The 71,595-nt window shown below is 37.0% G+C and overlaps 1 protein-coding gene across 8 annotated transcripts; it reads right to left on the bottom strand.

The window, feature by feature from the left end:
* Positions 1-38,747: 38,747 nt before the first annotated feature.
* Positions 38,748-67,408, bottom strand: CPSF6 (cleavage and polyadenylation specific factor 6). Of its 8 annotated transcripts, XR_008714140.1 has the most exons (12): positions 67,156-67,408; positions 59,058-59,288; positions 57,575-57,678; positions 53,743-53,888; positions 52,656-52,829; positions 52,416-52,526; positions 51,450-51,954; positions 49,021-49,136; positions 48,076-48,229; positions 46,060-46,252; positions 45,904-45,979; positions 38,748-39,365 (listed from the first exon to the last, which is right to left on the bottom strand). XR_008714140.1 is itself a non-coding variant. In XM_055580156.1 (11 exons), the coding sequence occupies exons 1-10, from the start codon at positions 67,213-67,215 to the stop codon at positions 46,063-46,065; spliced, it is 1,791 nt and encodes a 596-aa protein (XP_055436131.1). In that variant the 5' UTR covers positions 67,216-67,405; the 3' UTR covers positions 38,748-39,365; positions 46,060-46,062. The 8 variants fall into 8 exon arrangements, 7 of the variants coding, with proteins under 7 accessions (XP_055436131.1, XP_055436141.1, XP_055436137.1 ...); XM_055580156.1 differs by lacking the exon at positions 45,904-45,979 and having other exon boundaries at positions 67,156-67,405; XM_055580166.1 differs by lacking the exon at positions 45,904-45,979 and having other exon boundaries at positions 59,058-59,267; positions 67,156-67,404.
* Between the last annotated feature and the right edge of the window lie 4,187 nt (positions 67,409-71,595).

Genomic DNA, 71,595 nt, shown 5'->3' with positions numbered 1-71,595 from the left:
GTCTGGTTCCAAAATCTTTTTGTAACATTAACTTTAAATGATATTCTTTGATATCTAGTTCATTTCCAAATAAAATAGTGAAATATTAATTGCCAAACACATGTTTAAGTTTATCGGATTTTCGCCTCTTATTACAGAGAAACTAAAGATATTTGGGTCTGTTAATAACATGTTGTTTTTACCCCTTTTTAAAAAATTGTACTATAAAAAGGCATATGTCTTTAAAAATCACAAAGTGATATATTCCTGGGAATTCCCTGGTGGTCCTGTGGATAGGACTTGGTGCTTTCACTGTTGTGGTTGGTCTGGGTTCAATTCCTGGTTGGGGAACTAAGATCCTGTGGTGTCCAACAGCACAGCCAATAAATAAAGATATAAAAAGAGCAAATAAGATAAAAGATAAGGGTTCTAATAAACAGGATTTTAATACAGGAAAAAGGAGAAGGGAAATTATTGAGATGAAGGGAACAGTGTCCCTAAGGACTCCCTGGGGGAAAGCCAAGTTAAAGAAGTCCTGGAAGACTTCCCTAGTGGTGCAGGGGATAACAATCCTCCTGCCAACAGAGGGCATGCAGGTTCGATTTCCAACTGGAAAGATTCCACATGCTGGAGCAACTCAGCCCGGGCACCACAACTACTGAGCCTGCCAGAGGCAACTACCAAAGCCCAGGTACCTAGAGCCTGTGCTCTGCAACAAGAGAAGCCAACACAGGGACAAGCCCAGGCACCACAATAAAGAGTAGCTCTCCACTCACTGCAACTAGAGAAAATCCACGTGCAGCAACAAAGACCCAGCACACCAAAAAATAAAAATTAGTTAATTATGAATCAGAGAAGAAAAAAGAAAACGAATTAAAAGAAATGAGGACAATCTCAGAGACCTCCAGGACAATATTAAATGCCACAACATTCGAGTCATAGGAGTCCCAGAAGAAGAAGACAAAAAGAAAGACCATGAGAAAATACTTGAGGAGATAATAGTTGAAAACTTCCCTAAAATGGGGAAGGAAATAATCACCCAAGTCCAAGAAACCCAGAGAGTCCCAAACAGGATAAACCCAAGGCAAAACACCCCAAGACACATATTAATCAAATTAACAAAGATCAAACACAAAGAACAAATATTAAAAGCAGCAAGGGAAAAACAACAAATAACACACAAGGGGATTCCCCTAAGGATAACAGCTGATCTTTCAATAGAAACTCTTCAGGCCAGGAGGGAATGGCAAGACATACTTAAAGTGATGAAAGAAAATAACCTATAGCCCAGATTACTGTACCCAGCAAGGATCTCATTCAAATATGAAGGAGAAATCAAAAGCTTTACAGACAAGCAAAAGCTGAGAGAATTCAGCACCACCAAACCAGCTCTCCAACAAATGCTAAAGGATATTCTCTAGACAGAAGACACAAAAACAGTGTATAAACTCGAACCCAAAACAATAAAGTAAATGGCAATGGGATCATACTTATCAATAATTACCTTAAATGTAAATGGGTTGAATGCCCCAACCAAAAAACAAAGACTGGCTGAATGGATACAAAAACAAGACCCCTACATACGTTGTTTACAAGAGACCCACCTCAAAACAGGGGACACATACAGACTAAAAGTGAAGGGCTGGAAAAAGATATTCCATGCAAATAGAGATCAATAGAAAGCAGGAGTAGCAATACTCATATCAGATAAAATAGACTTTAAAACAAAGGCTGTAAAAAAAGACAAAGAAGAACACTACATAATGATCAAAGGATCAATCCAAGAAGAAGATATAACAATTATAAATATATATGCACCCAACATAGGAGCACAGCAATATGTAAGACAAATGCTAACAAATATGAAAAGGGAAATTAACAATAACACAATAATTGTGGGAGACTTTAATACCCCACTCAAATCTATGGATAGATCAACTAAACAGAAAATTAACAAAGAAACACAAACTTTAAATGACACAATAGACCAGTTAGACCTAATTGATATCTATAGGACATTTCACCCCCAAACAATGAATTTCACCTTTTTCTCAAACACACATGGAACCTTCTCCAGGATAGAACACATCCTGGGCCATAAATCTAGCCTTGGTAAATTCAAGAAAATAGAAATCATTCCAAGCATCTTTTCTGACCACAATGCAGTAAGATTAGATCTCAATTACAGGAGAAAAAATATTAAAAATTCCAACATATGGAGGCTGAACAACACGCTGCTGAATAACCAACAAATCGCAGAAGAAATCAAAAAATAAATCAAAATATGCATATAAATGAATGAAAATGAAAACACAACAACCCAAAACCTGTGGGACACTGTAAAAGCAGTGCTAAGGGGAAAGTTCATAGCAATACAGGCACACCTCAAGAAACAAGAAAAAAGTCAAATAAATAACCTAACTCTACACCTAAAGCAACTAGAAAAGGAAGAAATTAAGAACCACAGGGTTAGTAGAAGGAAAGAAATCTTAAAAATTAGGGCAGAAATAAATGCAAAAGAAACAAAAGAGACCATAGCAAAAATCAACAAAGCCAAAAGCTGGTTCTTTGAAAGGATAAATAAAATGGACAAACCATTAGCCAGACTCATAAAGAAACAAAGGGAGAAAAATCAAATCAATAAAATTAGAAATGAAAATGGAGAGATCACAACAGACAACACAGAAATACAAAGGATCATAAGAGACTACTATCAGCAATTATATGCCAATAAAATGGACAACATGGAAGAAATGGACAAATTCTTAGAAAAGTACAACTTTCCAAAACTGAACCAGGAAGAAATAGAAAATCTTAACAGACCCATCACAAGCACGGGAATTGAAACTGTAATCAGAAATCTTCCAGCAAACAAAAGCCCAGGTCCAGATGGCTTCACAGCTGAATTCTACCAAAAATTTAGAGAAGAGTTGACACCTATCCTACTCAAACTCTTACAGAAAATTGCAGAGGAAGATAAACTTCCAAACTCATTCTATGAGGCCACCATCATCCTAATACCAAAACCTGACAAAGATGCCACAATAAAAGAAAACTACAGGCCAATATCACTGATGAACATAGATGCAAAAATCCTTAACAAAATTCTAGCAATCAGAATCCAACAACATATTAAAAAGATCATACACCATGACCAAGTGGGCTTTATCCCAGGGATGCAAGGATTCTTCAATATCCACAAATCAATCAATGTAATACACCACATTAATAAATTGAAAAATAAAAACCATATGATTATCTCAATAGATACAGAAAAAGTCTTTGACAAAATTCAACATCCATTTATGATAAAAACCCTCCAGAAAGCAGGAATAGAAGGAACATACCTCAACATAATAAAAGCTATATATGACAAACCCATAGCAAACATTATCCTCAATGGTGAAAAATTGAAAGCATTTCCTCTAAAGTAAGGAACAAGACAAGGGTGCCCACTTTCACCACTACTATTCAACATAGTTTTGGAAGTTTTGGCCACAGCAATCAGAGCAGAAAAAGAAATAAATGGAATCCAAATTGGAAAAGAAGAAATAAAACTCTCACTATTTGCAGATGACATGATCCTCTACATAGAAAACCCTAAAGACTCCACCAGAAAATTACTAGAACTAATCAATGAATATAGTAAAGTTTCAGGATATAAAATCAACACACAGAAATCCCTTGCATTCCTATACACTAATAATGAGAAAATAGAAAGAGAAATTAAGGAAACAATTCCATTCACCATTGCAACAGAAAGAATAAAATACTTAGGAATATATCTACCTAAAGAAACTAAAGACCTATATATAGAAAACTATAAAACACTGGTGAAAGAAATCAAAGAGGACACTAATAGATGGAGAAATATACCATGTTCATGGATCAGAAGAATCAATATAGTGAAAATGAGTATACTACCCAAAGCAATCTATAGATTCAATGCAATCCCTATCAAGCTACCAACAGTATTTTTCACAGAGCTAGAACAAATAATTTCACAATTTGTATGGAAATACAAAAAACCTCAAATAGCCAAAGCAATCTTGAGAAAGAAGAATGGAACTGGAGGAATCAACCTGCCTGACTTCAGGCCACAGTCATCAAGACAGTATGGTACTGGCACAAAGACAGAAATATAGATCAATGGAACAAAATATAAAGCCCAGAGATAAACCCACACACCTATGGACACCTTATCTTTGACAAAGGAGGCAAGAATATACAATGGAGAAAAAACAATCTCTTTAACAAGTGGTGCTGGGAAAACTGGTCAACCACTTGTAAAAGAATGAAACTAGAACACTCTCTAACACCATACACAAAAATAAACTCAAAATGGATTAAAGATCTAAACCTAAGACCAGAAACTATAAAACTCTTAGAGGAGAACATAAGCAAAACACTCTCCGACATACATCACAGCAGGATCCTCTATGACCCACCTCCCAGAATATTGGAAATAAAAGCAAAAATAAACAAATGGGACCTAATTAAACTTAAAAGCTTCTGCACAACAAAGGAAACTATAAGTAAGGTGAAAAGACAGCCTTCAGAATGGGAGAAGATAATAGCAAATGAAGCAACTGACAAACAACTAATCTCAAAAATATACAAGCAACTCCTGCAGCTCAACTCCAGAAAAATAAATGACCCAATCAAAAAATGGGCCAAAGAACTAAATAGACATTTCTCCAAAGAAGACATACAGATGGCTAACAAACACATGAAAAGATGTTCAACATCACTCATTATCAGAGAAATGCAAATCAAAACCACAATGAGGTACCATTTCACGCCAGTCAGAATGGCTGCGATCCAAAAGTCTACAAGCAATAAATGCTGGAGAGGATGCGGAGAAAAGGGAACCCTCTTACACTGTTGGTGGGAATGCAAACTAGTACAGCCACTATGGAGAACAGTGTGGAGATTCCTTAAAAAACTGGAAATAGAACTGCCTTATGATCCAGCAATCCCACTGCTGGGCATACACACTGAGGAAACCAGAAGGGAAAGAGACAGGTGTACCCCAATGTTCATCACAGCACTGTTGATAATAGCCAGGACATGGAAGCAACCTAGATGTCCTTCAGCAGATGAATGGATAAGAAAGCTGTGGTACATATACACAATGGAGTATTACTCAGCCATTAAAAAGAATACATTTGAATCAGTTCTAATGAGGTAGATGAAACTGGAGCCTATTATACAGAGTGAAGTAAGCCAGAAAAAAAAAACACCAATACAGTATACTAACGCATGTATATGGAATTTAGAAAGATGGTAATGACAACCCCGTATGCGAGACAGCAAAAGAGACACAGATGTATAGAACAGTCTTTTGGACTCTGTGGGACAGGGAGGAGGGGATGATTTGGGAGAATGGCATTAAAACATGTATAATATCATTTAAGAAATGAATCACCAGTCCAGGTTCAATGCAGGATACAGGAAGCTTGGGGCTGGTGCACTGGGATGACCCAGAGGGATGATATGGGGAGGGAGGTGGAGGGGGAGGGGTTCAGGATGAGGAACATGTGTACACCCGTGGTGGATGCATGTTGATGTATGGCAAACCAATACAATATTGTAAAGAAAAAAAATAATAATAATAAATGATAAATAAATTAAAAAAAAATCCTACTACAAATGTGTGTTATAGGCAAGCTTAAAAAAAAAAGTCCTGGAATGTTTGAAACTATTGAAAGGAGTCTGACAACTCTGAGATCTGGGGCGATGAATTAATACACAAATAAGTAAATGGAAAACTATGCAAACAAAAAGTAAGATAATTGTCAATTCCAAGAAAACTAAAACACAACAAAAGAAGAAATACAACCAAATTATACGATCATATTATACTCATCTGTGAGAGTTTGTACATGTTTGTAAAGGGGAATGAGACATGGGGAGTCCAGAGAGCTAAATCTTCATCTTTCTTGGTGGAAATAAATAGAAAATATCCATGACTGAAAATAAAAATGAATAGAATAATCATACTCTTGACATATATGGCCATAATACTAAAATAGAACTAAAGAAGCTAAAAATAGCTAAGAAGTTGAAAGAGATTGCCTCTAGTGTTGGAAATTGGATAAGAAAATTTAAGGCTATCTTTCAGCATTTAATTTATAACACCTCATTTGGCTTTAAAAAATGTGCATATGTATTTTATGATTAAAAAATATTTAAAACGTCTTATGTAAGAAAAAGAACTAAAAGATACACACCAAAATATTTACACTGACACTCTTCAGAATTTTATTCAATTTGTATATTTTGGCATTTTCCAAGTTTTCTTCTTTCAGCATATATTACTTTTATAATTAGCAAAATAATAAATAATTACACATACAGAGAGGAGTGTGCAGAATCACTAAAAAAAGAATGATTTTTTTTTTTTTAAGTCCTCAACATTCCTCTGTGTATATGAACTCAGCCATATTGGTAGAAATATTCTGCCAATTAACTTTAAATTTATCCTTTTTTCATGCAGCTCATCTGTACCCAGATCAGTGGTCTCTTAAGCTTCAATGGAAAGGAGTTAAATATTAATTTTCAATGAACTTCATGAGATGCATTAAAAAATAAGCTATAGAAAAATAAACATGAGAGAATATGTAAGAACAATGCTGCTTTATTTAGGATCATTGTTATTGTATCATTAACTTTCTTAAAAGACTGAAAAATACTCTTACAAGAATAGAATTTATATTTCTTGGAATAAAAGATAAGTTGCCAAGCTCCTGGAACACTGTCCCATCCAGGCCTTCATCTGGGAGATTATATTATTGAAGGAGGATAAAGCAGAAAGAAACATTTCCTGAGGCCTGGGGTACTTGAGGAGGCAAATTTGGCCAGATCTGAGATGATAGTGGTTACAGGCTTGAGAAGTGGCAGGGCCCTGCATCCCACTCCATGGGGATCCCAGAGCAATGGCAAGAGGTCTCTTGGATGGCATGCAGCTGGTGGGAAAGTGAACATGAATTGCCCTCCCGTGGGAATCAATAAAGCTTTTTTAAAAAATATTTATTTATTTGGTTGTGCTGGGTCTTAGTTGCAGCAATGTGAACTCTTAGTTGCGGCATGTAGGATCTAGTTCCCTGACCAGGGATTGAACCCAGGCCCCCTGCGTTGGGAGCACAGAGTCTTAGCCACTGGACTACCAGACAAGTCCCTCAATGAAGCTTTGAGAAGGAGCTTCTGCCTTCGAGTGAACCATGTCAGCTTGGGTAATAACCATCATATGAACATCTCAGTGATGGACTGAAACTCTAAGGCCTTCCTCAAGTTTTCTGGACTTTGTCCTTTCTTGAGATGCTTGCAAGCTCCTGGGCAGGGGATAAGCTAAAGAAGTTTTACAATACCATCACTGACTCGCCTTTTGGGGAAATGGGGTTTAGAGACAAATTTTGTTAGATTTAGAAAAATAAAGCAAATTGATGGTTCTTGCACCCATTTATAGTATAGCAAATTTAGACCCTCTGCACTATTTGACCTAGACTTACCTTCTCTGAATGTGACTGGAGAGTGGGAAGTGAGGTGGTTCTTGAGAGCCCTAGAGATGAAACTACTTTCCTGAAAATGGCTCTTCGATTTAATGATTTCGGTCACCACTGACTCTGGAGGTAAGCCAAGGTGATTCAGTTTTCAGTGACTCAGACCTCTCTGTCTTGATAATCTTGTTTCACTATAATCTATCCCATCACCTTTTTGCTGTTGTTGTTCCTGCAATCTGGTTTTTCTCTATTTTGTTGTCATTCAGTCACTCAGTTTTGTCTGACTCTTTGCAACCCCATGGACTGCCTGCAGCATGCCAGGCTTCCCTGTCCTTCATTATCTCCTGGAGCTTGCTCAAACTCATGTCCATTGAGTTCATGATGCCATTCAACCATCTCATCCTCTGTTGGCCCCTTCTCCTCCTCAATCTTTCCCAGCATCAGGGTCTTTTTCAATGAATCGGCTCTTCGCATCAGATGGCCAAAGTATTGGAGCATCAGCTTCATCATCAGTCCTTCCAATGAATATTCAGCACTGATTTCCTTTAGGACTGACTGGTTTGATCTCCTTGCAGTCCAAGGGACTCTCAAGAGTCTTCTTCAACACCACTGTTCAAAGCATTAGGAATCTAGGCACTGAGCCTTCTTTATGGTCCAGCTCTCACATCCATACATAACTACTGGAAAAACCATGGCTTTGACTACACAAAACTTTGTTGGCAAAATGATGTCTCTGCTCTTTCTAAATTAAAATCTATTGGTGTCAATATATGAAGGACATGAAAAACTATATGAAAATAGCATAACCTCAGAAAGTATTAATAATTGACACTGGTAAAAAAAAAATGACTGTATTAATGAAAAGAAGCACTGGAATGAGTTTTATCAAAGACCATAAATAGTCACTTGCTATGAAGCAGTGCCATTCCATGGTCAGGGCAGCTGCACTGCTCTGATTACCCAGCTGATACTGTCCTTGTGTAGTTTGGCTCAGGGATGCAGAGGACCTAGTCTCATCTCTGCTGTGGCAGCATGGCTCTAGGAGAATTTGGAATGGTGGGTAAGTTGGGAGGGCTGGGAGTGAGGTGGAGGACACAGCTGGGCTTTCCCAGGGAGCCCAGATGCTGAAAGCTTAAGATGGAATAATTTCTTTTTCAACTAATGGAGATATATAACAGCCCTGTGAAACAGGACCAGCATCCAGCTGCTCCCAGCAAGTCCAGCATCCTAGCCACAGGTCAGAGTGGCTCTCTGTGGGGACATTCCCTGACTCAGAGCAATGCTTCATCCCAATCCAAAGCTGACATTTTGTTTGCCAGGTTCTTGGGTCATTGAAAAATGGTAAACGATTTGGGTTTGCCTAATCCAGACCAGTATATCTTTTTCGAGGATTAGTGATCACTTCTGTTATTTTAGCTCTCAATATCTCTGTAATTTAAGTTCCCACTCTTTGCAAAATAGATCAAACAAGCAAGATGCTTTCCTGCATCTCATGACACCACCCAAACTCCAGAAATCATCTAACTTTTGTACTTTATTTACTATGTAGTCTTGGTGTTTTTGTGTTTTGAGTCAGATACTCAGTTCATGGGCTTTCCAAGTGGCTCAGTAATAAAGAAGCTGCCTGCCAAGCAGGAGACATGGGTTTGATCCCTGGGTCAGGAAGATCTCCTGGAGAAGGAAATGACAGCCTACTCCAGTATTCTGGCTTGGGAAATCCCATGGACAGAGAAGCCTGGCAGGCTATAGTCCTTAGGGTCGCAAAGGAGTCGGACACAACATAGCAACTAAAAAACAATCTGTTCATACTGAGAAAAAATACTACTACTTAATATACACAAGAGAAATTATTTCTACTGTGGTGTCAATACTGTGCTATAAAAGTTATTGTGGTCTAGCACAGAGCCACAACTTACTGACCCATGAATTGATCTTTAAGTCTAAAACAGTACCAGCCTAGTAAATCTGCCAGGTACTTTACTGCTAATCACAGAGGAGATTTTACCATTCCTCACCCTTGCCATGCACTCAGTGTCTTCTGTCTTTGTTCTTGCTGTATCCGCAATGTGCTATGCAGACAATGGAAGAAATAATAGGTTGTCTGGTGTCAAAGAGAATGCTGGAGGGTGAGCAGAACCAGACCTACAAGCTTAATCCCCCGAAACAGTAAAGTTCAGCAATTAATCTCAAAGACAATGGAAACTATTCATGAGTATTAAACTGGAGAGTAACTGGATCAAAATCTTAAAACAAAGCAAATTAACACTCTCAATTGCATTCAGGGACTGCTGCTAGAAAACTATACGAGTAATTCAGATGGCAGATGAAGTGGGGAGTGGATAATAGAACTGGGAAAATTCAAGAGATATTTAGGAGGTTTGAATAACCAAGATTGGAGACTATTTTGAGACACAGGGATAAAAGGAAAAGTATATAATACTAGCCTTTTTTTTTTTTATCAAATGCTTGCAATGTGTTAGCCTCTTAATAAACATTACTTATGATTCTTTCAAGGGGTCTTAAAGATAGGTATTATGTCCATTTTACAAATGAAAAACTATGCCTCCCAGAGAAGAAAAGTCTTGCCTGGAGACATATATAGTGAGCGGAGGAGCTGGGAGTTAGATTCAGGTCAGTTCCATGGTCTTTTCAGTTTACCTCGTTACCTTGAAGTTCAAGTGAAAGGGAAGAAATTCTCTCACAACACAATTCTCACCCCTTAATACACTATAACTTCTTTGTTTACCTCTTGCTGATTTTAGTTCCCAGTATAATTGTACAAACCCATTTTATGTGTTTTAAGTGTGATTTTCATCTAAGAGGTTAATCTAACTCCAGGCAATGCCATTAAACAATCGGAGACTATTTAAAAATCAGTATTCTTTTTTTTGTTAATCAGAGATCTTACTTATTTATTTTTGGCTGTGTGGGTCTTACTTGCCGCAGGTGGGCTTTCTCTCGTTGCGAAGAGTGGGGGCTACTCACTAGTTGCAGTGCTTGGGCCTCTCATTCCCGTGACTTGCTTGTTGCACAGCACTGCTCTAGGCACTCTGGCTTCAACAGCTGCGGCTCCCAGGCTCTAGAACACGATCTCAGTAGTGTGGCACCGGGGTTATTTGCTTGGTGGCACATGGGATCTTCCTGGGCCAGGGATCAAACCCATGTCCCCTGCATTGGCAGGTCGATTTTTAACCACCACCAAAGAAGCCCCTAAAAATCAATTTTCTTAATATGAGTACAACTGATAATTGTGGAAAGATTTTTTATTTCTTTGTGCATACTTTCTTTGTACTATTATTTCTGTTACATTTAAACTTTCAGATTCGATGAATTTATAACTTTGGAGTTCAATTCCCTTTTTCACATTATTAACAAATATTTCCCTTCCCACATTGGTCAGGTTACAAAAATCCCTTCTCAATTTACACAATAATTGGGCATTCATCATTGAGAAATTGTAATGAAATAAGTAACTAATTTTTCAAACATGTGGTAAAACATAATCTTGTTGACAAAGAGATGGGAATGTTCCTATTTTAGTTTCCTCTTTCTAGAAGAGTATTCTGATTTCATTTCTCTATTAAGTATGACTTTGGAGTTTAAGGTTTGGTTTGATCTTTTTATTTGTGCCAAATCAACTGCATATCATTAAAATTCTTTCACTGAACTAGAAAGCAGTGATTTCAATCTGTAAATTAGCTCTGGTAACATCATGAAATGCTGAGGAGAAGAGAAGAAATAGTTAGAAATATGGGACTAAGGTAATGTACTTGGATTGTATTTTTTTTCCCTTTCTTGACAAACAAACATTTTATTGCTCCTCTTAAGAAGCAAATAAGATAATATGCTCAACAACAATTTATCTGTACACACTGAATTGAAGATGATTCTGTTCTCTCTTTGGCATCACTCTAAATTAAGACACAGCCACAAATTCTTTCACGCCAACACCTCACCTCAAGTCGATATCATACCTCTTTAAGGTGGCTGGTTGCTAGCATGTGAGTGGTCTATTTCCAAATCTGTTAAATAGGAAGTGAACTCACAAACATAGCATCATTTTCCACATGGTCTCACATGAGCTGAACCAGAGATTATGAGGGCTAGTATCAGTGCTTTACACATTTATTTTGGAAAATAATTTCCTTGACTGCTGATTCAAAAGGATTTTCAATTAAAGAGTAACTTATTAATATTAAATTAGAAATACTGTTAATAATATGGAATGATAAACTCTGCATACAGAAACTATATGTGTTATCTTAGTAATTTTTATGTAAATCTCAAAACTATTCTAAAATTAAAAGTTTCAGTTCAGTTCAGTCACTCAGTCATGTCCGACTGTTTGCAATCCCATGAATTGCAGCATGCCAGGCCTCCCTGTCCATCACCAATTCCCGGAGTTCACTCAAACTCACATCCATCAAGTCAGTGATGCCATCTAGCCATCTTCTGTCATCCCCTTCTCCTCCTGCCCCCAATCCCTCCCAGCATTAGAGTCTTTTCCAATGAGTCAACTCTTCACATGAGGTGGCTAAAGTACTAGAGTTTCAGCTTCAGCATCATTCCTTCCAAAGAAATCCCAGAACTGATCTCCTTTAGAATGGACTGGTTGGATCTCCTTGAAGTCCAAGGGACTCTCAAGAGTCTTCTCCAACACCACAGTTCAAAGGCATCAATTCTTCGGCACTCAGCCTTCTTCACAGTCCAACTCTCACATCCATACATGACTACTGGAAAAACCATAGATTTTTTTTTTTTTTAAGTATAAGAGAGAACATAGTATGTCCTGGAAATTCCCTTTGAAGTGGGGAGTGGAAGTGAATAATTTGGCTGAGTAGGCAAAAGACTTTATGCTATTCAAAGGAGAGTCAATACGTAAATTGTATAGGCTGGATGAGGATTCCTAGAAGATCTGTGGATGGGCTTCAGGGGTGTTGCAAAACCTCCTGAGTTGTATAAGATTATACTCTCTGTATGTGTATATGTATGTTTTTCTCTGAAGAAAGTTAAAAACTTTAATTATTATTCAATTATTCTTTTTTTATCTTTTTTTAAATTTTATTTTATTTTTAAACTTTACATAATTGTATTAGTTTTGCCAAATATCAAAATGAATCAGCCACAGGTATACATGTGTTCAGGGAAAAGCACAAAAATGTGTTAATAATCACTGCTGAAGGTAATGTTGAAACTGAAATATTCTGAGCAAGAGATATGAAACAATTCTATTTTTGTGTGCAAAAAAGATCCCTTCTTGGTAGTCCAGACTACAGTGATAATGTGTATGTGTTTGGAGAAGGAAGGCAGGAGTTAAAGCCAAGATGGTAATAAAGACCATGATCTTCAGACTCTTTTGAATTGTGGTCTACTTTGCAAGGGAAAGAAATGACCCCATAAGATATTTTGCCCTACTGTTGCCGCTTTCCTGAGAAAAAAATTACTGAGTCTTTGGGATGAAATGTCATTTTTGTAAACCAAAGTTTGATGGGATTATATATATATATCTACTTTATCATTGTAGATAAATGTACTGTACAAAAAAGATCTCAATGACCCATATAACCACAATGGTGTGATCACTCACCCAGAGCCAGACATGCTGGAGTGTGAAGTCAAGTGGGTCTTAGGAAGCATTACTACAAATAAAGCTAGTGGCGGTGATGGAATTCCATCTGAGCTATCTAAAATCCTAAAAGATGATGCTTTAAAGTTCTGCACTCGATATGGAAGCAAATTTGGAAAACACAGCAGTGGCCACAGGACTGGAAAAGGTCAATTTTCATCCCAATTTCAAAGAAGGGCAGTGCCAAAAAATGTTCAAACTACAGTACAATTGTACTCATTTCACATGCTAGCAAGGTAATGCTCAAAATCATTTAAGCTAGGCTTCAACAAGATATGAGTTGAGCAATTTCAGATGTACAAACCTGATTTAGAAAAAGCAGAGGAACCAGAGATCAAATTGCTAATATCCGTATGATCATAGAAAAAGCAAGGAAATTCCAGAACATCTACTTTTGCTTCATTGAGCACACTAAAGCCTTTGACTGTGTGGATCACAACAAACTGTGGAAAATTCTTAAAGAGATGGGTATACTAGACCACCTTACCTATCTCCTGAAAAACCTGTATACAGGTCAAGAAGCAACAGTTAGAACTGGACATGGAACAATGGACTGGTTCAAAATTGGGAAAGGACTATGTTAAGGCTGTATATTGTCATCCTGCTTATTTAACTTATATGCGGAATACATCATGTGAAATGCTGGGCTGGATGAAGCTCAAGCTGGAATCAAGATCGCCAGAAGAAATATCAATAACCTCAGATATGCAGATGACACCACCCTAATGGCAGAAAGCAAAGAGGAACTAAAGAGCCTCTTGATGAAGTTGAAAAAGGAGAGTGAAAAACTTGCTTAAAAGTCAACATTCAAAAAACTAAGATCATAGCATCCAGTCCCATCATTTCATGGCAAATAGATGGGGGCGGAAATGGAAACACTGACAGATTTTATTTTCTTGGGCTCCAAAATCACTGCAGATGGTGACTGCGGCCATGAAATTAAAAGAGGCTTGTTCCTTGGAAGAAAAGTTATGGCAAACCTAGACAGTGTTTTAAAAAGCAGAGACATCACTTTGCCAACAAAGTCTGTCTAATCAAAGCTAAGGTTTTTCCAGTGGTCATGTATGGATGTGAGAGTTGGACCATAAAGAAGGTTGAGCAATGAAGAATAGATTCATTTGAAGTGTTATGCTGGAGAAGACTCTTGAGAGTCCTTTGGTCTGCAAGGAGATGAAACCAGTCCATCCTAAAGGAAATCAGTCCTGAATATTCACTGGAAGGACTGATGCTGAAGCTGATGCTCCAATATTTCGGCCATGTGATGCAAAGAGCTGACTTATTGAAAAAGACCCTGATGTTGGAAAACACTGAGGGCAGGCGGAAAAGGGGATGACAGAGGATGAGATGGTTGGATGACATGAGTTTGAGCAAACTCCGGGAGATAGTGAAGGACAGAGAAGTCTGGCATGCTGTAGTCCAGGGGGTCACAAAGGGTCAGACATGACTGAGAGACTGAACAACAACATGGGTCACTGTGCACCAGCATCCTGGCAACAGAGAAGAAAAACTCCCCCCCCGAACAGGGATTCCCACATGCTGCAGCAGCAACTGTGTCCAGGCTGGTGAAAGGTACAGCCCACTGAGCTCTTCTGGAGAAGGACTGAGGCTTAGCACTAGTGACAGCAGCTGCGATGGACAGGTCATTTTCTTGAGCTGTCTGCGATGTCCAGTTTCAGGATGAAGTTAGAGTAACGACAGATACTGTGGACTGAGTAAGTGTCCTTGGATTCTTTGACCTTCAAAGGAAGAATTGTTTAATAAAGAACATAGAACACAATTTTCTGTTAATGTGGCCACACTGGATCTTAATTAGGAAAACATCTCTAAATGGTGAAGCCCAACACTAAGGCAGGCCACCTTTCAGGATACAGAAGTAGCTATAATTCTATTGAGTTATCTATCTGTAACTCAGGTACTGGATAAATATCCTTTCTTTTCAACCTCATCTTACCATGAAGAGGTTATCTATGGCTGAATTAGCACCATCAGAGCCCACATTTCCTATAAGTGATATAAACTTGGCTCCAGGTGCTTTATACATATTTGCCTAAGTAATCTATCTGAAAAAAAAAAAAGAAGGAAAGATTACAAAGCTGTACTAATCTCTATGATCCTGGCCAAGATCATTCTCATGAAGTTATACTTTATAAAGTATGTGCTCATACTCATAATTTATACTCTATGAAGCTCAATCTTTTCCTCTATAAAATGAGAGTATTAAGGTTCATCCTGTAGCTTTGTTGAAATCACACCATGAAGATTACAGCAAAATTTAAACAACCAAGAAATGACAGCTCCTTTTCTACCCTCTTAGTTCTTTCTCCTCTCTAAACAAGAAAAACAAATTATTATTTTAATACATCACATGCCATAGCATTTACATAGAACACCCATAGCATTTACATAGAACACTCTTGATGGTCTCAACAAACCACAAACCCAGAGATAAGAACAAGATGAGAAGATTTTATCATAGTTGATGAATCTTATACTACAATAAGAGTGAGAGAAAACTGAGAAAATTTGTTACCTTCATGGCATCTATTTATTAGTTGATTTTAGAAATGTTTGAGGAAAAATAAACAATAAGAAGTACCACCTGGAAAGACCGCTATTAAAAACTTAGCACAGTAATCAAGATAGCATAATACTGAAGGAAAAAATAAGACACATAGGTCAATGGAACAGAATAGAAAGCCCAGAAACAGACTCATACAACTATGCCCAGTTAATTTTTGACAAAAGAGCAAAAGCAACTAAATGGAGGATGGACAGCCTTTTCAATAAATGGAGCTGGAGAAATTGAAATTCATCAGCAAAAAAAAAAAAAAAAAAGAAAGAAAGAAACTTGACCTAAAAAAATCACACTTTATGCAAAATTGCACTGAAAACAAATTTTTAATTTAAACTATAAAACTTATAGAAAATAACAGGAGAAAATCTTTCAGACCTAGAATTAGGTAAAGAATTCTTAGGCTTGACACCAAAAGCATAATTCACAAGAGGAAAAAATAGATAAATTGGGCCTTCATCAAAATAAACTTTTGCTCTGCAAAAAGACCCTATTCAAAGGATAAAAAGACAAATTAGAGACCAGGGGAAGATTTTGCAAATCACTTATTAAAATTCTTTTGTCTAGGACACATAAAGATGCTTCAAATCTCAACATTTAAAAAATAATAATCTAATTAGAAAACTGGGCATGGACACAGAAAAGACATTCACAGACATTCCTCCAAAAAGGATAGGCAGACAGGTGGCAAATAAACAACTGAGAAGACTTCTAACATTATTATCCATTAGATGGATGCTAATTAAAGCTACAGTATCCTGTCAAAATTAACAATGGACTTATTATAAAACCTAGCAATCCACTTTTGGATATTTATCCTAAAGAAATGTCTTCTTTCCACATAAGAACTTGTATATGAATATTCATAACAACTTTATTCTTAAATAGCCAATTACTGTAAACTATCCAAATTTCCTTGAGGTTCCTTAAGATGTTGTATGTATCAATAGTTGGCATCTTTTTTAAAATCGCTGAGTAGTATTCCATGGTGTGGACACACCAGTTTGTTTAACCATTCACCCACTCAACGAAATCTTACTAGTTTATGGTTTTTGGCTATTAGGAATAAAGTTGCTATGAATATTCATATACTTCTAAATATCACTTGGGTCAAAGAAGAAATCTCAAGAGAAATGAAAGAATTGTTTAAACTAAATGAAAATAAAAATACAGCATATGAAAATGTATGGAATACACTGAAAATAGTGCTTACAGAGAAATTTATAGCATTAAATACATATATTAGTAGAGAAGAAGTAAAATTCAAAAAAAAAACCACACACTAAAAAAAATACCCTAATATTCTACCTTAGGAAACTAGAAAAAGAAGAACAATTCAAGCCAAATGCACAAGAAAAGAAATAATACAAATTAGAGCAGAAATCAATGAAATTGAAAATAGGAAAATAATAGAGACAATCAACAAAACCAAAATCTGGCTCTTTGAAAAGATCAATAAAATTGACAAACTTTTACTAGGCTAAGAATACAAGAGAAGACACAAATTACTAAATTCTGATACATGTGCTGATCAGTCCAAGATGAACTTTGAAAAATTATGCTAAGTGAAACAAGCCAGTCACCAAGGACCACCTATAATATGATGCCACCCATATAAAATGCCCAGCCAGGGGAAGTACATAGAGACAGAAAGTAGATCAGTGATTGCCAAGTGCTGGGGTTAGGGGTCAGTAGGTGATAGCTAAAGGATACATTTCTTTTTGAGGTGATGAAAATGTTCTGAAATCAACTTTGATGACAGGTATATATATCTGTGAATATACTAAAAACCACTTAAGTGTACACTTTAAATGAGTGAATTGATGGTATGTGAATCATATCTCAAGAAAGTCACCTAAGAGAAACAACAGAGTGCAAAAAATTGTATCAGATCAGTTCAGTCGCTCAGTCGTGTCCGACTCTTTGCGACCCCATGAATCGCAGCACGCCAGGCCTCCCTGTCCATCACCAACTCCCAGAGTCCACTCAGACTCACGTCCATCGAGTCAGTGATGCCATCCAGCCATCTCCTCCTCTGTCGTCCCCTGCTCCTCCTGCCCCCAATCCCTCCCAGCATCAGAGTCTTTTCCAATGAGTCAACAGGCTAAATTTTGTAAGAAAAGAATTGCAGGGGGGTGGGGGGGTGGGGGGGACAAAATGTTTCAGAACAAAAAGCTTATCTATGCATAATATTTCAGGGAGGACCCAGGAAACAGAATATATTTATTGCCTCCAAGGAAGAGAACTGGTGACTGAAGGATGTGTTTGGAGGAAACTTTACATTGCATTATCTTTTTACATTTTCATGTGCCATATTATTAGGCAGACTTACCATGAAACTAATGAAGCTTAAACTCTGGGCCCCTCACTTGCACAGGCTCTTCATAAGGCCCCAAGAGGGCCCTAAAACATACTTACCTGTTTGTAAAATTTATGTTCATGTTTGTAAAATTTCCAAAAATGAGATGTGTCCAACAACTCACCTTGCTATTTCTTTCCACTCCAAATTTCCCTTCTTTTATTTCTCCTTTTGTGATGTGTGAGGAAAGAAGAAAGAATCTGGCTGCAAACATTTTTGGGAGGCCATGCTCTGCAACAAGAGAAGCCGCCTCAGTGAGAAGCCCGAGCACTGCAACTGGAGAGTAGCCTATGCTCGCTACAACCAGAGAAAGCCCAAGCGTAGCAAGACCCGGTTCAGCCAATAAACAAATAAATGAAATTTTAAAAAAGAAATGTTTTACCAGTTTTATTGAGGTATAAATGACATACAAAAACTGCATTTTAAAGTATACAATTTGATATGTTTCTGTATATGCATACACCCATGAGGCCATCACCACAGTCAAAAAAAAGGATCATATTCTTCACCCTCAAAAGATTCCTCTTGTTCCTTCATCAAATATGTGCTTTGCAAAGATTTTGTTCCAGTATTTTCACTATCTTAGCAGCATCTTTTTAAAAGCAAAACTTTTATAAATTACATTGAAGTTCAATGTATTTATTTGTCCTTTTCTTGATTGTGCTTTTGCTGTTGTATCTAACAAACAAGTCGCAAGATTTTTGCTTATTTTTCTTGGAGGAGTTCTATTGTTTTAGATTTTTCATTTAGGTCTACAATCCATCTTGAGTTATTTTCCGTATGTAGTGTGCAGTGTGTATTCAAGTTCATTTTTTTGCATACTGACATCTAGTTATTCCAGCACCACTTGTTAAAAGGCCCATCCGTTCTCCACTACATTGCCTTTGTGCCTTTTAAAACATTTTTCTGTATTTACAGAAAAGTTGGAAAGGTAGTACTGACAATTCTGTCACTGAGTTTTCCCAATGTCAATTTCTTAGTTTTGGCAAATGAACTAGAATCACGTAAGATGTCGACATTGGTAGATTACTATTAACTAAGTTCTAGGCTTTATTTGATCCCACTAGTTTTCCCACTAACGTTCTTTTTCTGTTCCAGGATCCAACAGGGGATACCACATTATATTTGTTTTCATCTCTTTTTAGGTTTTTTGGTTTGTACATAAATAAAATAAAAATGCTCTTAGACCAAAGTCTTCAACAGGAACAAGAAAGAACATTAAATATTATTCTGAAGTGCTAATAGTTGTGGCTATGAAGATTTTAAAGCAAAAGGGACTTCCCTGGTGGTGCAGTGGTTAAGACTCCATGCTCCAGTGCAGGGGGCCCAGCTTTGACCCCTAGTCAAGGAACTGGATCCTGCATGTTGCAGCTAACAGCCTCCATGCCACAACTGAAGATCCTGGATGCAGCAGCTAAGACACATCACAGCCAAATAAATTTTACAAGGAAGTTCAACTGTATTAAAAAAAAAAAAGATTTTAAAGCAAAAGAATTTTCTTTCAGAGTTCATAATGAACAGTGGCATTATTAAATAGCAAATATTTCATGGGAATCATCAAAATAGCTGCTGTTTTAATCCAGGAGTATTCAGAAAAATACTAAAATGAGAAAAGCTAATTAATATTTATCCAAAACACTTTATTAAAAATTAAAATGGAAAAATATGTATAAAATTAACTGGTAAATAAACAAATCAGAATAGTCCATTACTGGAGATTTTATTTCAGATGTAACAGCCCTGATCAGTTGTTGATTGTTGTGTAATATGGTTAATATAGAAAACCTTGAGTGATTTTTAACTTTCTTATCAACTGAAAACTAGCTATGGCTTTATTCAACAAAGTGGAGCAACTTCTGGATGACTAGAACCTGCTGTTGAATGGTATTTGTAGTCAGCTGTATGATAAGAAAGCTATAATGAAAGATGTGAATAAAGCATTCTTTTAAAACATGAACAAGTACAGAATATGTGCTCTGTCTAGTTTCTTTAAATTCACTGGAGAAAATGTCACATCTTTGATATTAGGATTTGTTGAGTTGGATTCAACATCTTGCAACTATTATTTGTGTTCTTTTCAGGTATAATTCTCCACTTTTACAAAAGAATTCTGTTACTAGAATTGCCTACATGATTTCCCCCAAAGATTCTAATTCCATATGCTAACTCACAAATTATCCTAAATAAAAATATAAGGAGTATATGTGCGCACATCCTCAGTCCCTCAGTTGTGTCCAACTCTGAGACCCCCTGGACTGTAGCCCACCAGCCTCCTCTGTCCATGGATTTTTCAGCGAAGAATACTGGATTATGTTGCCATTTCCTAGTCTAGGGGATCTTCCCAACCCACATTCCTGGAGGCAAATAACTTCCCCAGTGTAAGTGTGACTGCAATATGTGAGTTTAGAGTTATGGTGAGAGTTTGTGTCCTTGCCAAGTGCTTGTATTGTTAGAAACAGAGGCTCTTTTTAAGTAGATAGACACCAAATTCTGGTAAAAGTTCATTATGCCCTCCAAGTCCCCTATGAGGACACTGGCTTACTATGTGAGAACAAAATGAAAGTCCATCATTAGGACTGTGGAGGCCTTAATGAAGTCACTATTCCAGAACTTTATATACATACTCACTACTCCCTGACCAGCTCATTGGGAGGTGGCTATCTTGTAAAACTGTGGGCTCCTTGGGAGCTTCAACTTTATACAAGGCAACACGTGGAAGATGGCCTTTCAAAAGTGGCTTGGCCATTCCTGAATACAACATGACACTCAGATTGTGAAAGACCCCAGACATCCACTGATTAGCAATGTTCCCTTCCAGTTACTTTCCCATAAAATGTTTTCTCCAATCATCCCCTCCCGAATTCAGTTCAATCATCCTTTTATCCTCACCACTCCATTAATATCATTCCACTCAAAGTCACCATGAATTCCAGATGTCACATCCAAAGGTCAACTCAGTCTTCATTTTATCAAAACTGTCAGTAGCGTGTGACACACCTCACTCCGTTTTGTGAAACTAGGCTTCCGAGACACCCTCCTTTTCTTTCCCTCTCTCCCTCCTTCTTTCCTCACCTTTCCTTGCCTCTCTATCCCACACTCCCTCCTTGTCTCCCCACACTTCCATTTCTCTCTCCTTTTTCTCCTCTCTTCCTTGATTCTCTTACAGCTGCTACCTATCTTTTTGGTTGCATCATTCTATCTTCCCTATTTCTAGGTATGCTGCTGCTGCTGCTAAGTCGCTTCAGTCGAGTCCGACTCTGTGCGACCCCATAGACGGGAGCCCACCAGGCTCCCCCATCCCTGGGATTCTCCAGGCAAGAACACTGGAGTGGGTTGCCATTTCCTTCTCCAATGCAGGAAAGCAAAAAGTGAAAATGAAGTCGCTCAGTCGTGTCCAACTCTTAGCGACCCCATGGACTGCAGCCTACCAAGCTCCTCCATCCATGGGATTTTCCAGGCAAGAGTACTGGAGTGGGGTGCCACTGCCTTCTCCGATTTCTAGGTATAGGATCCCCCTTTTTCAGACTGTTGACCTTTCTTCTTTATCCATCATTGTTCTCCTGGTGATCTCACCTGGTCCCACTGCTTTAAATATTATTTAGACACTGATACCTCACACAGTTGTACCTCTAGTCATGAAATTGTCCTGAATTCCAGATATGTACATCCAAATGAGTACCTAGCTCCACTTGGTAGCCTAATCGTTGTCTCAAACTCAACATGCCCGGATGCTCCCTGGTGGTCTAGAGGTTAGGATTCGGCGCTCTCAAACTCAACATGCCCAACATGAAACTTTTTATTTCTGCTCCCACCAAAAAAAAAAAAATTCCCACCCAACCCTCCAGTCTTTATCTCAGTAGAAAACAATTCTATTTTTTTATTTCTTAGGTCAAAGACTATAGAGATATCTTTGATTTCTTTTTCTCTCATTCAGCTTTTGTCCATCAACAAATGAAGTCAGCTCTACCTTTACTGCCTTACTGCTTCTCCATAACTATTGCCTCAATCAAACCACTTCAATTTCTCACTACACTAATGCAAAATCATTCCAGTTGGTCTGCCTGCTCCACAACTGTTCCCTAACCATTTCTTCTCCAGATAGTGACCAGTGATAAAAGGGGCATTACGACACTCCTCTACTCATATCCTCCCATGCTTCCTGTCACTCTGTGAGTAAAAACTAAAATCTTTACCATTCCCTATAAAGCCCTACCCAACCATGCCCCCAAACATCTTTCTAAATCCATTTCCAACCATTCTCCTCTTCCTTCATTCTCCTATCCTTTGCTGCTTCACTTACCCTTCAGGGTGTTTGCTCTTGCTATTCCCTCCACGAGAATGGTCTCCTCCTTGATATATACAGAGCTGACACCCTGTCTTTGCATCTATGTTCAAACTGCACTTTATAAAGGCCTTCCCTGATGAACCTGTATAAAAATACCCTGCTTTACTTCACTTAATAACTTTAACACCAGTTGGTAAATTTGACATTAAAAACAAGCTCCAAGAAGCATGTTATCTGTCACACCCAGGGCTGCATGTCTAGCTCCTAGATCTGTGGTCAACACACTTGTTAAATGAATGAATCTCTCCTACCTGGAGAGGGATGCTAACTATACAAATTCTGATTTGAACACCATATTTGACCTCACATAAACCCCTCTTCCCAAGATATCCTAAATACTGCAGCAACACCTCTTTTGGGACTAACTCTAAAAAGTGCACATAAAAGACACTCAAAAAGTTAAGTTCCTGAGCTATGTCTTCTTCAGCCAATTTAGCTCCATAATATTCAAACAGAACTCATAGACAGGAGCCCTCCAAAGTGAGGAAAATAAATCCACTGCTTCAGAGAAAAATTACCTTTTCTTCACTAATCTTAAGATGAAGTTTGTTTTTTGTGTGTTTGTCTTTTTTTAATGTGGCCCTAGAAGAGTGCCTGGCATCTAGTAAGCACTCAGTAATTGGTAATTGAAGCCTTTCATTTGGAAGACATTATTCGCTGCCATCCATATACCAGCTTCCCTAACCAATCTTGGCCTGCCACCTAGTGGCAGGTGCTTCCAACACTACGCTGCTGCTGCTGCTGCTGCTGCTAAGTCGCTTCAGTCGTGTCCAACTCTGTGCGACCCCATAGACGGCAGCTCACCAGGCTCCGCCGTCCCTAGGATTCTCCAGGCAAAACACTGGAGTGGGTTGCCATTTCCTTCTCCAATGCATGAAAGTGAAAGTTAAGTCGCTCACTCGTGTCCGACTCTTTGCGACCCCATGGACTGCAGCCTACCAGGCTCCTCCGCCCATGGGATTTTCCAGGCAAGAGTACTGGAGTGGGGTGCCAATGCCTTCTCCAACAGTACGCTAGAGCCCCCTTTGTCTCAAGATGACTCTAGCTCTGGTTATCTCCATCTTAGTTAATTTCTTCAAGAAGTAGACTGATTCCAATGTGGGAGTCATTAGCATGAATAGTTGTTTTTCAAACAGTTTTTGAAAAAAGGAGGCTTCACATCACATAAGGAGGACAGAAATGGCTTGGCACAGGTATATTACTAAGTACAAAATTTCATGCAGAGTGGCTCTAATGCTGCTGCTGCTAAGTTGCTTCAGTCATGTCTGACTCTGTGCGACCCCATAGATGGCAGCCCACCAGGCTCCTCCATCCCTGGGATTCTCCAGGCAAGAGTGGCTCTAGGAGGCAGAAAACTCCAGAATAGTCTGCTCAGTGAGGGAGGGTGACTTCTCAGTCTACATCCATGTACATTGATTGTATTGCCCACTGCATTCCCTCCAAGACAATGGATACACAGACTATACTTTTGTGTAGCCTCACATCTAACTGAAATTTCAGAACGTCTTACTTGTTACTGACCATTGTTGGTAACTGCCTATTCCAGTACCCTGGGACACTGGTCACCAGGCAGTTGGCTTCCCTTAGCCTGTACTGTATTTTAAGGCTATTCTGAGAGAAAGTATTGTCATTAGCTCACTTCTGATAAACATAAACCTTACGGTGCTGCAGAAGACTCTTGAGAGTCCCTTGGACCGCAAGATCAAACCAATCAATCCTAAAGAAAACCAACCCTGAATATTCACTGGAAGGACTGATGTTAAAGCTCCAAACTTTGGCTACCTGATGTGAAGATCCAACCCATCGGAGAAGATTCTGATGATTGGGGAAATTGAGGGCAATAGGAGAAAGGTGCAGCAGAGGATGAGGTGGTTGGATGGCATTACCGACTCAACGGACATGAGTTTGAGCAAATTGCGGGAGACAGTGAAGGACAGGGAAGCCTGGCGTGCTGCAGTCCATGGGGTCACAGGGTCAGACACTGACTCAGCAACTGAACAAAAACAATGCTTTACATTATTTGAAAATTTGAAATAAAACACAAAAGCAATATTAGTTTAAAATACATTTTTCTAGACTATACATGCTTCTTTCTTGTTAAGAATCTGATTAGACCAGGAGACTGGTTATAACATTATCTGTCCACCATCATTATGCCCTCAACAGATTGTGCTAACTCATACTTCAAGTAAGTGAAAGTGAAGTCGCTCAGTTGTGTCCAACTCTTTGCAACCCCGTGGACTGCAGCCCACCAGGCTCCTCTGTCCATGGGATTCTCCAGGCAAGAATACCAGAGTGGGTTGCCATTTCCTTCTCCAGGGGATCTTCCCGACCCAGGAATCGAACCCAGGTCTCCTGCATTACAGGCAGACGCAGGCAGATGCTTTAACCTCTGAGCCACCAAATTTATTTAGTTACTTCAAGTAAACTGGTACTCAAATGAATCTTCAAACACAAATAGGAAATCAGTTGTTGTAAAGTAGCATTTGCAACATTTTTGGAGATCTACCTTAAGTATTAAATACTTGTTAGTAGCATTATCTAGGTATGATAGCATGATCTAGAATTCAGCTGGACTTACACAACAGGCAATTTCTATAATTGCAATCTTATTTTGTATTAAATATATCTAACGTATATTTACAGTTCAAACCATACAATTAACAATGCAATATGCCACCTCATGAGCCTCCTGTGGCATGCTCCCCTAACTGTATTCCTCTGCCTCCAGTACTATACTAAATGTTGTTCATGACTTCCTTGAACTTTTCTACCGTTTTCCTTGTATTGGAATCTCTAATAGTTTCAAAAGTTTGCGTGTTTTGGAACATTATATAAATAGAAATATACTGTGTGAATGTTCTGTGACTTGTTTTTTCTAGTCAACATAATTTTAAGATTCATTTATGTTGCTGTGTGCAGCTAGAGTTATCTTTTCAGCTCGAGTAGTTATTTTCACTGTACAGATGTCCTACTATTAATCTATTGTCCGTGGACATCTGTGCTGTTTCTAGTTTTTTGCTATTAGAAATAATGTTGCTTCAACAACATTGAAACATGTAAAATATCATGTATGAAACGAGTTGCCAGTCCAGGTTCGATGCACGAAAAAAAAAAAAAAAAAAAAAGAAATAATGTTGCTATATACATTCTTGTAAAACCTCCACACACAAAGAATCAAGTTTCCCTGGTGTATACAAATGCATATTTACTTTAGAAAGTAATGCTAAACTGTTTTCCAAAGTCATTAGAACAATTTACATCCTTTACAGCAGTACTTTTCTTTGCACCATATCATAGCCAACACAGAACTTATCAAACTTTTTTTTTCTCCTGGCCTATATACTGTGTGAAATGGCACCTGTGAGTTCAATATGCATCTCTCAGATTCCTAATGAAGTTGAACATTTCATGTACTTATGGAATATTTTTGTGTGAAATATTAACTCATGTCTGTTGCCCATTTTTCCACTGGATTTTTGTTATTCTCTTATAGAGCTGTAGTTTATTATATATTGATACTATCCTTTATTAGTTTTATGTGTCAAGTATTTTTCCCCCCTTTGTTGTTCAGTTGCTCAGTTGCATCCAACTCTTAGCAATCCCTGTCCTTCACCATCTCCTGGATCTTGCTCAAACTCACATCCATTGAGTCAGTGATGCCATCCAACCATCTCACCCTCTGTTGTTCCCTTCTCCTTCTGCCTTCAATCTTTCCCAGTATCAGGGTCTAACAAGTCAGCTCTTTGGCAAGTCCCCACTTTGGGGCTTGTCTTTTCTCTATTAATGTGTCTTTAATGAACAGAAGTTCTTATTCATGTTTATCAATCTTTCCCTTTATAATTTGCACTTATATCTTAAGAAATCCTTGTCTAATCCATGGTCATGAAATTATTTCCTATGTATTTTTTCTTAATAGTCTAGCTTTGTCTGTCCCATTAAATCCACATTTAATCCACCTAGAATTGATGTTTATGTGTAGCATTAGGTAGAGTTAATTTTTTCTTTTTCACTATAATCCTTACAATTTCTATCTTAGCATAAACTCTACTTTTCATTTATATGTGGTTTCTGGTCCCTCTGTATTGTTCCATGGCCTATTAATTTATTGCTGTATAAAGTTTGCACTATCTTATTACAGGTCTTGGTATGTGACAGCAACTCTTCCCTTCCTCTCATTTTTTTTAATTTTTATTAACTAAAAAAAAAAAAAAAATGTATTTGGCAGCACCAGGTCTCAGTTATGGCAAGATGGATCTTCTATCTTCATTGTGGCATGTGGGATCTAGTTCTCTGACCATGGAACTTAGCCAGGCCCCTTGCATTGGGGACAGGAGTCTTAGCTACTGGACCACCAGGGAAGTCCCTATTATTTGCTTTTAATTCCACATAAAGGTTAGAATCAGACTGTAATATACAGTAAGACTTGACAAACCTTTTGAAATTTTAGTTGGATCTGTATTAATGCTAAGTCAATTTGGAGGGAATTGTTATACTTACATTAAACCTTCTGATTCACGAACATGGGTTTGTCCAGTGATTTGAGTCCATATCAAATCAAAAGGACTCCAAATACTCAAAACTTCCTTCAAAAGGACTTGCACATCTTTTATTAAATTTAGTACTACTTAATCTGTTTCTACACTGATGTTCACCGAGCTTCATAATCTTTTGACTCTAGTAACTGTCGTCTTCCACACCATCTCCTGTCTTCTGTAAGTAATGACCACTAAGTCCCACTGTCAGTCTCGATATTGGCTCTTTTGACCCAAAAGTGGATTACTGCTTTGCTACTGAATCTTCCTAAATTTCTCTCCTCACCTATAAAATGAGGAACTCCAATGGAATTGATTTCTTAAAAATACCACATGGGACAGTGGCCAGTAGATGTCTGTCGCTTCAACTGCTTTCTTCCAGACAGCACATGGTTTTGTGTTCTCATGGTATTTTGCAGTCATTTTGAATATTCATCGGTTATAAATTATTTTATTTCCTCTCAAAGGACAAAATGAATATCCCTTGGCTTATATATCCTTTCTGAATGCCACATATAGCACAGAGTGGACACTCAAATGCTAAAAAAAAAAAAAAAAAAAAGGCAATTCACCTAGGATTAAAAATAAAACAGGTATTATGTAGTTAAGTCAAATTAAGCCCACGCTCTTACACCTACCCTGAGAATTCTATTCAGAATGGCATTAGAATACTATATACTCTTGAAAGAAAAGTTAAATATATTCTCCAAATAAATAATCTACATGTAAATACAAAATATGTAGGTACAAAATTCCTTCCCTTCAAGTAACACTTATGTGAGTGAATAAATTTTTAAATATTTACAATATAAAGATATAAAATTTTCTTAATGGCTTTCATCAGAATGATCAAGAGTATTATTCTCATCATCATCTGATCTTTTGGTTTTACTGTACTGCTGTGACTTAAGAGGGACAACGGCTTAGAAAAGAATCTTTCAGATCTTGGATGAGAGCTTGGCTTGGATTTTTCAGCTCTTGAGTTTGCTCTTAATTGGTATATTACTTGGGGTCTGAATGCATACACTTAACTGTTTCCTCAATTATAAGATGAAATTACTAAATTATGACTTACCCTTTTATTTCTTAAATAAAATTATCACTAGATGGCAGCAGTGTAAGATATTTTTAAAACTAAATATTTTAAAATATTATACTGTAAAAAAAACATGTTTTTTAAAAAGATACTAATTTTCACCTCTAAAATCAGTAATTTTAAAAGCATTCATTATTCAAAAGGAAACGGAGAAATATCCATTTTCACATACAGCTGTGGTCAGAGGGCAATTTTATGTGTCAAAAACATCAACTGTTCATATTTATTAAATCAAGCACAAGAAACTACTTTCTGGAGAATATGTGCATTTATAATTACTCATAAGAATATTCATTATAGTATCCTTTATACAAGTCAAAAATCTAGTGGAATAATCTGAGTGTACCCAATGATAAGAACTGATTAAAATGCCCTCCACCTAACCTAGCTGTACAGTCTCTATAAAACTCATTTACACATTCGTATAGAAAAAAATTCGTACTAATTACACAAGACTCAGTGTGTGTGTTCTGAAACTACGCTGATAGTATTTCCTGTTATTTCATGACTTAATATGATGTAAAGCAACAAAATTAAGAAGAGGTGGCAAGAATACACAGAAGAACTGTACAAAAAAGATCTTCATGACCCAGATAATCACGATAGTATGCTCACTCACCTAGAACCAGACATCCTGGAATGTGAAGTCAAGTGGGCCTTAGAAAGCATCACTACGAACAAAGCTAGTGGAGGTGATGGAATTCCAGTTGAGCTATTTCAAATCCTAAAAGATGATGCTGTGAGAGTGCTGCACTCAATGTGCCAGCAAATTTGGGAAACTCAGCCGTGGCCACAGGACTGGAAAAGGTCAGTTTTCATTCCAATCCCAAAGAAAGGCAATGCCAAAGAATGCTCAAACTACTGCACAATTGCACTCATCTCACACGCTAGTAAAGTAATGCTCAAAATTCTCCAAGTCAGGCTTCAGCGATATGTGAACCGTGAACTTTCAGTTCAAGCTGGTTTTAGAAAAGGCAGAGGAACCAGAGATCAAATTGCCAACATCCGCTGGATCATGGAAAAAGCAAGAGTTCCAGAAAAACATCTATTTCTGCTTTATTGACTATGCCAAAGCCTTTGACTGTGTCAATCACAAGAAACTGTGGAAAATTCTTCAAGAGATGGGAATACCAGACCACCTGACCTGCCTCTTGAGAAACCTATATGCAGGTCAGGAAGCAACAGTTAGAACTGGACATGGAACAGACTGGTTCCAAATAGGAAAAGGAGTACGTCAAGGCTGTATATTGTCACCCTGCTTATTTAACTTCTATGCAGAGTACATCATGAGAAACGCTGGGCTGGAAGAAGCACAAGATGGAATCAAGATTGCCGGGAGAAATATCAATAACCTCAGATGACACCACCCTTATGGCAGAAAGTGAAGAGGAACTCAAAAGCCTCTTGATGAAAGTGAAAGTGGAGAGTGAAAAAGTTGGCTTAAAGCTCAACATTCAGAAAACGAAGATCATGGCATATGGGCCCATCACTTCATGGGAAATAGATGGGGAAACAGTGGAAACAGTGTCAGACCTTATTTTTCTGGGCTCCAAAATCACTGCAGATGTTGAGTGCAGCCATGAAATTAAAAGACATTTACTCCTTGGAAGGAAAGTTATGACCAACCTAGACAGCATATTGAAAAGCAGAGACATTACTTTGCCAACAAAGGTCTGTCTAGTCAAGGCTATGGTTTTTCTGTGAAGAAAGCTGAGCACCGAGGAATTGACGCTTTTGAACTGTGGTGTTGGAGAAGACTCTTGAGAGTTCCTTGGACTGCTAGGAGATCCAACCAGTCCATCCTAAAGGAGATCAGTCCTGGGTGTTCTTTGGAAGGAATGATGCTAAAAGCTGAAACTCCAGTAGTTTGGCCACCTCATACGAAGAGTTGACTCATTGGAAAAGACTCTAATGCTGGGAGGGATTGGGGGCAGGAGGAGAAGGGGACGACAGAGGATGAGATGGCTGGATGGCATCACTGACTCGATGGACATGTTTGAGTGAACTCCGGGAGTTGGTGATGGACAGGGAGGCCTGGCGTGCTGAGATTCATGGGGTCGCAAAGAGTCGGACACGACTGAGCGACTGAAGTGAACTGAACTGGAAGCAACAAAATATGAGTGCAAACACAAGTGGTTCAAAGAAAACTTAATTAAATGCTTTGGAAAGACTGGCTAAACATGAGTCATTTTAAAAATCACAGCTGATAGAGAGAGACATTACATAATGAGAAAAGGGTCAATTCTCCAAGACACGTAACAACGCTTTATGTGTACGTCTCTCACAACACTGTCAAACTACATTAGGCAAAAATGGTAAAACTCAAGGAGAAATAAAAATCACAGTTCACAGTGTCATACTTCCCACCCAAAAGATGGCTATTATAAGAAAAACGGAAAATAAAAAGTTTATTCAAGATACGGAGAAACTGAAATTCTCATGCATGGCTCATGGAAAATATGAAACAGTACAGCTGTTGTGGAAAGGCTTCAAGGTTCCTCAAAAAGCTCAATATAAAATTACCTCAGTTGCGTCTGAATCTTTGTGACCTCATGGACTGTATAGCCTACCAGGCTCCTCTGTCTGTGGAATTTTCCAGACAAGAATACTGGAGTGGGTTGCCATTTCTTACTCCAGGGGATTTCCCAACCCAGGGATAGAACCCATGTCTCTTGTGTCTCCAGTATGGGCAAGTAGTATCTTTACCACTGCACCACGTGGGAAGTTATAGAATTATCATGTGTGTGCATGTTAAGTCGCTTCAGTCATGTCTGACTCTTTGCAACCCCAGGCTCCTCTGTCCATGAAATCCTCAAGGAAACACTGGACTGAGTTGCCATGCCCTCCTCCAGGGGATCTTCCTGACCCAGGGATTGAACCCACTTCTCTTACAGCTTCTGCACTGGCAGGTGGGTGGCTTCTTTACCACTAGCACCACCTGGGAATTACTATAAAATTCAGCAATTCCACTCCCATATATGCATCTAAAAGAACTGCAAGAAGAGATTTAAACAGATACTTAATACACTGATCTTCAAAGCAGCATTAGTCACCACAGCCAAAAGGTGGAAACAACCCAAATGGCCAGATAAATTGATAAACGAAATGTGGTATTGACATACAACACAATATTGTCTTAAAAGGAATGAAATTTTGATTCACGCTACAACATGCATCCTGAAAACTGTATGCTAAGTGAAATAAGCCAGCCACGTAAGACAACATATTCTATAATTCGACTTATATAACGTATCTGGAATACACATACTCATAGAAAGCACAGAAGTTGCCAGGGAGGGTCTAGAAGTGGGAGAGGAATGGTCAGTTATTGTTTAGTGGGTACAGGATTTCTTTAGGATGAAGTTCTGGACATGTATGGCTTCCCTTGTGGCTCAGCTGGTAAAGAATCCACCTGCAATGTGGGAGACCTGGGTTTGACCCCTGGATTAGGAAGATCGCCTGGAGAAGGGAAAGGCAATCCACTCCAGTATTCTGGCCTGGAGAATCCCATGGACTGTCTAGTCCATCAGGTCACAAAGAGTAGGACACAACTGAGCAACTTTCACTTTCTGGACATGTATAGAGGTAATGGCTGCATTGCACACTGTGAATATACTTAAGGCCACTAAAATTTTCATTATTTTGTGGTGGTTGTTGTTCAGTCCCTAAGAAATATCCAACTCTGTGCAACCTCATGGACTGCAGTAAGCCAGGCTCCTCTGTCCTCCACTGTCTCCCAGTTTGCTCAAATTCATGTCTGTTTAATTGTTGATGCTATCTAACCATCTCATCCTGTGTCCCCTTCTCTTGCCCTCTATCTTTCCTGGTATCAGAGTCTTTTCCAATGAGATGGCTCTATGCATCAGGTGGCCAAAATACTGGAGCTTCAGCATCAGTCCAATGAATATACAGGGTTGATTTCCTTTAGAAGGGCTTCTCTGGCGGCTTAGAAGGTGGAGTCTGCTGGCAGTGTGGGAGACCCAGGTTCAATCCCTGGGTCAGGAAAATTCCCCTGAAGAAGGAAATGGCAACCCACTCCAGTATCCTTGCCTGAAAAATTCCATGGACGAAGGAGCCTAGCAGGGTACAGTCCATGGGGTCACAAAAAGTTGGACACAACTGAATGACGTCACTTCCCTTTCTTTTCTTTTTCTTTAGGATTGACTGGTTTGATCTCCTTCCAGTCCAAGGAACTCTTCTCTAACACAATTTGAAACATCAACTCTTCCACTCACTAGCCTTTATAGTCCAACTCTCACATCTGGACAGGACTACTGGAAAAACCATAGCTTTGATTATATGGACCTTTATTGGCAAAGTGTTAATTTTTTTAATACATCTCGGCCTGTGTAACTTTCCAAGGAGCAAGGGTCTTTTAATTTCATGGCTGAAGTGACCGTCTGCAAGTGATTCTGGAGCCCAAGAAAACAAAATCTTTCACTGCTTCAATTTTTTCACCCTTTTCCTTGAAGTAATGGTACTGGATGCCATTATCTTAAGTTTTTTAAATGTTGAGCTTTACACCAGCTTTTTCACTCTCCTCTGACACCCCCAAGAGGATCTTGAGTTCCTAACTTTCTGCCATTAAAGTGGTATCAACTGTGTATCTGAGGCAATTGGAATGGTTTTGGTCACTGCTTCCTGCGTATCTGTCCATAGTTCTTCAGATGAGACTCGTCTACCAGACCTAATCCCTTCAATCTATTTGTCACCTCCACTGTATTATGGTAAGGGATTTGAATTTAGGTCATACTTGAATGGCTTATGTGTTTTCTCCTACTTTCTTCAACTTAAGCCTGAATTTTGCTAAGGATCTCATGATCTGAGCCAGTCAGCTCCAGGTCTCATTTTTCCTGATAGTACAGAGCTTCTCCATCTTTAGCTGCAAAGAATATAATCAATCTGATTTCAGTACTACTATTTGATGATGTCCACGTGTAGAGTCGTTTTTTGCATTGTTGGAAGAGTGTGTTTGCCATGACCAGTGTTTTGTGTTGTATACTTTAAAATTTGAAAGATGCTGAATTAGCTCTTATCACTGTACTGTCCTAAGCTTAAGTTAACAGGATAATGTGGTAGACCTAAACTTTCAGGATATTCATTCATTATTTATTGAACATCTACATGCAATTTGTTTATTTATGTAGGCACTTGAGACTTCATATGCCTTACAGTCTTACATACAACAAACGTAACATATTATGCTAATATTATGTATTGTTAGCTAAAAAACACTTTAGAAAAAGCAGAATGAAGTTAGACAGTGGGTTCCATTCAATAGAAAGGTGAAAATAGACCTCATTAAGATGACACTGTCATGCAGATATCCAAAGCATTCCAAGCAAGGAAAATGGCCTAAATGCTGAGGGAACATTTGCTGTTGTTCAGTCATCAAGTCATGTCTGAGTCTTTGCGACCCCATGGACTGCAGCATGCCAGACCTCCCTTTCCCTAACTATTTCCCAGAGTTTGCCCAAGTTCATGTCCATTTAATCAATGATGCCATCCAACAATCTCACCCTTCGTCACCCTGTTCCTTAAGAATTTTAGAGGAACACACCTGGACTGAAAAGGGAGGCCAGGGTACTTCCCTGGTGGTTCAGTGGTTAGGACTCCAAGCTCTCACTACTGAGAGTCCAGGTTCAATCCCTGGCCAGGGAACTAAGACCCTACAAGGCATGTGATGTAGCCGAAAATAATAAATAAAAAGGAGGGCCAGAATGACTGGAATGCAGTGAGCAGGGAGAGAGGTACTGGGAGGTCTAGCCAGAGAGGAACTAGGAGCCAAATCACAGAGGAACATTTTAAGGACTGAAGCTTTACTCTAATAGGAATGGGGAGTCATAGCAGGACTTTGAACAGAGATATGACAGAAACTCTGACAGCTGTACCAAGAACAGACTATAGGGAGGCAGGAGCAGAAAGCATGGAGACCTGTTAGAAATCACTCCAGTGATACAGGCAAAAAATTAAAGTAGTGGGAGTAGTAATCAAGTTGTCAGATTCTAGATATAGTAGACAAAAAGATTTCTTGCTGTACTGGACGTAGGGTGTGAGAAGAGTCAATAATTTCAAAGTATTGGCCCTAAACATTTGAAATGATGCTGATGCTCATTGCTGGTGCTGAGCAGGTGGTGGGGAATGCACAAGGGTAAAAGAATTCAGCCTTGGCATGTTATCTTTGAGATGCCTAGCAGACATTCCAGTAGAGATGTCTAGCTGCCAGTTAAGCCTCCAGTTGGAGAAAAAGGTCTGATTAAAGTCTAGTAAGGTTAAAATCCTTTAAAATTAAACAAATGTTCTCTGAAACTTAGATTTAAAAATAAAGCAGCCTAAAAATCTTTTAGGTTCTAAATCCTAATTTTAGTCAGATATCATCTGCTTTAAAGACCATCAAAATGGCAAAAAAAAAAAAAAAAAAAAACCCAGAACCCCACTATCCAGGAGGGTGGCTTAAAGATAAAATACCAGCAATTTCTGTTATACTGCAGATATATGGATTTATTATTCACACCATACACAACAGTTAACAAATCATAAGTCAAACAAAAAAGACAAACTGCAAAGTCTTATAAAAACTGTGTTTTATTTTCAATACAAGATAAATACCATGCTCGTTACTAGTGCAGTTTAAAGGCCAACAATGGCCATATAGCAAACTGCTGAACAGTCACCTAAATGCTAAAGAAAGAAAAGACAGAAAGTAAACATTAAACACAAAATTGCAATTACAATCATTTTAATAAAATGGAATGAGCTTTTTAATAGAAGCTAATATGGAAGTCTATTTCTCATGGACATCAAAAAGATGTATTTATTTGATCAAATATCACCTTACCTTTTGCACAGAAATTTTATTGTGAAGTCACCATAGAGTCAATAGCTAAAATTTTAAGACTTTCTTTGGCCTTCTGGTATTAGATAAAATTATTTACAAACCGTGGTTCAGTAATTCATGTATACTGGTAATATGATACAATTTTTTGTTAAGGGCTTTCCATTAAAAATTGTAAAACAACTTTGTAAGGCTGTACAAGGCTGTAAACTACTTTGCTAATATATCATGGAATGAAGAGGAAGGATGAATAATAGACCTTTTTTTTAAGGCTAAAGTCATCAATGTTATAGATGCATTCCTTAGAACACATTATGATTTACCCCAAAGGATCTTTTCCCATTAAATACCACCTGAGTACTACAATTTTCAAAGTAAAAAAATAAACATGAATTCACCATTTTAAAATAATTTAACTTACAAATGCTGGGAAGGATTACGCAGTAACAATGAGACGAAAAGAACACATCTTCCAAATGAAATGTTTCCACTAAATGCAGGGTCTGTCCAATTACGAAACTGATGTAAAACATTTACATCTATGGCGGAGTTTTAGGATACTCCCACATGAAAAACTCTCTTAAGTATTTACTGTCTGCAGATATCGTTTCAAGATTTGTGTGACTTCAATTAAACTCTACTTAATATTTTTAAAAACTCCCATTATAAGAGGCTAATTAATATAGCAGGAAGTCTTTAAAACATTAAAATCTATATAAACCTAACCAAGTGTTTATATGTCCCATAAAAAACCATAATAGCTGCACATTCAGAGTGAATACCAACAACCTGAAACTTTAAAGAAATTGGTTAAGACAAACCTAAATCAATCCAAACACAATACAACTGCCTATTGAGTATTTATAAAACTTCATATTACTTCTTTCTGATTCCAAGAAAGAAGAGTATAAGAACTTCCTCCCAGAAGCCTAGACATTTTAAAACACATTTTCTATTTCAGCTTACAATAAATTATTTTAATCCTGAATCTTTTGAAATCTCTAAATCAAAAATCTCACATTACAAACACAAGGAATGCTATATATAAGGCCACATCTTAATAAATTTATAATTTTTGGTTTAGTGTTTATTAAAAAATTAGTCTAAGGCTTCTAAGAGTCAAGTTGCTAAAAAAATAAAACATATACACCAGTGTTTAAACTGAAGGTTAATGTAGAAAACAACACCACAAATACTGTAGAACAGAAAAATAGAATGTTTTGCTACAAAAATCCCACTTAATATATTTCAGCACAAAAAATGTCTAATGTGTACAATGGATAAGCGTGCACTTAAAAGTACATACAACTACAGGAAACATTACAGATGGCCATGGGATGCAAATGAACTTAATGGATAAAATTTAAAAGGCAGTTATATGTAAAACAGCTAGGATCTCAATACTGTGTTCTCAGTAAAGAATTAGAACATAAACTTCCTCTTAAAAAAACAAGCTAATGCTTAAAACACAAAAGTGAGGCCATCTTACAAGATACAGAAAACACAATGATCATTCAGGTATGAAAACCAAAATGTCGAGAGCACTGCAACAGAAAGTCTTGCAGTAGTATCTCATTGTATAAAACAGTTGTATTTAGGTTATTGGCACATTTTAACACATAAAGGAAAGAAAGTCTTTACCATTCCAATAATTTTCCTCTTTCACTATAAAATGTTATACAACATTGATTAAAACCGCCATGTTTATTTTAAGAACGGACCATAAACTAGTAGAAAACAAAGTAATAATCTCCATAGGAGAATTAACTGAAAATAATACCTTAAGCTACAATCCATAAGTTTTTTGTGAACTCCAAATTGTAGTTAACTGCTTAAGAATATTCTAGGTAAATGGGCTAAATTATGATCATTAGCCACTGCAACTTACTCCAAATCTTGCTTATGAAAATCGACAAAACACTCACAAATTTATACTGGAACATCCTTTCCAAAACCTATGTCCTTTAACCAAAAGCACATTCAATTCAAAGGGCTGCTTCAGAAGCAATACCATTTAGGTACTGTATTCATAACTTTACCAGCTAAAAGGAATGTGACTGCATAGCACTAATAAATGCTATGGCTTAAAATTAAACTCAAGTTTTGATTTCATAGCCATTACAGTTATTATTAAAAAGAAATAAAAAAGATCTCTGGGACTCTTTTTTGGTGTCTATGTAAAGATTAATCTCTTTGGATTATTTTTAACATTAAAAAAGTTTTCAGTAACATCAGCCCATTAAAAAAGGGGGGGGGTATGAAGAATAAAACAAAGCTTGCATTTTCACCTTTACTGCTATACATTCATGTATCAGATAAAGACTTTGCAAAAACTGGTCAAATCAAAAGTTATTCCCTTTTGATGACACTTAAAAATAATAGACTAACAGCAAACAAGTATAGAACACTCACACTGTCTGCAACAAAAGTACGTAATGAGATCAACCAAGCGGGGAGAAGAATGATACAGAATGAGCAATTTAAAGGGTTCCACTGATAAAAAAAAATGAAAACATATATGAAGGATTTAATTAGTATAAAACTTCCAGTTTTCATTTCAAGTTCAAGCACAGTTAAGATTTTTATGATTCCATTTTTAAACTTTTCAGAGAAAATTGTATCCTCATGGACATTTACTTACCTTTTAAACTATTAACTAATTCCCTTGTAATATTTATGTCCATACTTCTTCGCATTACGGCATTGTAATATTAAAAAAGCTAAGAAATAATAAAAACCAACAACACCTATACACAAAGCAAGAAAACTGATTTTGATACAACTCTCAAATGTTAAAAAGCCAACTGCATTTTCAACAAGACAGAACACTTAAAAAATCATTTCTGAGAGCAAATAGTTCTGATGAACACCAGTGATTCCATGCATAAACACCCTAATCACAAAATGTTTTAAAATAAAACTGGCAATATTTGGAACAGCTAATTCTATAAGAGCTAGTATGATAGTGGACAACATGAAAGTGAAGAACTGCAGTTCTCTGGAGGGCTTCTAAGGTTGCACGTTATGTTACACCAGGGTGCTTAAACTAGCATTGTCCTAAAATTTAGCTATACTTTAAAAATGTGTATTATCAGAAGATCTCTCAAAGATAATTAGATTTTAAAAACATTAAAAACAAGCTTAAAGGTTTTAACTCAAATTTTTGAAGCAGTGATTCAGAATGACCTTCCTAAACTGACATTCTGCCTATGCTGATTAAGAACACATGCTAGCCAGGTGCTTTTAATGTGGGCTCATATGCAAGGCAGGTTTGGAAAAAACCTTTGATTAACTAGGTAATTTTAGCATGAATTAAACAGACTGCATGAATACACAGAACTCCTTAAACTGTGGAGACAGGTACACCTATAATCTCCCATTACACATACAGGAGAATACAACCCAATGTTAATAAGCCTCACACCCTTCAGAAGTCTATTTTCTGTAACTGGAAAATAAAACTAAGGCTTTCTTTACTCACATTTGTCTGCTGCACGGCTGCCTATATTTACATCGCCCATGGCTTCAAAAATAAACCATAAGCACTATCAATATAAAATAGCAAATAACTGCTGCATCAAATCAGAATTGTCAAAATATTTCTTCAATGCTAGCAGTTTACAATTAAGCGTTTCAGTACATGTGTCTTGTAATTAAGCTGCATTACTGTAGCAAATCACGTGTGGGTTTCTACTAAAATGTTAAAATCACAAAATCTTTGTTGACCCCTAACACAATGACTGGATTGCTATGTCGTGAAATTTCAGTTTTTTACAAGTTTACATACCATTCAGCAAAGTCACAAGCTTAACTAGGTAAAAACAGCTAGAAAAGCAGAATATAGAAATATTAAATATCCAGGTAATCACCTATTCTAATATCAAAATCAAGGGCAAGAGACACTTAATTAGTATGTTTAATTAACTGAACGCAAGATTAGGTTGATGCATATCCAAAAACGCTATTGCAATGTTTTTTTTTTTAACGACAGTATAAATGTCATAGTAACATTATCTTTAGATATTGCTGAACACAAGACTTTCCCTGAGGTGTAAACATCAAATAACTTGAACAGCTTTACACATCAGCCCCATTAAACAGTTTATTACAACACTACATCTATTGTAATCAAAGTGGTGCTGTTTACAGACATTATCATATGAACATTTTTTTAACAAGAACAAACTACTATAAAACAAGCATTTACTTGACGTTTTTTTTTTCCAATTGCTTGCACATTATAATGGCCAAATGTATATAACCAGTAATAAAGTTGCAAAAGCTTTAACTTTTTAAATCACACAGGTTTCCTTCAAATAAAACAGTTAAGCAACATAAAAAATAAAAGTAGAGCTACTGGTTACCATTTATGCAGATTTGCTTTATTCAGATCTATTCCTGTTCATTTATCCATGAATCCTTACAGGTTCAGTTCAATCACAAGAAGCAAACTGCTGGACAAGCGTCATTTTTCCAGAAGACTGTTTTATCTTGGAAGGTGTTCCTCTTCCTTCAGCTGTAATGTGTCAAAATTTATGATGTAGATTTTGCTATTCCCCATAATACACAGAAAAACGCTGGCTTAACTATACATACACAGTCGTGCATCTACGTCACTGTTACGTATTCTAACACAAAATAAGATAACTGAAACAGTAGCTGCCTTTGTGATGGAGAATGCTCCCAATTTATGTGATGATTAAAAGAGACATTCTGATTCCCTTCTTCTTAAGTATTATTGCCTTATAAATTTAATGACTGAAACAAATGAAATTGTAGCAGCTACTGTTTCTGTGAAAATGGAAACATTTGTAAGTCATTTTCTAAAGTATTCATACTACAAAAATGGAAAATGCCTGTATGATTTTAATGTAAATATTTTTCATTCATCCACATAAATTCTATATAACTCATAAACAAATGAGAACTGAATATAAATGCAATAAATTATTTTACAAATTAGTTGTATTTGACAGTATACAGGAACTTCTGCAAATATAAATCAAACGGACCTCCATGTTACAAAACTTGTAAATATAAGCTCAGTATGCACATGTAAATAAATATAATGACATTCACGTACAAATCTTTAGACATATACAAATTTATAACAGTACTGTCACTCTATTTCACCTATATCAAAATATCTAATGTATATAAACTAAGCCAAAACAAGCTAAATGGGAATCTACAAATTTCACTGAAAATTCACAAAAAGGAAAAAAAACACCCAATAAATGAGATAAACTAAAATTTTAGGAATACATAAAAATGCAAACTTCAGGTAGAGGTTCACAAAGGAAACATATTCAATTAATGTGATATTAGTGACCACTGAAACACCAGTTATTTGAAATATAAATTCCAAGAGAGCATGTCAATAATAAGATGATGTAAGAGGCAAAAGGGCACAATGTTTAGTGACAGTCTTCCATAAAATTAAGAAAAATACTTTTTGCTCTACAATTAAGAATAATTAGTATTCTGTCACAACTAACTAGAAATTTTCTTTCATGTCCTTTCCTCCTCAACTAGGGTGTAAGCATATTAAGAGCATCAATACACATATTCACATTGCCTACAGTAAAAACCTAAATTTTACAACTGCAAAGAGAAAAGCAGACACTATAATCCTGTAACTTTTGAACTATTTTTATTTGCCCTTATTTTTCATATAGATGCTTAAGCCTTTTTTAATGCTAACTTTTATTGTACTTTATCTTATGTTGATAAAGCTTTTGGTGGAATTATTTCACAGAAAAAATCTGGAAGATGGCTGGCTTTCACATATCTTTACTACTTTTCAGTACACTTAAACAAACTGGTATTGAAGCATTAAAGAGAGACAAGGCATATATTCTAACCAAAAAAAAATTAATAGGAAATCCACAATTCTTACTGTAAGAGAACGCTATCGCCCTAATTATTCTGTCATACTGAAAGGGTTAATTAAGAAGGAAAAATTAAGTCACAATGAGCAAAACAAAAATACCCAACCCTTCCAAAAACCATATGGCATATTCTGCAATTTTATATCATTCTGAATGGAGAAGTTCTACTACTTTATATGTAAAGAATCCTGTTTGTGAAATTACAACATGTATCTTTAGGATGAACACATTTATTGTTTGCTTTAAAGATAAGACTTTTACTACTAATAAATCTCTAATTTTCACCATACAGACATAAAATCTGGGGGATAATCTGACAGTTTTTATTTCTATTTCTAAACACTTTACATGTATCCATTTGGAAATACAAATTTTACAATCTCAAAAAAAGGCAAAATTGAAGGCAATACAACCCATTTCCAATAACTCAATTCCATATTATAGTCTCAAATTTCTAGGCAGAAATCTACATAAACAAAGATATAAAAAAGAAGCTTAAAAGTAACAAATACATTCAGTGGTCATATTTTCAGAATACCATGCAGTCAAATCTATAATGTCAAAGCTACACAATGTCTTGCTTTAGCTATCAGTTATAGAAGGAAGATCTATGCAAACAGATGTAAAAAAAACTGAGACAGATGGAATCTATGGCTCTTTAATGAGTATATAAAGTGATCACTAAGTTAAAATTTCAATACAGAGAAGCACCTGGATTTTGAGATAAACCCAAGAATGATGGTGTGAGTAGCCTATCCCTTCTCCAGGGGACCTTCCCAATCAAGGAATCAAACAGGGGTCTCCTGCGTTACAGGCAGATTCTTTACCAGCTGAGTTACCAGGGAATCCCAAGATAATTTAAGATCAAGTCAGTATTAACAACTCAAATAATGAATGCTTCTGTTAGAAATTTATCCAAGAAAATGTACTGGTATCAGTTACTTCATCTTTCAAGTAAAAGATTCAAATATATATTAGATATGGATCTTTTACAGGTTTTCACATTAATATACTGAATTTGAAGGATTCTAATTTATTAACTCAGTATAACGAAATTCACTTTTTATCTGAAAATTTCAGAGAGGAATGGAGATGAGGTGGGCAGAAGACAGAGAAGTATCTAAATACAACTCTTTAAAATCAACATCCCTTCTTCATTGACTAGAACATAGTACACAAAATCTTGCTTATGGTAGATATTTACAAAAAAACTTCCTTACTACCAAACCATTTTGTACTTTCATCTTTCCACTTCTAGAGACAGTACTTACCTCATTTTAACTAAAGAATTTTATTACACTATGAAATATAACATGACTGCTGCTCCAGGCAGTCCACTAAATGGCAGAAATAAACTTCACAAAGAAATACTCATCTTTGCTCCAAAATCTGACAAAATGGCCATTTCAAAATAAGCTGTGATTTAGATTTCAGAGAGTTAAAACATGCTACCACCAAGGCATTATATTAGTAAATTTGGATAGCATACATGACACCTTTACTCCTTTTTTGGTTATTAGGCTTCTTTTAAACAATGGTAACTGTTCATTCTAATTAAGTATTTATTCAAAACAATCTCACAAACTAAACCAATGGTAGCAAATTTTACACTGAAATGAAGGTGAGAGATCAAGGTGACTCACATTGGTACTGATTTTTTTTTTTTTTTTTAAAGAAACAGGGAACATTAATTATTTGTAAATAAAACCATATTCTTAAACCACAGTGAGCAAAACACACTACACATACATTCTAGGGATCACTTACTACCTTATTTTCACTGCAATTAACATACCTGTGTAGTCACACAGGTTTTGCTACTTCTACTAAAAGCAAGGAAAATTAAAAGTGAGAGGTAGCATATCCAGATTAAGCAGTTAAAATATATGGGGAAACCATAAACACAGGGATGGGTAACATTAGTGATCTCAGATGACCTAAGAATTGCAGAAATAATTTTTAAATCTCATCACCACCAGTATCATTCATCAGATAATTAGAAGTACTTAATTTTCACCTAAGACTCGAAGTAACACTAACTCTTAAGGAGATAAAACATCTTAACATTTAAAAAGAACATTCGATTCTTTCGGCTTTTTTGGTTTGTTTTTCCCAAATTAATGCAAAGCTAAAAAACTGAGTAAGGAATGTAAAACACCCTAAATCTTATACAATGACAACAAAATCTAAGATCATAATATTTATGATAGGAGAAGAGAAATCATATAGCAAAGGAAAGTATAATTATTTAACCTATACCCCATACATGATGCTTAAAAATCTAATCAAAGGAATGGATAATGATTTGAGAATGCGTCAAGTCATGTGTCGGGGAGAGGAAAAGCATGAATAAAAAGTATTTTTTAAAAATCCTTTCATTACTCTTCAGTATACAAACAAAAGCAGAACCATTAACAGAAATTTGCTGAGCAGGGTTGTTCCCAACAAGTAATAACAGAAACACGAAAGAAAATAACTTTGAAAATAAAATTATTTCTGTAAAAAGCATACAATATTAAAAACACTGAACTACTTTTGTTTTGCTCAGAGTGGTCTGAGAATTGAGGCAGAAATTACAGAATATGAAGCACAATGTATTTACATGCTGAAATTCACAATATTGATATTCTCATTAAAATATTATATATTTGAACTTAGATATTAAATGCTTTTAGAAAAACTAATACATTTTTTAAATGAGAGAATGCAATTAACATTACCAACAGTTCAAACACAAAAAAATTAAGATGGGACAGACATTAACAGCTTGCCAACATCATTAAGTTTCCAGTTAAATTAAGAACTTGTCCTTTTAGCCATTCATCACTTTAATAATAGGTCACATTATTGTTTTATTTGTATACAGACTTAACAGTGACATTCACTTCAGCTTCCAAATTACTCTTATTCCATTTAGTCCATTTAAGGTTTACATGAAAGTTCAAAAGGACTCATATTTTAAAACTTCTAAAAAAGGTCAATAGACCTTATTTTGATGGTGATTAAATGTGAAAATATTTTTATTTGCTTAAGAAAGTTTTTCACTTGGATATATTTAATCCCAATTCCCCCCACCCCATTTATTCCATGTCTACATCAGCAATAAATACTTTTTGGTATATAGCAAAGGTACAATATTCCAGGTTAACAAAATTTTTTGCACTGGAAATGCATATGTAAAATTTTGCTTGGATGAAGGCACATAACAATATTACAACTCAATTCTGATTATAATGTACAAACAAAACATGGGAATTTTGGTATGGTACACATCAGCGATTAAGAAAAAATGCCGACAATATTTAGTTTGCAAGTTAAGAATTCATAGTTAATGTCTGAATGTAATGAAACTCAAACCATGATATAGTTAGGTGTACCCATTACTGGAATGTAATGTTAGTTAATTTAAGGTATTTAAAATTAACAATGGGCTTTTCAGAAAGAGTTTACCTATCTGTCTATGCTAGTTTTAACTAAAACCAGTAAGAAAACCTGTTAATTAACTTTGGATATAAACTGGTTCAGAATGCCCCTTAATGGGCATGTCCAGTCCCGGAGAAGATGGAAAAAGTATGCAAGTTCCATTCTCATGACTTCAGTAACTAGAAGCTTGTTGGTAACTGACAAAGTCTAAGTAAAAATATAACTTGAAGGACCTGTATCTTACTTTAAATGAAATGACTGATGAACATTAAGCATTTCACTAAGGTGGCCATAATTCACCTAAAGCAACTGATGAGCACTGCGAGTTTTTTTTAAGATGGGATTAGGCCCATTCAACTTGGGGAGAGGAGGGGGACTACATCTAAAAAATCTAATGTTTAGTTTTACATGACACAACATTCAATTCTTACATCCAAGAACAGTATCAATTCCAAAAACCTTAGTTTTAAAAGTAAAAAAAATTTTGCCTTATATTAAAATAATGTTTTGAAAATCATATTAAATTCTATAATACAGTACATGGAGAACTATTTTAAAATTACAGTTTGATATATATTCAAGATGCATATTCAAAATGCAAGGAAAAGTATTCAAACTTGCCTTTTCCCTTCAAAAAGCTCTTAAAACTGTAAATAATATGATAACTTATTTGTAAACCACAAAAATAAGACTTACATTGCTTGTTTTCTAAGTAGTATTACTTAAAAAATGATCTCATTTGCTAAAATATATCTACTTTACTTAAAGAAACTGCTATTCTGCCACAGAATTACATACAAGTCTTTGGTTTTGCCCATAACAATCTAAACACTAACAATTACTGAATTTTCAAAAGTATTTACCAATTTTAGTTACGGAAAATAATCATGTAAAGAGTAGTAACCTATAAGGGATTTGTTTTAGTCTAATTTAATTTGGATATGCCACCAACCTATGAAGAAAAAAAATCTGTTTACAGAATAACTTTTGTGTCACATGCACAAGCCTTAAAGTGCCCTCTTCCCACTCTTCACATGAATAAATGCTGTTCACAAATATAAAAATAAAATTACACGTGAAAATGAAGTATAAACAGACAAACTCTTCCCGCTTTATGAAAAATGTACACAATAGTTTTCAAATACAGAAAAAAAAAGACACAATGATTATGGTTTATGAATGAAACATCAAAGAAGATTACTTCAAGGTTATTCTAACCTGAGATGTATGATTTGATACAACTTAAAATTCTCTACATGGAATACTTGAATTCATTTTAACTGAGTAACTTTCTTATCTTCTTTGCAAATCAAAGAATACTGTTTCTTTTCCTTTAAAAACAAAGCCCAGATGGCAGGAAAAGTGTCTTTTCTTAAAAAAAAAAAAAAAGTTTTTCTCAATGCTAACAAACCACCTTCCAACTAGCAACAAGTGTCAGATTGTCTATAAAATTTTTAGGGATAAATAAAGTTAGTTCAAGGAGAGAAACTCTAAATTTATTTTTTGAAGTCCAAGCATATTATAATAAGAATTAACTCATATTTTATACTTTAAATCACATGCAAACTATGTATGTGATTAAGAGAATTCCAATTTTTAGATTTTAGAAGTAGACAATGAGTCCTCTTGATTATTTTCTTGCTTTCTTAGGATCATTAACAGTCTGAAACCTAAAAGCTGTAACTCAAGCAAGCAATATTTAAGGATAAGAGGTCAAAATGTTTACCTGTCATTACTCACCTGTCATTTACCTCAGATGATTCCAGAAGATTAAACTCAGAACAAGTAGTTGGACGATATAAAATGTGGGTATATACTGTATAAACAATAGCCTTGGAGTTATAATTACTATTAATAATAGGTATGCTAAAAACAACAGGAACAAGGAATACCCACCTTCTAACGATGACGATACTCGCGCTCTCGGTCACGCTCTCGATCCCGGTCTCGGTCCCGGTCCCGGTGTCTCTCTCGTTCTCGGCTTCTCTCTCTGTAATAATCATCATGACGATCTCTACTGCGGGATTTATGACGCCGACTCTTTTCTCGTGATCTACTATGATCCCTTTCTCTTGATCGTTCACGTCTTCTAAAAGAAATTACTGGATTAATGCTCTCCATAATTAGCTTTAAAATTTAGTATTTTGATGTTTAAAAATACCCAAGGCAAAAAAGTAACTTACAAATATAGTTTAGACTAAAATATCCTGAACAGACAATAATGATTTATCAACTCAGCAACAAGCATGAACTAGAAATCCCATTTTAAAAAATATTCACCTAAAAATTGGGAACCAGACACACCATGACAATACATCATATCATCTATTATAACCAGAAGCCTAAAAGAGACATGCAATATTTACTGAATGAAAAGCAGAAAGGTAAAGTAGAGAAAATCTCATTGAACTTGTGTTTTAATCAAAAGAATATATAGAAAAGTAGTTTTTTAGAAATAAAATTCATGAAATCACTCAATACACAATGAGACTTAACTACTTAAAATTATCACCCATTACTGTAAACATGTATTTAAGTATCAATCTTACATTTATAACTAGCCAGAATATGGTTCATCGTAAGTGCTACCCTGCTAAGAAACTTTCCGAAGAAATATATACATATGTATGCTTGGAGGATGGTAGTGCTGAGAAGCATGGTGGGAAGCAAAGAAGAAACTTAGTAAACACGACCACTAGAAAAGATTGAGAAATTATTCACACTGTTATTTAATAAAGAGAAATGCTGCATGAACTTCCTTTAGAAACAAACAAAAAACAGGTACGTTAACCAAAGTATGTATCTTAGAAATCCTACTAATCTAAGTTCTAAAATTCACAATTAGGAAATAACTGCCTATTAGTTTAATCCCTATTTTGTATTTCTGCACCAGGCAGCTCAACTTAGCAAACATTATTAAGTGTTAAGCTTGTGATCAAGGTAGAAGTTATTCTGGACTTAAAAAGTTAAAAGACTATGTAAGATACAGTCTTTAGCTATGAAAATTTGTTCAGATTTAAAGATCCTTCAACAGGGTCACAAAATTAATAATTATAAAGTTGGGGACCATGACAAAGACAAGCTCCTTTTCCTAGCTTAATGAAGAGGACTCTACCACCTGGTAAGTATACTAAAGACCTGAAAGTATGTCAAGATTAAGCTTTACCTTTCTAAAATATGTAAAATTTCAATGTTAGCAGTAATGCCAAAAAAAGAATTGCCTAATTTTAAAAAAACCCTAAGAAATAGATCATAAACTCTCTTGTTCAAGAAATACTTATTTAGCACCCATTCTCTACATCATTACCAACACAGTAATCAACAAGACAGGTAAATAAGACCCCTCCCATTTTTCAATGTGTTCTAGTGAAAAGAAATAAGAACAATAAGTAACAATACTTAACAACAATAAGAAAGAACAGATTGCAAGAAGAATTATTAAAGAAATAATCAGAATAACCTGGGAGAAGACCCCCTCCTAGAAAGATTGAATTGAGAAAAGAACAAGGAACAGCTATGTGAAGAGCCAAGGAAAAGGGCTCCCAGTAGAAGAAATACCAAGTGTTAAGACAGAAACAAGAGTTTCAAGAGGAAGAAAAGGGAAACCAGTATTGCTAGAGAATAGTGAGCAAGAGAGGTACATAATGAGGCAAACTGTATCATACTGTTTACAATGTTTACATTTGCATTATTACATTTATTCTAAGAATAAGAATTGTAAGAACAACTGAAAGTCTTTGAGGTGTTTTAAGCAAGCAAACACCTGACATTTATTCAACAACAACAAAATCACATTAGCTGCTAAATAAACAGTAATAAGTAAAATCAAAGTCCTATAGAGTCCCAAACACAATATTTTTCTCTATTTGCAAAGCAGCAATTTTAAATAGACATGAGACAGGAAAGTTTTACCTTGATCCAGAACCATAAGACTTGGATTCAATTCCATGCAGGCAATCTTGCAAAGAGCTAATAAGAACTTTGCAACGATCATCAGCAGATACTTTGGACTGTTTAATTAAAGAAATTGCAGTTACCAATGTCTCAATAGCACTCCCATAATCACCTGTGAGTGGAAAGAGAGGTTTAAGTCAAACAAATGTTGTTTTCAAAAATATCACCTAACCATTTGAGGCAACCATTTTAAAAAAGCAATGCACTTCAAAATGATTATAGACGATGTCTTAATTTTTTCAGTTTCATCATTTTGGGAAAGGCTTTAATGTACATGAAGTTTGTTGTTGTTATAGCTGTATGAAACACGTGATCATTTAGTAAATATAGGAATAAATAAGCTGCCTTGAGGCCCCTAAGCCATTAAATGTCAGGGCTAATACTTAAATTGATACCTAAAATGTTTAAATTAGGGGTATTTCACTACACTGTGACATATAGTTTCCTTCAATGCCTTTTAAATAAAAGATAGATAATGATTGGGAAATATAAAAATAACTACTACCTGTAGATGACCCATCTTCAAAGTTGTACTTAAAAGCTTTAGGTCATGCCTAGACTTCCCTGGTGGTACAGTGAAAAAGAGTCTGCCCGCCAATGCAAGGGACACAGGTTCGATCACTGGTCCAGGAGGATCCTACATGCCTCGGAGCAACTAAACCCACGCGCCACAACTACTGACCCGGGGTGCTGCAACTACCGAAGCCTGTGTGCCTAGAGTTTGTGCTCCGCAGCAAGAGAAGCCACACAATGATAAGCCAGTGCACCGCAACTAGAGTGGCCCCTGCGTGCTGCAACCAGGGAAAGCCTGCCCACGCCAAAACTAAAATCATTTTTTAAAAGTTTTAGGTCATTCCTAATAACATAAATAAGAAATATTAATACAGAAAGAAATATACAAACCAGCACTGGCATCAGACACAGCTCTTGAAATAGCACTGCTTGAGATTGCCCTATTTCTATTCATGATTTCTTCAAACTCAGCTTCACTCAATGGCGTTCTTGCGGTATCCATTTCCCTATAAAATCAAAATAAACCTTAAATCATACTCAAAATTCTAAATTAGTCATAACAGTGTAATGCAATTCAAATAACTGCTTTTGACAAGTGCCTCAGAGCTAACAGTTATTTTCTCATATTGAAATATGCTATTTTTCATACAGAGCAGGTGTATGCAAAATCCCCTTGTACAATTATTATCTTTCAGCTGAAATAAAGTAGCAACTTAAAAACCCTATCTTTCTGGAGGTCAGAAATGCTATATCTACATAACTGCAATAAAATATTTTTACAGTCATACAAAACCATGTAAAAAATTGTTTTGATGTCTGTCTATATATGTATGTATATCTAAGTAAAACATGCTGACTGCAAAAAATACAACCCTACACAAGCCAGGGCCAAAATCTGGTTTCATTTATATTTGGATCCTTTAGGCGCAGAGCCCAACTCACAACAGAAGAATAATAAATGTCTAACTAATAAAATTTCAGGAGGGACAAGATCTTAGACCTATCTTGTATGCCCCACTGAATCCCCAGGATATCTGGCAAATCAAAGACCCTCAGTACCTACAAATATTTACTGAAAAAAAAGTAACAAAATCCCGAGATTTTCTAAAGCTGCTGGACAACTTAAAAAATTGTGACTACGTGTGTAGTACAGAAAAGGTAAACATTTTGCCATCTTAGTTATTAGTTACTAGTTAGGATGCTGAATCAAGGCAAGCAGAAGCAGTTCATTCAGATGAGATGAGGAAGAGCTAATACAACCTTCTGCATGTTTATAAGGTATTACTGTTATTCTCAAAACTTTATAAGCAGTCTAACCAAATTACAAGTTTTCCAACATCCATGTATGATTTCAGATAAATTCTGTGACTCATACCCATCCTATTTCTTTAAAAAAAAAGTCAGTTTTCTCCCACTTCCAATTAAAAATTACTCAATAATAACCAAGTATATATACACAAATATTTTTAGAAAAACTGGTACTACAGACATTCTATTATGTTAGAAAAAAGACATGCGATTCAAACTAAACTTATCAAACCAAGCCACCTAACCCACCCCCACACAATGAACACTTAACAGATAGTTGCTCGCTGGAATTAAGTTGAATAGAAGAAAAATTGTGCTACCTTCCTAGATATAACATTTCTCAAAATAAAACGAAATATTTCAGGCACTCAAAAAGACACAACGTCTATGGATAGATAACTGTCAGAAGACTTTATCTACAACATCAAATTTATTTCCCTGGCCCTGTACACTTGAATGAAATTAGGCAGATGCTCAAATCCATCCCTGCAGGACACTGTCAGACAAACTGAAATACAGAGTAATTCAACGATAACAGTAAAAGAATATAAAATCAAGAAACTGAGGGGGACAAATTCAAGTAGTTTTTAAAGATTAACACAGCTCTCCAGATTACGATTTGAGCATGGATAGCTTTAAAAGTCGGAGAAGGCAATGGCACCCAACTCCAGTACTCTTGCCTGGAAAATCCCATGGATGGAGGAGCCTGGTAGGCTGCAGTCCATGGGGTCGCAAAGAGTCAGATATGACTGAGCAACTTCACTTTCACTTTTCACTTTCATGCATTGGAGAAGGAAATGGCAACCCACTCCAGTGTTCTTGCCTGGAGAATCCCAGGGGCGGGGGAGCCTGGTGGGCTGCTGTCTGTGGGGTCGCATAGAGTCGAACACTACTGAAGCGACTTAGCAGCAGCAGCAGCTTTAAAAGTACTTTAGTTTCCATGCAGCTTTTCTCTAAAGATTGCCATTAACTATTTTAATTCCCATAAAGCCTGTGTTTTACAAGTCTTTGTCTACCCAAAGATGTTTATAAATTATTTAATGTCCCCACTTTAATTAAAAGTTAGTAATTTTGCTATACAGGACTCTTGATAAGCATGAGATACTATCCAATAAACTGACCTAATTTCTAAAACAATGAAGAAACTTTAGCTTTCTATGTAATGTCATCAATGGTAGATGAATGATATTGACGTTAAAATTTTAAAAGTAGCTTGAGGCTCCCATTAGCTTGCTTCGGTATCTTTATCAACCTCTTTTATGTTAAAAATGACAGAAATAATGTGACTTGCCCTAAAATCACAAGCCTGTGGAAGTGGTAGAGCTGGATTATTCCCAACCCTGTTAAGTATGTTTTTCACCGTATCATACTGCTTCTTGTAAGAAAAAACATACACAACATTATATATCGGGAAAGCTCCTAATTTTTTAAAACTTCACAGACAAGAGAGAAAAATAGCTTTTGCAGATCAAATATACCAAGTCTACTTTTACAGACGCATACTAACTTACCTCCCAGGAGGCCCATAGTCACCCCTATCATATGGCGGAGGCCGGCCATATGGATCTGTTGGTGGTGGGCCTCGGCTATCTGATGTAGGCATGCCGCTGTTAGTTGGTGGAGGAAAGAAAGCTGGGTTCACATGTGGAGCTGGCGGTGGGGCCCCTGGAGGTGGTCCAGGAAGATGCGGAGGAGGAGCGAGTGTAAGGGGTGGCCCAAGAGGGCCAGGTGGGCGAGGTGGAAAGGGGCCTGGAGGTGGAGGTGGTCCCTGTTGTGGAGGTGGTGGACCAGGAGGGGGGCCGTAGCCTGGAACTGGAGGTGGAGGACCAGGAGGAAGCGGACCCAATGGAGGCTGCCCAAAAGGCTGTCCAGGAAAAAGAACTGGTGGTGGAGGGCGATCTCCCCGATTAGGAGGCCCAGCTAAAGGAGGAGGCAGAACCTGACCAGGAGGTGGAGGACCTGGCGGACCGGGTGGGCCTGGAGGACCTAAGGGTGGGCGTGGTGGAGTCTGTCCAGCTACAGAATAAAGGGGGGAGAGAGAGAGAGAGAAAGAGAGAAAAAAAAAAAAAAACACTTCAATAAGGTGTTTTAATCTTCATGCCACAATTATACTTTTAAAGCATAACTCATAGACCAAGACTCTTTCTCTTTAAATGAAACCCATATGGTAAATGCTACACTAACAAGTTACAAGGATGAAGTATATCCTTACACATTTAACTAGCTCAATTTAATGCTTAAGAAAAACTACTGAAACAAAAACTTTAACAGATTACAATGCTTAGAGATAGTTTCCATCTTTCAGCATACACACACTTCTTACAGTGAAATCACCCACCTTATAGTCTACTCTGATGTCAAGCTAGAAAGTGAAACAAGGAAAAATGGTCTTGAAAGGATTTTTTAAGAGGTAAGAAAATAAGACGGATGTAAATATTCTATATATAAGTCAAGCAAGTTTGGAGAAAAATAAAGACCTTTTAGGCCAAAAATGGGTAATTCCTCTATGCTGTGCCCCATATGCCATGGAATCCTAGTTTCCAGGAACAAAGGCCGAGTTCCTTTAACAAGATGCTTGATCAAATTTCCTGGATTCCAAAAATAGCATAACAAGGAGAGTAAGTCACATTAATAATGCATTACTTGAAAAAGAGAGAAAAGGAAAAGAGGTATTAGGTAGACACATTTTATCCATGGCAATTTAAGAAAAATTTTACCTGGAAAAGGTGGAGGTGGCCCTCCTGGTCCTGCTGGCCCAGGAAATCTGTCCCCACCAGGAACAGCCCCTGGAAAACGGCCCCGTCCTCTACCACCTTGTGGAAATGCTGCACGTGAACTGCCTCCCGGAGGACCAGCTTTACCTTCCCCAGACATTTGTCCTGATTGTGTAGCTGCAAATATCCAAATACTCATAAATAGCATTTATTAAAATAGTTCTCTGATATGTAACCACTGTTAGATACTAGAAACAACTCTAAATCAAAGTTTATGAATACTGCTTACTAACTTCCAGATGCCTTGGGCCTGTCCAAACTACATGAGAAGTACCCAGTTAGGAAAACCTTCACATCTATTTAAATTCTTTTGAAGTCTCAAAGATCTACGCTTAAATGTATTTCTGATAAACAAATAATGAGTTACTTTCAAAATACCAGTATTCTGCAGCAGCCAAGACCAAAACTCTCTAACAGAAATCTAAATTTCAGTAAGTATAAATCATTCAAACTTTTTAACATTCATCAGTTAAGTTTTAAGTGCTAGAACATTAAGAAAAACAACCACTCAAATTTCTATTAATTACATTATCATCCATTTATCTCTTTAAGTGATAACATTTTTAAGTATATAATGGCAAATCTTTTCTATAGTCACTTTACCAAGTGGTGATAGGTCTTGGTGCCAAGCAGAAAATCAACGAATACTTTCTGGTTATCAGTAGTTTCTCCCCAACCATAACAGACATCCACATAACTTTCCTTCAACCTAAGGATTAGAATGTAGTTTCTTCCTTTCTTTAGGATGGGAATGACAGGATAAGAATGGCAGGGCTATAAAACTTGCACACTGTTGTATAATGTTGGGTCTGTAACATTTAGAGAAAAACGGGCATAGGTTTCCAGTACACGGAACCAGTCATAATCAGTAATTTAAATCAAGCTCAAAGCATGGATTTTCTAAAATGGATTCTCCAATGAACTAAATATAAATATTAAGATGACTTCTCCAATACAACATATAACAAATGCTAACAAGACTGGTTAAAATGCACATCTTTTAATAAAAGCCTCTGAGGGGGGTGCTTACTTTTCCTGGACTGCATTTCAAATTGACTCAGGAACTGTTTATTGCATGGAGTTACAACAGGATTCTGACCATGAAGCTCTCTCTTAGGCAACAGATCCATTAACTTTTTTGAGGATGCTTCAGATCCAACACCAACAAGGGCAAACCTAAAAGGTGTTTAAAGGGATGTGGGCAGAAAGTGAGGAGGGATTAACTGTTATTGCAGTTATTAAAAATGAAATAATCTGAATTTAATTTTACCTACCAAAAAAACACAAACTATTTCTTAGAATACAATGGTCACACTTCCACCTCTAACTTTTTTTATAATAACACATCATATTATTCAAAGTGTACAGAATTCAATGCTTTGTTTGTTTAGCATACTCAGAGTTTTACAATCACAGCCACATCAATTTCAAGAACATTTTCATCACTCAAAAAAAAAAACCCCATAACTGTCAGCTGTCACTCCATTTCCTCCCATCCTCCAACCCTAAAGAACAAATCTGTACATCTGCCTATTCTGGACATTTCATTAAATGTGAATAACACAGTGTGTGGTCCTTCATGGGGACTAGCTTCTTTCACTTAGCATGTTTTCAAGGTTTAATGCATGTTAAAACATGTGTCAGTCATTAATTCCTTCTCATGACTGAATAATATTTCATTATATAGATATACCACATTTCCTCAAAACCACCAACTGACAGGCATTTGGGTTGCTTCCACTTTTTAATTATTACGAATAACATCACCATAAAAAGATGCTCAATATCATTAGCTAACAGCAAAATGTAAATCAAAATCGTAATGATACCACTTCACCCACTAATCAAAAAGACAATTAACAAGTGCTAGTGAGGATGTGGGGAAAATTAGAACCCTCATACACTGCTTGATGAAAAAATATATAATAGTACAGACACTCTGACAAATATCCCAGCAGCTTATTAAACCGTTGAATATAAGAGAGTTAAAATATGATCCAATAAATCTCCTGGGAATTCTCTGGCGGTCTAGTGGTTTGGAGTTGGAGCTTTCTTCAGAGCCATGGCCCAGGTTCAATCCCTGCTCAGGGAACTGAAATCCTACAAGCCTTATGGCAGCAAAAAACAAAATTCCTGAGTGTATACATGTACCTAACAGAACTGACTGAAAATATTATGTTCATACAAACTGGTACATGAATACAGAGGAGGAGTATTCTTAAGAACAAAATTAGAAATTTTTATAAATGTTGATAAATTTAACTTCTTTCACTGAAGATTTTTCTGTCTATATAAAAGGGTGGCTTTGGAACAGTTGCAAATCATACGGGAACTACAGTGTAATCCATTTAGATAAAAGAAACAATTTCCTTAAAAAAAAAGCTCATGCTAAAACTCATATATTCATATGGGGCCTTATTCATAATAGCAAAAATGGAAACCACCTAAATGTCCACCAAATGATGGATGAAATTTTCAGAATTTCTAAATTTTTGACATTTTAAATGTGATGTATTCACATAGTGTAATATTTAGTGGAATATTAATATTTTTTAAAAATAAGTACTGACACATGTTACAACATGATGAGACCTGAAAATATTATGCTAAAAGCAAGGAGCTAGGCACATGGGACCACATTCTTTATGATACCACTTCAGAACAGGCAAATCCACAAAGACAGTTGCTAATAGACACAGGATTTCTTTTGGGGGTGATCAGAACATTCTGGAAATAGACAATAATAATGGTTGTACAACTTTATAAATAAAGTCCACTGATTTGAATTCTTTAAAAGGGTGAATTTTATAGTATGTGAATTGTATCTCACTAGGAAAAATAAATTTAGAACAGAAAAAAATGAATGAATGTCAATTCATAAAATTATATAATATTCTAAATTATTCTCAGAAGGTCTCTTAGGAGCCTTTACTGCCTAGTATTCAAAATGGTCCTTTAATTAGATCCTGGTCAACAAAGTCTGCTGTCTGATTCAAGATTACCTTGGGTCACAACATTTAGAAAAAATTTAATTAATTCACTAATTTAATTGAGCACCACTTCCTATATGCCATGCCCCATTTTAGGGTTAGGGAATACAACAGTGAACAAAGCTCTTTTGGAATTTACAATCTAAATCTAGTAGGAGACAAGACCATAAACGAATAACATACAATGTAAGAAAAGCGGAGGAAAAAGGAAACAGTGATAGGAGCCAAAGATCTTGCACAGTGTGTCCAGATAAGGGGAATTCAGGCAGAATCCTGATTGAAGTGAAAAGATCCCAAATGTGGATATTTTGGGGAAAAGTAAGTCAAACAGAAGAAAGAGTGTAAAGGTCTTAAGTAGCAGTATGTCTGAGGAACAGCAAAGATACATTAACTAATACTAGTTAATGTAGCTGAAGCAGCATAGCAAAGTAAATAGCAGTAGGAGATAAGGTCAGAGATGTAGTGGGTAAACAGGTCTTCGTGCCTTACAGACCACAGTGAAGATTCTGGGTTTTACTCTGAATAAAACGGATAATCAATAGAACATTCTCAGGAGACAAATACTGATGTCACTTTTTTTTCAACTTCTGCTATGTCTCTATATAGACTGTACAGAATTAGAGTGAAGGCAGGTACATCAGGTAGGAAGCTACTGTTCAAGTAAGAGATAACAGTGACTTGGACCAGGCAGTAGAGTGAAGTTCATGAAAAGCAGTCAGACTCTGCACATGTTTGAAAATATTCCTAGTTATTGCACACTGGCACACTGGATATAAAATAAGCACATTAAGCATATATTTTTACTTTATCATTCTGTAGTTAGCAAATTATCTTTTAAAAAATCCAAAATCTATACCAGAGATTTAAATAAAACATTATTTCTAATAGACAAAAACTGAAAACTCAAATAACCAAAAATAAGAATGGTAAAATTAGTTACAGTAGCAAAGTATGATGGAAAGAACTAATACATTAGAGAAGATGTATGCTGCTGCTGCTGCTGCTAAGTCACTTCAGTCGTGTCTGACTTTGTGCGACCCCAGAGACGGCAGCCCACCAGGCTCCTCCGTCCCTGGGATTCTCCAAGCAAGAACACTGGAGTGGGTTGCCATTTTCTTCTCCAATGCATGAAAGTGAAAAGTGAAAGTGAAGTCGCTCAGTCGTGTCTGACTCTTAGCGACCCCACGGACTGCAGCCTACCAGGCTCCTCCGTCCATGGGATTTTCCAGGCAAGAGTACTGGAGTGGGGTGCCATTGCTTTCTCCGGAGAAGACGTATATTTATTGTTAATTTTTTTTGCTGCATATCAAACACACTATAAAATGTAAATTGCAATCCTATTGTTTTTGCAATAAAAATAAAGCACTAGGAAAATACCTGAAAGTATATTCACTAAAATGACAAGAGTAATCACCTACAGATGATGACATTCTATTTTTTTACTCTCTTACTTTTGGACATCTGGATTTTATAAGTATCCTACCTCATCTGTGTAGTTTAATAGTTAAACAAACAATGCAAAACATCCACGCTACATTATTCTTCAGTGGCCCATCTTCCAATACCCCTTAACCACAGGGATAGTGATGCTTCTTCAAACTGTCATTGTTCAACCACAATGGAGAAAACGCAGGAAAATTGGAAAAGAGACCTAATCTCCCAGCTCCACTAGTTTTAAGGAGGTAGATCACAGGATACATTAAACAAGTATGAATCTTTGCCCAAGAACCTCCTGTCAGTGTAGAAAAGAAACATCCTACACATGTGTAGATAAGTATTAACTTCAAGGAAAGTCACCCCTAAAATTGTCATTGTTAGCTACTAACTCCCATTGGGTGAAAAAAAAAAAAAGAATTAAAACAAAATTCTTACCCCTTTGACTGGCCATTTGCCCGATTTTCAAAAAACTTTATCTCCAAAATATCATTTACTCCCAAAGAATGAACTGCTTCAGTTAAGTCTTCATCTGTTGTCCACTGCAAGATATTTCCCTCTCATTAACCATCATAACATAGCTAAGATTTTTATTGTTTCAATTTAGTTTGTAAGGGTAAACTCAGGACAGACAAAATTAATCCTTAGTGCAAACTATGTACAATTACCGCCAGTCAGTCTCCAATTTTTAAATAGCACAAAAGCACCTGAAGACATACTTTTGTCCCTTGATAAGAGTTTTGGAAATAGAAGGTACATATCCTCAGAGAGAATATAGAATTAAAAAAAGAAAACCCTTAATGAGTTTTTGGTCTCTTCCAGCTTTCAACTGCTATGACTTTAAATTTTCAGTAAACCAATCTCACCTGCCGCTTTTTTTCTTAAAAGAAATTATTTGGGGAAATAAACTCCACCTTATGTTTCTAAGTATACAAAACAAAATCCTAACGTGTATTCAGTGCCTACCATACCCTTTTACCAAATATTTAATTCTCAAAACATAGAAGTCCCATTTTACATATAATTCCTATTTTACACTCTATGCAATAGAGAGGTTAAAGAAGTTGTCCAAGGTTATAAAACATATGTAGGAGCCAAGACTCAGTCTTACTTAGCAACCACACTCTTTTTATCTACAATGCTACTGTCTCCAACATTATAAAAATTGCTCAGATAATGGGAGATTGGCCAGTTTTTAAAATATGCAAACATTTAAAATAAAATACTATTAAGGAAATGTACAGTAACAACTGATTTCTAGGAAATTTTTAAATTTTCAAGTATGTGTAATAAATGTTTTTAAATAGAGATGCAAAAACTCTACTGGACTATTTTAGTAAATATTTAAGATTCAATGCTAATAAAACACAGATAATACTACTACTAAACATTCAGCTAATGAAACTCCAATCAATAAACCTACAGTATCATAAACCAAATTAAAATACAATGTATAATAGCAGTATTTCTGTAAATCAGATTTCAAATTTAAGGGCAAAAATGAAATTCAGCATGTGTGTAATTATGGTTTGGATATTGAAAACTCTTAAAAACAAGAATCATATTGTGTATTTTCTCTCCTTCTACATTACTGAATCCTGGTTTGAGACTTTATGTGAGCATTTTCCTTTGTAAACTGAGATAGCTGAAGTGTAGGAGTAGTAAAAGATAAAATAATTGAACTACATTTAACTGGAATCTCTACCAAAACAAGTTGAATGTCTACAAAATTCAGAACTAGAAGATTCTGGTACTTACTATATTTAAAAGGTACATGTATGTCCCCCCCTTGGTGCATAACAAAGCATGTAGAACCAATTTAATAACTTGAAATTCTTATTTTATATACTGGAGAAAAAATTAACTACTGGAATAGTTTGAAATCAATCACCAAGGATTTAATTCAAATCAAGTCACTTACCCATGTTAGATTCCCAATATACAATGCAATTCTCTTTCCCGTATATGTATAGACAACATTTGGTGCTGCTCCTTTACCCACATCATCACCAACAGTTGGTGGGAGAGTATCCATGTAATCCCGATCTTCCGGGGCATCTCCATTATTTGCAGATGGAGAGATGACATCATCATACAAATCTATCTGATCATGCCCACCATATTCAGCTTCCTGAGATACAGAAATAATGTTCTAGATTATACAATAGTCAGACGACTTCTAAAACAGATGTGAATGCAAATTTATTCAACAATTTTCTTTTAAAAATTTGGTAGAAGACATAGGTCAAAGATCTCAGTACAAATCTTTCACTTTATGGCACTTCTTGAACAGTGCCTATAAAGTGAATTTCTATACAATGAATCCTATTTCCCCACTGATACTTATTATAGGAACTAATGTTCCTCTAGGAACAGAATAACATGTAGACAAAATAAAATAATAAACTTTTCATGGAAGCAAAATACTCTAAAAGTAACAACACTGACTACAAATTTTCAATACACAAATATCACAAACAGAAATCAGAGCCATTATGAATCTTTAATAATATTTTTAACTGCAGAAAAATACAACTATTATTTTCTATAGTATTCAGGATCATGCTTCCCAATTCTGTGGAAGCTGTTAGTTTTAGAAAAAGCATAGTAAGCTAAGCCACAGGAAAGGAATAAAGAAATATGGCTAGGTAATGATTCTATATGTCACAACAAATGAACAAGGGAAAGAGAAAATACAGGTTAAACTATCCAAATTAGTATCTATATTAAGTTTTATTATTCTCAGTCAACAAAGAGTTAATGCTTACCTGACTTCTTAGATATATAGTCAATTAGCAAAACATCTACATGGTCAAGAGAAAGGGGACATGAACAAGGAAGAATCTAGTAAAGTTCTGCCATCGAGTGTCACCAGCAGAATTAAAACAAGGCTAGTAGATGCCACTTACATGCCTAAGTAATATGCAAGTAAGAGGAAAATGAAAAATAAGCAAATATGTGAACAGGAGAAAAATAGAAAAATAGGGTTCAACCTGTAAATAAGCACAAGAAAAATGAAATGCAGGTAGTGGCAGAACACTGATCATCATTTAAATCGCCTTTGGTAACAGTTACTGGGCCACTGGCTTAACTAGCCAGTAACAGAGGAAAAGCTCTATTTTTATCTTCCTTTCCACCACAAAGTATCTAAATGGATGTGAACTATTTCATTCTGAAAAGTGAAGTCGCTCAGTCGTGTCTGACTCTTTGCAAGGCCATGGACTGTAGCCTACCAGGCTCCTCTGTCAAGGTAATAAAAGAGAGGCAATTACACTTAGAAAACGAATATAATTCTTATCTTCTCCATTATTACAATTCAGTAAGAATGAACACAAATGGCAGATAAGGAGAAACTAATAGTTTTAGGAACTAACCATTTTATGGATAAAGAATGACACTGAAAAAAGGCATGAATAATATGACTATGAACAGATCAACAAAATACTGTTATAATAAGAGTCCCAAGGGAACATGGCTCTTGTTTTGCTATTCAGAAGGAAGCCAGAAAAAGATTTTTTTTAAAGAAACAGGAAAAGAAAAAAAAAATCTAGAAGGGGAAATATACCACTTATCAGTTGATAACACATGGCATATCAGGTAATCTTCTGCATAATGAAGTTATCCAATTTGCTGATTATGCAACAGAATCTCTACATAACAATATTGTTATGAGGCTGAATGTATGTAACTTATTTATTAAGGGACAAAATCTTAAGGTACGTCAGAGAAGAAAGCCCTCTTTAGCAATGGGCAGAAACTAAGACCACAAATCACTGAATAATGCCATAATTTTGTTTCCACAGCAGTACCAAAATAACCTTTGAGAACTGAGTTTTTTGAAACCAAGGAACATGATAGTAAAAATTGTGATAGTGACAGTAAAAATTAGAAAAAAGAAAAAAGTTAGAAAAAAGCAGTGATAGTAAAAATTAGAAAAAAGAAGATTGAGTTTTGTTAAGAAGTTTCAGTGTAGCTAAAGCTTCAGGTGGCACGGCTGCAGCAGTTGATTCCACACACTTAAGATACCAAAAAGTTTCCTGCAAGGGGTAGCAGGCACTTTGAAATCGTTCGCAATCCAGTTTTGCACATCAAGTACAATTATTTCCATCCTCCTCTGCAGAGACTATAGTCACAATATATGGTTTGAAGGAGAGTAAAACAGAATGCAAGGGTTATTAATAGTAGCACTAAAAGTATTTCAATCTATACTTTCGTGAAATATTATTTGATTTTTCACTAGTTATAAATCTAGGAAAATGTTCACATAAGTCGACAATAATTTACAGGCATAATAATTGCAGCTACACTAACCTGGTGAGTCACAACTTACTATTTTTGTCCCTCCATGAATTCCTATGTTGATACTAATCAATTTTCCATACTGATATGATTCTACCAATATTTACTATCAGTCACTTGGTCTGGTAGTTGGACTGCTTCCAACTGATTGAAATACGATGCTAACCGAGACCACAGTCCTGGGGTTTGATTTCCAAGTAGACTAGTTAGCTTCGCTCAGTTCCAAGGCCACAGCCTGTACTTTTAGCCCCATGGTATGCATTTGGACTTGGAGAAAAAATATTAATGAATTTGAATACATTACCACCATTACTAAGAGGCAACTTAAAACACACCCTCTTCTGTAGTATCAGTAACCTTCCTTTTCAACTTCACCATATCACACCTATCCTCCAGATTAAAAAAATAATTATATACAGAACATATCCTACTTTCTGTTCCCACTCTAAAAGGGGGGAAAACATGCACGTTCTAAAATTATGTAAAATGAGTATCACAAGTCAGGGCTTCCCTGGTGGCTCAGTGGTAAAGAACCTGCCTGCAATGCTGGAGACCCAGGTTCGATCCCTGGTTCGGGAGGATCCCCAGAAAGAAACAGCAATCCACTCCAGTATTCTTGCCTGGAGAATACCATGGACAGAGGAGCCTGGCAGGCTACAATCCATGGGGTCCCAAAAGAGGTGGGCATGACTTAGGGACTAAACAACAATACCACCACAGATCACATACAAAGAAAGTGAGCTCTGAAAGTCTATTGGACAAACTTTGTCAAAGAATAACAGTCAACAGTGTCAAGTTCTATATGCAGTCTTTTCAATTATTGCCATTGGGAAATTTTAAAGCTACTCAAAAACAAAAAATAATCAATATTACCCCCTAATTATTTTAGATTACCAAATATTGCCCAATTTGTTCACAGCAACTAATAACCAATAGAACTATACACTATATTTAACTTCCAGTAGGCAACAGCTCTTAGAGTTTGTTAAAAAAAAAATCCACTAAGTTATTTCATTTTCTACATTTAATTACAATAATCATTTTAAAGGCAAGGTAGCCTTTCAAGATTCTGCATCTCAAGATCATGTTCCTCATGACAAATGAGTAGCTGTAGCCAGGTCAGAGACAGTACTCAAATTAAGACAGATAGTAAAATAACCAAATTTCAATTAGCTCCTCTTAAGAGCAGTGTTTCTCAACCTTTTTTTCATTATCACCATGCCCTTGCTCTGAAGAGGGACACTTGTTAATCACCTCGCGTGTAATTTTAATGTCAGATATCCGGTACATCACTGGCAAGACTGTGGTAGCTGTCCTGTAACCTTCGCGCTTCCTGACAGGCACAACACTACCTGTGGTGCCCCTACAACTGTATTAATGAATGAATGAATGAATGCCGCTCCTGCATTATGTTACCTACAATGTCACAGCAAGGGCCACTTGTTCAAAGTTCCTCTATTGGAAAAAAAAAATTTCCATTTAGAGAAATACAAGCAAAATACAAGTTTTGCACTTACAAAATGTTTTCTATACCATGGAAGAGAATACACTAACCCACAAAATCCACAAAACAGATAATCTAATACATACCTATCTTTTTAGAAAATATTTCACTTTCTGATTTTGTTTACATTTCAAGTAGATATTAAAATCAGTTTCCAATCCCTGTTAAAAGCTCAACTAATGGTAAGGAAGCCAATTTGGTACTACAAATACGGCACATAAATCACAAAGTGAACAACAGAATGAACTACTTATAAATAATAAAATAATTAAGAGTTACAGCTCCCCTAAACATTTCTACCCAAGTTTCTGAATCAGTCTCTACCTACCTCAGTCTCTACCTACTTCAGTTTCCATCTTACATGCCTTATCTTAGAGGGTTCTCTATTCAATATAAATTTGGCAGAAATAAGATTTCACAGATATCTGCCTAATAAAATTTATTTTCCAAAATTAGCTAAACATTGGCTATAGTAGACACACAATAACTAAATGTAAAGTATAATGAGTCATGATAAAGACAAGTACACTTATAAGGATGTCTACGTCTGTAACTTCCGAATGAATTTTTTCCCACTATCTACATACATTTTCATTTTAAAGTCTGATTGTCAGATTACTGAATGAGCACTGCTCTCAGTGACCTACCACCAGGTCCATCAAAAACTACATTCTACATGAGGGGCTTTGCTCCCCAAACAAGCAAAATACACACTACTTCAGTGCACCCAGGCTAAGCTTTCCTGAAGTTCAGAATTTGACTTCCCTCTCCTCTCCTCTGCCAACAAAAGTTTACACAAAGAGACAGACATAAAAGAGTGGTTTCTGTAACACATGACCTGTCCGGGTGTCATATTTTTCATGTAATCCCACTACAGTGCACTTAGTCTAGACACTATATATACTTTGTATCCTTCCTTGAAAGTGAAAGTGAAAATCGCTCAGTCTGTCCACTCTTTGAGACCCTGGGGACTGTAGACCACCAGGCTCCTCCTTCCATGGGATTCTCCAGGCAAGAATACTGGAGTGGGTTGCCATTTCCTTCTCCAGGAGACCTTCCTGACCCAGGGATCGAACTCTGGTCCCCCGCATTGCAGGCAGACGCTTTAACCTCTGAGCCACAAGGGAAGCCCTACCTTGCTGGCATATAAAATACTCAACTGAGTTAAAAAAAATTTAGTTTAGTTTAGGTCAAAATAAAAGTCTGTAATTATTAAATATGAGACTAGTAACTACTACCTTCAAGTACAAATTCCAGTTCAAACTGAACTGATACACACTATCAATTCAGTGTGAGAGACTGAAACCAACAGCTTTCTTTTCAACTCCAAATCCAAGTAATATAGAGGTTTGGAAGGAGTTCAAATTCTTCCACTTTGAGCAACTGTTCTCAATTTGGTTCCATCCAAAGATCTTCAATTTAAGAACTAAAGAGCAGCTATGAAGGATAACTGAGGCCCTTGTGCATTCTTCCCTTCTCCAATTTTATTCTTCATTCTAAATTCATCTGGTGAAGAAAGGGGCTGTTCTATAGCTTCAGTAACTTTCTTCTCACACCATCTCCAAATTACAGTTTCTAAGACAACTGAATGTCTCACTTTTTGAAATAGGTTTACACTGCTCTTTACCAAAGTACATACATGAAATAAACATCATACAAGTATAACTATTTAAAACAGAAAAAATAAAAAACACATATATTACAAAGAATTTCAAAGTACACAATGCAATTAAAACTACAGCTCACAATGAAGAGATTTTTTTTTAATGTTTACAACGGTTTAGAAGCCGAAATAAAACCCATTATACTTAGCAAAACATTCTACTCAACTACAACAAAATAAAGTCAGTTTAGCAACCAATAGAAGTAATGTCACCAGCTAATAAGAATGCAAATTAAATCCACCAACAATTTTGTAGTTGCTTCTAATTCTGATAAAATTTCAGGTAAATATTTCAATACTAGTAACATTTTTAAAAATTAAGAACGAACCTTAAAGAACCATCAACTATCCTTTTATGGCCATATTGTGAACAGGAATTATCACAGCAAGCAGTAGATTACAAAGGCCAGTGATACACAAAATAATAACAAAAACAAACCCTCTATTTAATGCCATTCAAATACATGTGCAATATAATGCTATAGGTAAAATCCACAAAATGTTATTTTTGAAAGAACCCTATTAAGCAGTTCATCAGGGCTCCCAAATTTTAATCTCTTCTTACCTCCTGTTCAGTCAGCACTAGCTGGTGCACAGGGATAAGCAAGTATCACTCCATCCAGCTACACAGATGACAAAAATGCCCACCCCAAATTAAGTATGCAAAAGCCTAAGAAGTTATTTCATTAAAAAGTTGTGAACAATGCTCAACTTCTAAAATTGTAATCCAGCTCTTGTCTTCCTTTACTGTGACTAGAAAGACAGAAGGAAATATATTTTCTTGGAAGAGAGCTAATGAAGACTGCCTTGAACATTTGTTTTTTTACTTGCAGGTATGGACCTCCTGTCGATGGAATGTTACACTCATTTGATAAATAAAAGGAAAAGAAATTTCCCAGAGGTCTTTGTTTACTGACCTTAAAAAAAGCATTAGAATCCGACTGTGTTCAGCACTCAAGGTAACTTTCTAAATTGTCACTGACACAACTCAGGCATAGCAAAAAATTTTAAGCGCAACACAATAAAGATTTTAAAACTTAACATTTGATAACAATGAGTTACGTTTAAATATACTCTCTTTTTTAACGGATTAGAAAACATTTAAAGCTAATTGAACTTTTCTTCTAATATTTAAACGTAAGGGCACCATCATCCCTCAAAAAAAAAAAAAAAAAAAAAAAACCGGATTTCTAGTTTTCCCTATTTAAAAAAATGCTTAAACTCCTTGCACAAATAAAATTCTTAACGGAGGGGTAAAAACCCCACAAAAACACATTAACCAGAATTTTACTAAGCTTCTCACATGGACCTGGAAAATGTAAGAAAGCTATTAGGAACACTGCAGTTAAACACAATTTGCTTTTTTTTTTTACAATTTGCTTTTTTTAAATGTGTTACTATATAAAAGACAGCAGATGTGACCAGAATGCTTACAGCTTAAACGTCACTGCTCTAGTAACAACCTTTTGCAAGGATGCACATCAGACATCACAGCTCCGCGGCTAGTCCTTCTAGGCAACTGTGGCCTATGAGATACCGGAAAAACCTTGCATTCTCACTTTCTCCAGCCTTTCCAAACCCCTTGGAGAACAGTAAACATTTTGCTTTCGGAAATCGGGAAACAGCTATAAAACTAACAAACACCATGTGAATTTTGGGTGAGATTCTTTAATCACTACTCTGATCTCTTCTCTTGGTGAGCTACCACCTTTTTTGTTCCATCCAACCCTCGCGCTTCCAAGTCTTCCTTTTGGCCCGGGCCACCTATCTTCACTGATATTTTCATCACAAAGACCGAGAACGACTGGGCCTCGGAGGCACTGCAAGCCCTCAACCACCGAGGTACGGCCAGTGCACCGACTTTCAAAACACGATCCATGGGTCCGAAAGTCAAAGGACTTGTTGCAAACGTGCCCGCACCGAAGCCGTCTTCCCAAAGAGTGAGAGAAGGAGAGGGATGGCGCCACGCCGAAACCTGTCGCAAACGCGGGCAGGGGAGCTCAGGAAGCTAGGCGCGCGGGATACAAAGGGCCGTGAACACGGCCTTCCATGAGGCGACCGAGTGACGACAGAGACACAAAATGGACCGACCGAAGGAATCGGAGCCCGAGCGGCAGGGCCGGGGGCAAGGAGAAGGCCGGCGCGCGCCCCGCTGGGCTTCCTCCTCGACCTAGCCGCGGGGGATGGGGCGCAGGGGCGGCCCGTTCTCCCCGCCGCGCACACGCCGCCCGGGCCTACCAAGGCGGGAAGCGCCCGCCGGCCTCCAACAATGGGGAGCGAGGCGGCGGCGAGGGAGGAGCTGGCGGCGGCTGCACAGTAGCCGGCGTCCGCGCTCGGGGCCCCGCGGAGGGTGGCAGCGCCCGCCGCCCACGAAACGACGCGGTAGAACGAGGGGCGAGGCGGGAGCTGCGCCGGGATCGGGCGGCGCGGCCCAAGGCGCCAAGGGCGCACGGTCTGCAGCCGCGCCGTCTCGTGGCCCGCAGCTGGCCCAAGGTCCGCGTCCCGGCCGCAGCACCGCCCACTTCGGCGGCGTGAGCCCGGGCCCACACGTACCTGGTTGAACTCTTCGCCCACATCCGCGTAAATGTCTATATGGTCCACACCGTCCGCCATCTTCCCTCGGCCTCGGCCGCCGCCGCCGCCTCTTGCAGGTCCGCCCGCCGCGGCAGCAGCAGCGGATCTAGCGGCGGGGGCGGGGCGCGCTGCGTCACTTCCGAGGCCCGAGGACCGAGGCGGGGGCAGTCGGGGGCGCGGGTCTCCGCCACCGCTTGCTTGGCTGGCGGAGAAGAGAAACTGCGTCTCCGAAGGCGCTGGCGGTTTCTTTTGTGTGTCTGGATTAGGCTTGGGGGGGCGGGGCAGGGGTGGTCCCAGTTGTCTCCAGACAGTTTCCACGTTGTCTTTGGCACACTTAAGCATTTTGTGATATTTTCATTTCTCAGTTTTTCTTACTTTTCTCACAGCCAGGGCTTTTAGGGAGGTGGAAGTTTTATGTCTAGATGAAACACCAAAAATGTAGCCCGGCTTTCCGTGAGCGCCTCCAGAGGATGTCTTACCTCTGCATCCTCAAAAGACCAGCAGAATTTCGTCTGCCTCGTAAATGCTAGTTACCGGTTGATGGTTTTCTTGAGTTATTTGCATGCTACTTACGTCATTTGCATACCGTTTATCTTTCCATCTGTATCTTCTGCATCGTCTTCTTTCATCTCCTCCCCCCGCCCCCTCTTCATCACCCGTCATTTTTAACCTCCTTGAGCTGCAGTTGGTTGTTCCTGGGATAGTTTATAAGTCTCAAACTTGAATGCGGTCCCCGTTGGGCCCGCCCTATAAAATGGAGGTATCTTCAGACGAGGGGACTCCTCTCTTAGACTCATAGAATGTCAGAGAAGGAAGGGAACTAGAAAAGATGACTTTAGGTCCAAACATCTCATTTTACAGATGATAAAGGGAAATGAGGCCTAAAGAATCTTAAGTGGCTTAACAGGAGTCACGTGGTTAATAAAAAAAGCGTTTGCCAGCCAATGTAGTAGTCTGTCCTGAGAGAGAGTTTCAGTTGCCTGGGGTCAACTGCAGTCCAAAAATGTTAAATGGAAAATTCCAGAAATAGTTTCTAAGTTTTAAGTAGCTATAGTTCTGAGTAGCATCCAAGAAATCTTTAGCCGTCCTACACCAACCATCCCTGGAAATGAATCATCTTTTTGTCTAGCACCCTTTATACACTACCTGTTAGTCCAGAAAAAAGACATGTTATATTTAGCTTTGGGTACTACTGCAGCGTGTGAAAATCCCGTGGACGGAAGAGCCTGGTAGGCTGCAGTCCATGGGGTCGCTAAGAGTCGGACACGACTGAGCGACTTCACTTTCACTTTTCACTTTCATGCATTGGAGAAGGAAATGGCAGCCCACTCCAATGTTCTTGCCTGGAGAATCCCAGGGACGGGGAAGCCTGGTGGGCTGCCGTCTCAGGGGTCACACAGTCGGACACGACTGAAGCGACTTAGCAGCAGCAGCAGCAGCAGTTTCAGGCATCCACTAGGGGTCTTGGAGCATATCCCTTCTGGGGTTCTTTACCACTAGCCACCTGAGAAGCCCCAAATGGAGACTGCTGCTGCTGCTGCTAAGTCGCTTCAGTCGTGTCCGATTCTGTGCGACCCCATAGACTGCAGCCCACCAGGCGCCCCTGTCCCTGGGATTCTCCAGGCAAGAACACTGGAGTGGGCTGCCATTTCCTTCTCCAATGCATGAAAGTGAAGTTGCTCAGTGGTGTCCGACTCTTCGCGACCCCATGGACTGCAGCCCACCAGGCTCCTCTGTCCATGGGATTTTCCAGGCAAGAGTACTAGAGTAGGGTGCCATCGCCTTAGTCTCTCCAGTTTGAAACCTCCTCCTATTCTTTTTCATCCTTTTAAAAACCCACCAAGTTAGAGTGGGTTTATAAGACACATCCTGCCCAGAAATTACTGATACAATGGTAAGCAAAAGTGATAACTGTACTTGATATGGTGGAAAACCTTGGTTCGTTGAAGTTTTAGAGACAGGTCTGGTGATCTGGATACAAATTTCTAGTCAGCTACTTTACCAGCTAGATGACCTCAGTCAAGATACCTACGGGTTCTCAGGTTCAATCTCAGAATCTTTAAAATTGGGGTGGTAATGTTTACCACATCAAGGTTGAAGGTTGATAGTGGTTTAATGTACAAAAAAATGCCTACCCACTTTTGTTTCTTGGAAACACTTAGTTTCTTCTTTTTCCAAAGGGCTTTGTAGGAAAAAAGAACCACTCCTGATAAAAGGCAAGAGCACTTTTTAGACTGGTAATGTGGTAGGTATAATAATGGCCTGTCATAGAGGTCCACATCCCAATTCCTAGAATCTGGGACTATGTTACCTTACATTCCAAAACAGACTTTGCAGATATGATTAAGTTAAGGACCTTGAAACAAGAACCTTGAATTCTGGATTTCCTGGGGTTGGCCCAAAGAAATCACAAGAGTCCTTACAAGTGAAAGAGCAAGTCAAGAGTCTGAGGAGACCATGAGGCTAAAAGTAGTTTCTGTTCTTTCAGGACACTTAAAAATCATTTCAAGATTCTGACTTCTATTGCTACCTGTGAAACGTCAGCTCTTAGTGTGACTGTTATTTTGAAGGTCATTGGAGTTTTTTCCCCCTTTGGCTGCTTTAAAGATTTTCTTTCTGTTAGACTTTGGTTTTCCGCCCTTTTACTATGTATGTCTGGAGGTGTATTTCTTTTTTTTTTAATGATGCCTTGAATTCAATGGGCCTTTTGAATATATTGATTGATGCCTTTCATGAATTTTGAAAAATTCTCAGATATTACCTAATATTGTTTCTGCCCCACTCTTTCTTCTCTCATATAACTCCATTTAAATGTTAGATCGTTTCTATCCACTATTTCTCTTACCTTCTCTCTTTTATTTTCTACATCTTTATCTCCCTATGCTTCATTTTGAATAGCTTTTTCCTTTTCTTCTGGGTTACTAATTCTTTCTCCTATATGTTAAATTCATCTACTGAACTGTAATTTAGTTTTTTAATTTTTTTTTAATTTTAGGTTCTAGAACTTCTATTTGATTCTTTTTAAAACTTAGGTTCATATTAATGGCATCAAAAAAAAATTTTTTTTGCTCAAACTGTCAATCTTAGGTTTTGTCTCTTTGTATATAGTAGGCATCACTGGTATATGGTTTTGGTCTCTGATAATTCCATTATCTGGAGTCTTGTTGTATTTGTTATTGCTTCATTGTTCTAGTTATTCTTCATTGTGCTGATTCTCACTCATGTTGTCTTGTTACCTGACTGTAAGCTGGGCATCGTAATTGAAACATTTGAAGAAATAATGTGAGATGTATATGATTTTCTTCCATGATTGGAAGAAGATTTTCATTTTCTTTGAGGCATGTTGCAGTACCAACAAACACGATCACCCTAACCCAGGTGATTGGGGACCTTGGGGAGACTGCTTTAGTTTTGCTGGCCTTTACTTCCCAGGGTACTGCCCTTGTGAAGACCAGCCCAAAACATGGTATACAAGATCATCACTTTAAATACATATATATATTTATTTATTTATTTGGCTGCATCAGGTTGGTGCACATAATTGCAGCACAAAGGCTTAGTTCCTTCATAGCATGTAGAATCTCAGCTCCTCAACCAGGGATTAAACCCTCGTCCTCTGCACTGCAAGGCAGATCCCCAAACACTGGACACCAGGGGAGTCCCAAAAATCACCCGCTGTTGACGCGTCCAGAATTACACTTTTGACAGATCCAAGACTCCAAATTTTGTTCTTCTAGTTGTCAAAAGTGGAGTTCAACCTCTCGGTCATCTCTTTTGAATCTAAAAATGTTCCCCAGGGGAGAATGAATACACATATATATATATATGGATGAGTTGCTCCTGCCGTGCACCTGAAACTGTCATAACATTGTTAATTGGTTAGACTCCAACATAAAATAAAAAGTTTTAAAAAATTAAAAATTTTTTAAAAAGAAGAAATAAAAGAAAAAAAGAAAGAAACAAAAATTAAATTAAAATGCCCCCTAGGACAAAAGCACTGTGAATGTATAGACACTATTCCCTTCTGCTTCTTGGTCAGGTAATTCCTAACTCACTTCTTGGTTAGCTTTTTGATTATTTTATTTTTAAAAATAATTTTTATACAGTTTTGTTTTCTTAATTTTAATTTTTTTGGCCATGCTGAGTGGCTTGCAGAATCTTAGTTCCCCGACCAGAGACTGAAGCCTTATCCTTGGCAGTGAAAGTGTGGCATCCTAACCACTGAACTGCCAGGGAATTTTCATATACAGCTTTTAAAGGTTACTTCCCATTTACAGTTATTACAAAGTATTGGCTATATTCCCTGTGCTTTAAAATACATCCTTGAGCCTATCTTACACCCAGTAATTTGTATCTCACATTCCCCCAACTTTTTGATGATTTAAAAATGTTGTTCCAGGGTACTTCCTTATTTGGCCA

Source organism: Bubalus kerabau, chromosome 1 (assembly GCF_029407905.1).
Source record: "Bubalus kerabau isolate K-KA32 ecotype Philippines breed swamp buffalo chromosome 1, PCC_UOA_SB_1v2, whole genome shotgun sequence".
NCBI classification, from domain to species: domain Eukaryota; kingdom Metazoa; phylum Chordata; class Mammalia; order Artiodactyla; family Bovidae; genus Bubalus; species Bubalus kerabau.
Note: the sequence above shows the minus strand (reverse complement) of the source record. Positions and strands in the feature narration are given on the sequence as shown.

Excerpts from the sequence above, each read along its gene's own strand:
- CPSF6 (XM_055580156.1), bottom strand. The coding sequence starts at position 67,215 with ATGGCGGACGGTGTGGACCATATAGACATTTACGCGGATGTGGGCGAA. Across the intron at positions 53,889-57,574 it reads GCAAATGGCCAGTCAAAGGG|GTTTGCCCTTGTTGGTGTTG; the intron begins GTAAGAATTTTG and ends AACACCTTTTAG. Across the intron at positions 48,230-49,020 it reads TGTGTCTGATGCCAGTGCTG|GTGATTATGGGAGTGCTATT; the intron begins GTTTGTATATTT and ends TTCCACTCACAG.